This window comes from Nyctibius grandis, chromosome 4 (assembly GCF_013368605.1).
Source record: "Nyctibius grandis isolate bNycGra1 chromosome 4, bNycGra1.pri, whole genome shotgun sequence".
Taxonomy (NCBI): Eukaryota; Metazoa; Chordata; class Aves; order Nyctibiiformes; family Nyctibiidae; genus Nyctibius; species Nyctibius grandis.
Window position 1 is genome coordinate 50,917,483 of NC_090661.1, and position 72,089 is coordinate 50,989,571.

The window sequence follows — 72,089 nt, forward strand, 5'->3', positions numbered from 1 at the left end:
TGCTGGCTTCTAAATGTTCCACCATCCTGCTCTGACTGGAGAGCTGGGAACTCTGTGGTGCCCACTGTAATCACATTTTCACCCAAACTGACTACCTCTGACCTCACAAAGGAAGCAATGGCAATTAGGGAGAGATGTGAAGTGTGCTGGTAAGCTTAGTCCAGTGGTTCGTGAGGAAACAGATTCATCATTGCATTTTACCCAACTTCAGTTCCAGCTGCCACCTGTGCTCACAGTGTTGGGCAAACTGAACAGACAGGGAGACAGGTTTCTTCTTAGCTGGAATGATCATTTGAGAAATGGATGGAGCCTGGTTTAGATGGTTTTGGTACATTCTGTTCTGTATGCTGCACTTTCCAGAAGACTGGTCTGATCTGTGATTAAGAATGAGGTTATTCTTATAAATGGTACAATACTGGCTGCCTCACTGTTGTCTTCTCAAAAATTTTGGGTTCTGTGTCTAAAGCCACTTTTGAAAATCATGGCGTTTCATATGTCTTTAGATAAGTTCCAAACTCATCTTTGCACACACTTTATTCACTCCCAGCCAAGGGCAGCCTCTCTTTGGCAGCATGAGACAAATTAGAATCACAGTCTTTCTGCCTGTGAGAGATTTCACCTGTTTTCATCAAACTCTTGAGGAAGTGACGGGTCCAGCTACTGAAGAGCAATGCTAGTTCCTGATATTGGTGACATACAATACAATGAGGTGCTGAAGGTCACCTATTTAATTTTGTTTGAAATTTGGAGATGCCAAAGAAGTTTGCGTCTGCTTATGGTTTGGGAATGCATTAATAATTAAATTTATGTTACTATACAAACATTATTTTTTTTTTCTTATTTATCTATATTTAGAGGTGGCTTTTTTCCTTCCTGTGTACCAATGGAAATTACTAAATGCTTTATGAATAAATCTGTACATAGGCACAAAGATGGCTTTTGTAAAGGTCAAAAAAAAATTGTTTGCTAGCAAATAGAGGCACACTCCTTCTCCCCAAATACCAGAAGATTCTTCAAGTAAATGATATTGATAATGTCATTGAAGTACATGTTTATTTTAACAAGAAGGTCAAAAGTACATGTCCTGGAACGATACAGCTATTAAACATTAATTTCACTCGTGATTAATCATTGATGGGGAAATAAGTAAGACTCTTTTCTTTTTTAGCCAGAGAGAAACTGCTACCTTGATCTATAGTTCAGTCAATAGGCTGGAATTGTGAATAACTGTGGAACGCATTGAGAGTTAACCTTTTGATCTCAGCTTGAGTGCAATAATTGTAATAAAAAACCCCAGACCTAATATTATTATCGATACCACTCCTTGTAGATGGTGATTAGGTTTAATTGCATTACTTTTATAAAGAACAAAAAGACAATGCGCTGTATTCAAATTACAAATGATCCATTCAGAAAAATTAAATTATATAGAACCTTACAAAGTGCTTAGTAGAGAGGTATTAAAAAAGTGGCTGAATCACTCTGTAATTGTTTATTGCAAATTTTATAAAGCACTGAGTAATCACACTCTTATTTTGAAATTGCACAATGTCTCAGAACTAACTTGTGCTATCAACAAACTGTTTGCCTGCTGTGTTTAAGAACTGCTACGATCAGCTATCCAGTGAAGCCTGAATCTGTCTGTGCATGTAAATATTTCAAGGTATACTGTGGACTAAAACCTTTCAGAATCAGAAGAGTGTGGGTTTTTTTTTCTTTTACCTCTGGGTGGAGGAAGCAACTTTCATTAGCAGTTGTTGGAATGATGTGTATGCATCAAGGGAGTTGCATACCTGTATCTCTTAATTTATTAATTTACTGTAATACATATCTATAACATTATCATAGAAATTATAGATGAGGAAGTAATTTTGTTGTTTTTAATCTCCTTCTAGCTGTTGTGGAATGCCCTATAAAATATATTGCATTTATTTAGGCTAGGGGTAAAGCTTTCTGAAATGTGTAAGGGACTTAGTGAACATTAAGCCATTTTTTTGAAAAGATACAAATGTTTCAGATTTTCATTGGCTTTGAGTGAGGCCATAGTTTTATCAGTGAGAGTGAGCAAATCAATTGTTCATTTGTTTATGAACCTCATGCTTTGGTCATTTCCACCCCATTAACTGTGTAAATACAATATTGAGCCCTTGATGATATAGCTTGTTGCATGGATCAGTCTGATATGATGATGCCAGTAAAGAGAACCAAGAAAATATGCTGCAAAAGATACAGCTTCTAGGTATTCCCCACCAAAATTTAGAACACAGTGAAAATTTCCTTGCTCCAAAGACATTTTCGAGGAATGGAATGATTGTAAACATTAGAAATAATAACATACAAAGTTTCATATTGGTATGAAATGGATAGATCTCATTTAAGTCTGGAATGCAAATGCCACCTGACATGTAATATTACCCATGTTATCTCATTCATTCCAAGGACTAAGTGCACTTACATTTAAACCACTGGATTTTTCATACATAACCCTGTCTGGCTTTTACAGGTCTGACCGCTGTGACCAAATTAATTTTTAATCAGATTTGTAAGGATTTGCTGCATCCAGGCAAGGTAAAAGCAAAACAGCTGGATGACAACTAGGAAAAGCAGCCAGAATCAAAGTAAAGCCTTCCTGCAGCAGACATAGTTCATATTTCTTCCAAAATTAAATCACTGAGCTACTCTGCCCTTGTAAATAAATATTGCCTGAGCTAGGAAGGCAATTAACATTTCTCTGGGCAAAATCTAAGTAATCCCACTGCATAGTTCTTCATAATCTGACTTCTTACCTGTGCATGCCCACAATATTTTATGTATGTATCAAAAAGTGCTGTACTTAGAAAATCCTGACAGAGGACACGGAAAGAAGAATGTAAGGAGAAAGGGTAAAATTGCTTTTGTTCCTTCAAAAAAAAAAAGGATTTATTGTTTAGCGGAATGTGAATGTAATATATTTAAAGCAGGGGAGGGGGTTGGTAAATCAGAAGTTCAAGGTAAAGAATGGCTTCACATTTGAGCTTGCTACTGTAGCAAAAAACTAAGGGCTATAAAGGAATTTGTAATAATAAGCAGAATTTAGTAGATCTTAGGGTTTAGTAGCTCTTAAAACACCCATTCAAACTATTGGTTAATTTTGGAAATGCTCCGCTGAAAAAAACTGTGAATATATACAAAGCGAGAAACACAGGTTTAAAGCTACCGAGCTCAAGTTAGGAGAAGGGGGAATAAATCTCCCTCCCAGGTGAAAACATTAATGACAGTCAAGTTTATATAAAAAGAGGTATCATTGCTACTGGTTTAAAACAGAACCACTCCCCAAAACCTCCTTCATTCATGACAACCATTTTTAAGGCAGTTCAGCCTGCTCTGAGTGCTAAGCATCCTTGGACAAATGTTCAAACTTTTTGGTTTTTTTTTTTTTTAAAATGGGATCAGTTCTAGGCCCCTATGAATTCTAGAGGTAAGAATATTGACCTTCCAAGCCCTAAATGGTTTATGGGTGAATTTAGTAAGGAGCTTACTAGCTCCTTAGAATAGGACATGTTGGGGTCCGTAAAAAAGCATAACTCTAAGCACTTCTGGAACGTCAAAGTCAGAAGCAAGACGACTATCGAGTTGCAGCTAGGATTTATACAGTAAACTTTTGCATTTAAATATCTCAGTTCTTCCTAAGGCTTCCTTAGACACTTTAATTTCTTTTTTGCATATATTGACACACCTTTATCCAAGAAATATTTAACCAAACAGGAGAACATTCAAAAGTGGTTTGAAATTAATACTGTGGAAGAAGGGTTGGAGCAGGAGAAGTGGTTTTGAATAGCTTTGTGAAAGCTTCCACTCATGACATAAAAAAACTTTAATTTACCCTTAAAGCTGATCCACTTTAAGGTTGTTTCAAGGAATAGAAGGATGCAGTGTGTCGACCTAGCCATTTAAATTCTAGATGTGACTCTAACCAGCAGTCAAATGGGAAAGGTACAAGATTCCTATTGAGTAATAAAGACAGTGCAGGGCTCAGTGGGAGACACTTGTGCCTGGTGGGACTGTTCACAAATTGCTAAAATGCATTACCTGAGGAGACTGTGAGTGATGGGTACTCTAGGTTAAGTAGCAGTTCATTTTATTGAACCAAAACTTCCAGTTTCTGTAATTATTATAATTTGCAATGCCTCTATTAGAAGAGAAAACAAAAAAGTCATGCTGGAGAAAGATGTATGCTTTAAATTACTTTATTTGTGATCTACAGGAATTCATAATTCGAGAGGGTTCTTTGTTTTAATGAGCCACATAATCAAGGAGGAAAGCATGAACCTAGACTATAGTCTTTGTAGTTCATAGGGCACCTCACAGTCTGGTGCTGTGTGAGTAGGACTGATGGCTTCCCAGGTTCCTAAGGCTTTCCAGTCTGGCACAGTGGGCAGGCACTGTCAGCAGAGGCAGCAGCTTTGTTACTTCTGCAGCATGCTTACTGTTGGATCACTTATGCAGATAATCAATACCTGGATTCATTTCCCTCTTTGCCTGATTCCAAACTCATGTCCCCCAGACAGACTTATGATCGATAGAAATACTAGTGTGCCTATCTTTCCTGCTGTTACTTCAGATTGCTTTTCAAGGGAGCTTTTTGCATTATATTTGAAGAAGGAGAAAGTATAGGTTGTACCTGCTCAACTGTGGCAAAACTGATGTGTTGCTAGGCTTGTCCAGAGGGAGGGATTGAGGTATCTTTGGAAATTTTAACATTACAATGAGCCCTGGCTGAGGGTTTTGAGAATATTTGTTTTGGATTTAAACAGCTATGTAATTTGTGGCACTGCCTTAAGGGACTTGCCAAAGGTCAGATGGAACTCAGATGGCAAAACAGGGAACAAAAGCCAGACTTCAGCAGAGCATACTCTCTCCCAGAGATATTTGGTTCCAGAACTTTTTCGTACTCTGGCAATATATCCTCTCATGTGCTGTATTGCATAAAACTCAACAAAACAACCTGCAAGGAAGCAAACTACAGAGTCAGTGCTCCTTGGATGCTGAGATCCTCTTGCAACTAAAACCCTGAAACATTATCTCTATAATGTATAATTATGATAGCGTTAGAAATCACTGTATATTCACAATTTTTTAAAGGGCAAAACCGTGTAGCATGGTTACCTGCTATTTTGTCATTGTGGAACAATTCTGAGGTCTTTCTTACACTGCTTCTTATGTCCTGATGGGAATCATGTTGGCAAAGGACCAGTCAAGACATTTCCCAATGTCATTTTCATAGCTCTGAACAAATTTTCCCAACAAATACAGATACATGCTCATATAGGTTATTAAATTATATATAACCTCATATAGGTTATTAAATTAAATATAAAAAGGATCAATAAAAAGAAATACAAGCCCGTAATCAGAATTTATGAAATTTATAATCCTTTTAACTGCAATGACAATCTTTTAGAAACCACATCTTTTCAAGACTGCAGGGAGAATAGGGCAGGCATGGATGTATGTGTGTGTCTGATGGCTTCAGTTTGTTTTCTGGGAGACATTACAGTACACTGACAACAAAGTACTAGCAGTTTTAAGGAACTGGGCAACCTGTGGAGATAAAAATGGCAAAAGTCACTTATCCTTTAATTATTTATCTAACTTATACTTTCAGTCTTCCAGACAGTTGCCATTGCAACATCCCTTGGAATTAAAATTATAACCATTTTAAAGAGGTGCAGAGAGACACCACTGAAAGTAGGCAGGGTTAACTTACCTAGCTGCCTAAATCCAAAATTTAGATGCTTCAAATCTTTACTTGCCTAACTTGAGGATGTCTAATAATTGAAGATATTTTTGTTTCTGACAATACAGCTTATATGATAACAAATTTCAATTTTCTCAGTCTTGATGTTGTTGCTGAGACTAAAACGTACAGATAAGCCATATCAACTTGATGGAGACACATATCTAAGGTATTTTTCAGAAACCTGATTTCTCTTGCTAATTTTCCCAGTACCAGGTCTCAGCAGAAGAGGGTTGAGTGGGTGACTTCTGGTCTGACTTTGCATGAAATAAAGATCTTACACGGGGTCATTCCTTGTGAGCCGAATTATCCAACTTCTTTCCATTCATTATCTTCTACTTCACATTTAGGAGCTAGTTGACTGAAGGACTCCAATACTTTCATTAAACCATAATGAAATATCTACAATAATAAACCCAAATAAAAATGAGTAGGACTTTTTCCTTGACGTACTGGATCAAAGATGTTAAACAAAAGCATGCTAATAAATGACAGCTAAGGAACAGAAATACACAAAGGTCAGAGCCTGAAAAATTTCAGAGACTGGACTTTGAGACAATACTGATCTTTCACAGTCCACATCACAGGACACTTTCAATACATTAACTGCTTCATTAGAGTCTTACTTTCACTGTAAATTTATATGTAGAGACTACTTGCTTTTATTTCAACACATAAGATTTCAGTTGAGAAACATATTTGAATAATTTTAAAATTGCCTTAGATAAAAATTAAATTTCTTGAGATTCTAAGGAAAAAATCTCAACAGATTGCAGGAATTTTAAAAATAATTTGAAATAATGATTTTGTACTCTACCACAAGGATTATCTAAAAAATAAGATACTTTTTAATAAAGTAAAAAGCTCCTGCAGTTACAAAGATATAAGGATATAAAGAGGCAGCCAGGACAGGGAGTTGATTAGTTACATGTTACACAGAAACGCCAATTTGATGAGCAACAAAACATTGTCTAGATCTTGTGAATCCAGCTCAGTGAGCTGATAATCTACAGAAAAAAAAAAGAACCTCACATCTTACTTCTGTCAGTGAATGCCAGAAACTGGAATAACCTTCACAACAGCAAGCAGCATGGACAGAGTGATTGGAAAAGTTTTTGACACTATGTATGTCTATTTTGTTCTTGTCATTGAGAGCAGATATATTAGGTACCAGCTCCTTTCTAAGAAGTTACATCAGGTCAGATGACAGCTAGAATCAAATACTTTCCTGACATATATTATTCCCATAAAAGAAACAGACAACCACAAAACCAACAAAAAAACTAATTTTCACCATCTAAACGCATACACCTTCAGGTAAATGGAGTGTATGTAATTGTTCACAATAATGCCATCTGCTAATACTCTTTTTCAATTATATGTATTCACACAGGAAAAAAGATAATTTTCTTGAACTTTTTTGTTAAAGCTAAGTATCACTGCTCCTTAGGTGTGTATTCTAGATATTATTCCTTTCACAAATATCTAAAATGTATTAACAAGTATTAATAACAAATGTTTCTAGGCTGAATATCATTGTGGCTAATGTCACTAACATAATAATAGACAATATGTTTTGTTTCTTTGTGCATTCTTGAAAATTTTAAGTTCGTTTACATTAAAGTTCTATGCAATAAATTGTTTCAGTAATCTAAAAAGCACTGCATTTTGATGTATAGTTAGAACCAGTCATTCCCTGTTAATTGAATGGCAGATTTCACTTACACTGATGCATTCATATATTTTCTTCTGTCCCAAATGTCATCTCTTGATTTTAATTACACTGTCAGAGAATACCTCAGTGTTTTTTTATTATTGCATAACTAATGACCTGTTTTGCTTTCAGTTTTTCTGTTGCTTTAGCTGGACTGATGACATTTGACTTGAATTGTTGATCTGTTCAAAGTGAAAAACAAATGACGAGTCCTTGGTTTCTGCTCAGATGACCTAATGCTTATTTCATAAAGCTTATAAAAGGGGCCTTGCCATAAAATTAAACATTATCAACACTAAACTCTTTTTGTTTGATCTTATCTGGCAGTAGCTATCCACTCAACTGATGCATTTGAAAAGTGAGAATTAGCACTAGACTGTCCACATCTTTTCCATGAGATACATTTCAAGTGTTGTTCAGCTCGCCATAACAAAAAGAAAAAAAAAATTATGGTTGATATGAAGTTTTTTCTGAGCTTCAGCAGTGTAGAAGTAACACAAATAATAATTAACATTATTCATTGGTAATAGAGCAGTTGTGGGAAAGAAGTTGTATAACTGGAACTTGAGAAAAGCAACTAATTGATAAGAGAACGTAATGTATATCGAACAGAATTAAACATTACTTTTAATGTATCAGAAACACAAGGAATGTTCACAATATTCTGAAAATTTATAGCATCTGTCCATTTTGAATACAAAGAGGATTGAGACAGTCTCTTGCTATCTGTTGACAGTGATTATGAATTCTTTGCTAAAAGTAGTACAAAAGCAGTCAAAATATTTTATAATATTATAAATTTTTTATATTTTAAAATAATTTCACCTCTTAAAAAAATCCTAAGAATGTATCCATATCATTGATATTAATTGCAATAAAAAGCTTGGAAAATTGGAGACATTGCAAAGCCAAAGAAGAAATTCAGTACTTTGTCAGAATTAAAATCATTAAAGGAGATGTCTAGACTCATTATAGTTTGGTTTGCTTGAAATTTAAGCTGGGCAACTAATGAGCAAGCTGATACTTGCTGGAAGTCTAATAGCTAGAGTTGAGCTACAGCTATTTTCTTTTAGAAGAAATACCTAGCATTTGTTATAAAAAGTATTCAGTGCAACAAAATTCACTATAATCCTTTCAAATTGTATTGGTAACTCACTTTTCTTCTTCCTACATGTGAATTTAATGTCTCGTCTGCATTTGTCTGGTTATAACTTCCACCTTTTGGATCTTTTTACATTTGTCTATTAGGTTGAAAAAAACATTACTTTCAACTTTCATTTCCTAACTATTAGCCTTTCTTTTCAGAAATGAAATCTCTAGCATTTTCTTTCATGCTAAGGTGCATTTTTCTTTTTTTTTTTTTTCCTCTTGGCTCTCTTCTGTGAAACATCTCTAATTTTTCCATATAGTCTGGAATGGAAGCTACCACAGCTAGTCAAAACACCTAGCTGTGGTGGAGGATTGAAGAATAGGAGGAAATTCACCAGATTTTGCATGGTCATTATGTAGTCTGTCACCTTTGAATTACTTTTTGGCCTTGCCTGATTTTCAGATATAAAAAGCGTTTGTCTCATTTCATCATTTTTCAGACTTCTTGCTTGCAAGGATGGGACTTTCTGTCCTGTGTACTCAGCTTATGCTCTTCATTCCTACATTCTGACTTTACATTTGCTGCATCAAAATAGATGGCATCTGTACAGTCTCCCATGGAATCAGAATCAATCCATATATTGTCTTTATCAACCACTTCTCATTTTTATTGAGTAAGCTCCTTTTTTTAAAAAAAAAGGTTTTACTTTTTTGTCACAGATCACTGACAAAAATATGAAGAAATGTAGCTAAGAGTAAATTCTACATATTAATAAATAACTAGATTGACACTGGCGAATAATCTACATTTCTCCTCTTAGAGTACTATCCTAGGTCTTTAATCAAAACATCATACAATAGTAGTTGTATGGCTTTAAAAGTATCAGGAAGCCATTTCTGGGCTGATACCATCCCAGTCTAAGATTGTGGTTGCATGAAAATAAAACTGTGTTTTAATAGAGAATAGCAGCTCATCACTTCATGCGGGTCTAGAAACTAGTGGTCTGAAGGATGGCTAAGTTGCACGTTCTCCAAAATACAAAAGATCCTCATAGGCAAACCTGGTTGTAAGTCTTTAGAGCAGTGCATTACTTCAGTTGTTTCCTCCCTCATGACAAGCAGTGAGCTACAAATACAGCATCTCTCAGCGGAAAATGACTAAATATTTTACAGTTTAGATCTGGATGTTTTCATCCAGGGCAGACAGGTTACAGGAAAGCTGACTGACAGCAGGAAAGGCTGTGAAGAAGCTATAAAGATAATCATGTTCTCACTGAGTCCAATACAGGAATTAGGAGTTTAGTTTATTTTGGTATTGTGTAGGGCTATCTTGTTTGCCTTTGCAAGAACTTTACAGAAAAGTCTTTGCAAGCACATCTGTCCGTAACAAAATAAATTCAGTATTTGCATACTTTCAATTTCTGTGAAATTGCTGGATAATTTATGATCAAATTTTGCACTTATTTTGATGGCCACACATACAGTGATGCAGGTATGTGTGTGCCCAAACAGTATTTTTTTTTAAAAAAAGTCTATCAGAGCATCTTGCTTAGGATACACATAACTACTACCTGTGCTCCAGCATTAAAATTTAAATGGAGACAAAGCTGAACTGTTGTCAAATGTTAGCTTCTCCAGTGGGGAAACTGGAAGGTATTCTGAATGAACAGCACTAGGAGAAACCAAATCTTACAAAAAACAATATAATTTTGCGCAGACAAATCTAAGTACTACCCATGGAATGGCCTGTATCCAGGCATTCATTCATCAGTTTAATGGAAAAAATGCAATACACGACTTCATGAGCTACCCATCCATCCTCTTTCCCACAGCAGCTGGGGCTGAGGTTGCTGCCAACTAGTTCATGTGAGGTGGAGTTATCATGTCTCCCTGCACCACTCTGTCTTTCAGACCCAAAGCAAAGGGCTGGCTAGTACCGTTAATAAAAATGTCTCTGTGCAAATACAAGTGCAATAACATTTCAGTTTATTTATGTGACTGACAGCAAACAGATATTGTCAGGCTGAGTGCTCATACTGGTACTATGTAGTTGATGCTTGTTCATTGCCAGGTTCATGTCAGCCAGTTAATTTCTTCCACGCTTTTCCATTTCTATTTCTTAAAAACTTTCCTGCACAATAAAAAGAGCTTTGTTATGAGATGTCACTGCAATAAAAGATAGAAAATGAACATGCACACTTGTGTTGAGTGGTCTTCTCAGTCACGTTTATGTGTGTGAGATATATTTATACACACAATTAATCACTTACAGTATTTTTTAAAGGGCAGACTAAATTTAAAGAATCCCAACTGCTTTAAAATGAGCTGTAATGACAAATGATGATGCATATATATATATATAAAACTTTATAGCCAAAGAATTTTATCTGATAAAGCAAACCCATTGTGGTGACTGTGATCTCATCCCTGCACCAGAAATATATCCCCTGTGGTAAGAAAATAACAGTGGTTTTGTGGGACACAGCAGTACACCACAATTCAGTGCAAAAATGAATGGAATTATTGTATACAATGATATTGCAGGGGAAATTTTAATGAAACAAATTGGAATCTGACCAGGAAAATGGAAAATAACATCTTTGCTCTAAAAAAATAAAAAAAAAATAAAAAAAGAAGTTTTCAGTCATTTTAGTATTTAAAGAGAAAATAATAATAATGTCAGTTTGCTATCATAAGGTCCCAAAGGATACAAATGAGTGGTTCTGTTAAGTTCAATGCATTTGAAATCAGGCGTGTGCCCAAATGATTTGCACCATTAGGTCTACAAACCCAGATCACTGAGTCTTAACTGAGGCAGGACTGCACTTCCACTGTTGATGGCAGTATGTGTGTCATGTAGGAACCTCATTTGTTGTTGAACTCCAGTAGTTAAACAGAAGGTAGAGTGCCTGTTTCTCTGTTGCAAAAATTTAGACTTTTCCTTCATAATGGCTGGTGGCTGTAGGACTTGTAGATTTTGCATTGTGTATTTTCTGATAATTGTGGCTGTTGTCAAAACACCGGTTCAGTTCAAATAGGGGAGTTGTCTGCAATTCTCCCTAACACTTTGAGCAGCTCTCTGTTAGCTATGTCCATTACTCTTTTGCACAAACTCTGCAGGCCAATTTCTCACCTCTCTAAAAATTGTTGACATAATACTTTCTGGAGATTCTTCTTGTATATGCTGCTCCTTTTTTAAGAGTGAATCCTCCAGGTGTACAATCATGACACTGTGCAGAACAAAACGGTAGTCAGTACTAAGTAGTGTTTCTCAAATCTTTTGTTCACTTTCAGGACTCAGATTCCAAACAAAAGTTCGATCACTTCAAGCAGTTACAGCAACATACAGAAATCCAAGCTTTCTTCAATGATTTAATTGTCTCTTCTTTAGCATTTGTTCCTTTCCTGAACTATTTAGTTACAGGATTTACACACTGTCAAAGAGTGTCGTCTAATTACTTCTGCCTTGAGCCTGCCTAGAGTTTTCAATGTCTACCTTATTTTTTAATTTAGCCAAAAACTTTATTTTAAATTGAAGTTTCACTTTGTTTTCCATCCCCTCACAATAACACATTTTGAAAATAACATTGTGAAAGTTAATGACGTTTTTTAAGTTCTTAACAAAGTAAAACCAATTCCTCTCACTCCTATAAGTTCTGTGCCCAGGAAAACAAAATTAACTGTTAATTTTGCTATGAGGAAGTGAGAAATTATGTGAAATTGCACAGTTTAAATAACAGAGGACTTTCCAAACTATTAGAAGCCAACATATTTTTTAAACAACATTATGTTGTTTTTAAATTACATATGTTATTAGATTACATATTTTTAAACGTCACAGTTAAAGAGTACTCCTGTCCTGCTGCATACTTGGAGCCCCAATGCATGTGTGAAGGTAGAAAATAATATATAATGAAAAGGGCAGTTCTGAAACATCCAGTGAAATCCTGGTTCTTGCATTGCACCACTGCTAAATCCTCCAAGCAAAATAAGGAACACAAGTTTGAAGGAATGACAGAAGGTAAAATAAAAAAATTATTTCAGAAATGTTTATTAGGAATAGAATAATTTGTATTTCTCTTCAAAGAGAAAAGTGTGTGAAGCATCCACAACTTTGAAGACTGAAAGAGGACAGGTGGAAAGCATTCTTGTATCAAAATTTTTGAACTTTTCTGATCACTGCTCCCACTTCATGGATAGAAAGATTTGCACTGTCTATATGATGCCAATCAGAGAGCAAGGAATTTGACGTTTTTACTTCTATGAAACCAGAAAATTTCTGTATAGTTTTCTTGCCTGTAGCTGATGTTTTATAACACCAACAAGCAAGTTAGCTACTGGCAACAGGGAAATTATTTGTTCCTTCCTGGGATTGCATCATCATTACTCAAAACAAATGTACCCTCTGGGCATCTAGAAGGTAGTCCTACCTCTTTAGTATAACCACATTGGACTCCTTGGATTCCCTAGGTTTAGTTTTCAGAATCAGAGTTGATTCTGTTGGTCACTGAATCCAGCCAGGTCTGACAACTGTCATCCTGTAGCATGACTTGCTTCAGCGTGACTTTGTCCAAGAAACAGTACACAGCCATCACTCAGGTCCTTTGGTTCACTCACACATGCCTCTGTGACAGAGGAACTCAGCTGTAAGGAAGATGCTGTAGCATTTGCCCCAAAATGTGTTCTTAGTTGTGTGCAGTTCCTGCTAACAGTGATGACTATTTGATGTAGAATCTTCCTGCAAAGTGAATTTACCTGGAGAAATTTAATAGAGTTGTGATGACCACTGTCTGTGAAACTGACACTGGAAAGATTAATGGGATAAGTTTAGACATCATTACTGACAGGAACATGGTATTAGGCAAATTAAAGTGAAGCACATGGTGTTCAAGGTTCTGGAAAGCACAGATGTACAGAGAGGATTTCTTGCACTGGAGGAGCTCAAATGTCTCAATTATGCTTGTGTTTCTGTTACAGCAACTCTCTGACAAATGTAATTCCCAGACATTTGCCCACACTTATGAGGACATCTTTTTCTTGGCAACTGGAAAACATCTGAAATGTCCATTTTGACATACTGCGTAGAGATACATTTCTAATTGGATGCAATACTCATTCCGCATGAGGAAAAATATATATCTCTTGAGAGGTTTGATGTGACTTTTTGTAATTAGTATTAATAATGAGAAAAAGAGAAATACAAAGAGCTTCTTATTTTACATGATTCTAAATCCTCTGCAAGTATTTTGCTTGATTTGGGAACATTTTTTTTGAATGTTTCACAAAACTCCCAGGGAATTACAAGGGCACAGTTAATCACATAAGTAAATAATGTGCTTTTCCTCACTTCCTTTCAACATACATTTAATTCTCAATTCTTTTTCTCAACTGTTCAGATTTGCCAAAACATCTACTAACTTCTCCTCCTCCTTCTTCTGTCTGCTGAGTCTTTTGTGTTTTCACTTTGTTTGCCCAGGTTCACTTTTAAACTGAAGTTGAAATAGATCATGAATTGAACTCTTCGACGGGTTAAAAACTGGCTGGATGGCCGAGCCCAGAGAGTGGTGGTGAATGGGGCAAAGTCCAACTGGTGGCCGGTCACTAGCGGTGTTCCCCAGAGCTCAGTTCTGGGGCCGGTGCTGTTCAATATCTTTATAGATGATCTAGACATAGGGATTGAGTGCACCCTCAGTAAATTTGCAGATGACACCAAGCTGGGTGGAAGTGTCAATCTGCTGGAGGGTAGGAAGGCCCTACAGAGGGATCTGGACAGGTTAGATAGATGGGCCAAGACCAACGGCATGAGGTTCAACAAGAACAAGTGCTGGGTCTTACACTTTGGCCACAACAACCCCATGCAGCGCTACAGGCTGTGGGAAGAATGGTTAGAAAGCGGCTCGGCAGAAAGAGACCTGGGGGTTCTGAGCGACAGCCGGCTAAACATGAGCCAGCAGTGTGCCCAGGTGGCCAAGAAGGCCGATGGCATCCTGGCCTCTATTAGGAATAGTGTAGCCAGCCGGTCTAGGGAAGTGATCGTCCCTCTGTACTCGGCACTGGTGAGGCCGCACCTTGAATACTGTGTCCAGTTCTGGGCCCCACACTTCAAGAAAGATGTTGAGGTGTTGGAGAGAGTCCAGAGGAGGGCGACCAAGCTGGTGAAGGGTCTGGAAGGTCTGACCTATGAGGAACGGCTGAGGGAGCTGGGGTTGTTTAGCCTGGAGAAGTGGAGGCTCCGAGGTGACCTTATTGCAGTCTACAACTACCTGAAGGGAGGTTGTAGTGAAGTGGGAGTCGGCCTCTTCTCCCAGGCAACTAGCGATAGGACAAGAGGACACAGCCTCAAGCTTTGCCAGGGGAGGTTCAGGTTGGACATTAGGAAGAATTTCTTTTCAGAAAGGGTTATTAGACATTGGAATGGGCTGCCCAGGGAGGTGGTGGAGTCACCGTCTCTGGATGTGTTTAAGAAAAGACTGGACAAGGAATTTAGTGCCATGGTCTAGTTGACAGGGTGGTGTCAGGGCAATGGTTGGACTTGATGATCCCTGAGGTCTCTTCCAATCTGACTGATTCTGTGATTCTGTGAAGATCCCCAGTTGCAGATTTGCACCTACTTACCTCAGGTTTTAATTTGGCACCAACGGTGACCCCATATTGGCCCATGTCACAGCTCAGGCCAGACTTGGGCTGAAATGGAGCCCTTGAATGGTGATAGAGGGTGCCTGGGGCATCACAGTGTATGAGTCCTGACATGCACTGTGAGAATCCCCACCACACAAGGTGAGAAGTATGTGAGCTGGCAGAAGTGCAAAATACATACTACACACATAGATGTGCCTGAGTCTTGTGGCTTCCCTTACCCTCACATCAGACCTAACGCCTCCAATGCCAATTGCAATGTAGACTGTGGAACAACCATAACATTCAGTAAGAATTAAAGGAGTGCCTCACTTTTTGAATTTTGTTTAATACTTTATTACATGTAACTTTTCAGCTAGAATGCCTCTCCAACAACATTAGCCATTGAAGAGCTAGATATCAGTTTAACTTAGCTTTTAAGACTACTTTAAGCCTTTAAGACTGACGTTTGTTTTGGGACAGGACAAAACATCCTCTGTGCCTACAGATGTCTGGCTTCTCAGGGGCAGTAGCCTAGAGAGCTGTCCGAGGGAAAACACCTAACTTTTAGTTACTTCCTTCTAGCCATTCCTTTAGTGAGAAAAAGAGAAATATTTCGTCCAAGACTAGGTTTCCTCCTTCAGGAAGTGTTTGATCTGAAGTCAGTGGGAGTTTCATCACGGACTTCAATGGATAAAGACTCAAACCCTGAATGAGGATTTAATCCTCATTTTGCTTCTATATGGAGATTAAGCAAGTTGATGAAACTATCCTAAAAAATTATAAAGGTATTTAGAAATAGTCTGTTGTCTTGGGCTGACCTCAGATAGCAGCTAAGCACCACACAGCTGCTTACTTACCTCCCCCCATACACACCAGCAGGATGGGGGAGAGAATAGGAAGAGCAAAGGTGAGAAAATACATGGGTTGAGATAAAAGGAGTTTAATAAGTGAAGGAAAGGGGAGAAAAAACCCACAAAAAATGAGTGACACAAAGGCAATCCTCCCACAAGCAGACCGATGCCCAGCCAGTCTCCAAGCAATGTCTACCTCCCCTAAAACCCACTCTGCTTGATTTTTATTTCTGATCATGAAGTTATACGGCATGGAGTAGCCCTTTAACCAATTTGGGTCAGCTGTCAAGGTTGTGCCCCCTCCTAGCTTCTTGCTCACCCCTATTCTACTCACTGGATAGAGTGGAGTGGGAAAAAGAGAAAGCCTTGACACTGTGTGAGCAGTGCTCAGCAATAGTTAAAACGCTGGTGTGTGGTCAACGCTGTTTTAGTCACAAATCCAAAACACAACACCATACAGACTGCTATGCATAAAATTAACTTCATCCTAGCCAGACCCAGGACACCTGTGAAATCCCTTTGTTAATTTTCCCAGGTGATTGTAGGAAGAAATGTTAGGGGAGGATAAATGAATGAACAGATGAATAAATGAATAAAATACGTTATAAAGTGAAAATTCTAATAGTGAATACATGCACAGTTTGAAATTTCTGATGTTTCAGATGTAAACTAATTTTAACTGGGAAAAATATTCAAATTTTCAAAGGATAAATGAACATTTGATATGCGTATATTTAGATCTACTTTTTTTTAAACTTTTTTTTTAACTGAAATTCTTTCAGTATTTCATTTGAATGTGTTTGTTTTGCTTTTCTGGCTCAAAAAGAATACTTAGAAGTCTACTATTAACAACTCCTCATCCCATGGCTGAGAAGGTGATATTAAAACACTATATGATACAAACCAGGGGCCTGATTCTGCACCATGGGAATTCAATAGGAAATGTTCTTCCATATGCATCCTTCTTTGAAGTGAATTTCTCTGCTATATCAGGAACGTATTGCTCCCTCCCCCTGTTCCCGGCAGCTTTCCATTTATAGTGAACCTGATGTTAATGTTATAGAATACACGTGTGGGCCAGCTTGGGTCAGCTGCCCTGGCTTTCACTGCTAATGGCCTTGATCGCCATACCATGGTGCCACAAACTGAAACAAAATGCAACAGAAAATTGATTCTATAAATTTTATCCTTGCAAAATCAGGACACAAACAAATACTGCTCCTATTAAAAATATGATTGATCAGTCTTCTTTACAGAGTTCCCACCACAAAAAAAAATATGTGCTCATATTTTTCTCTGAAATCTGTTGAATTACCCAACATTTCACCAGCAAACAATTAACAGAAGCTGATTATAACATTGTTTTACTACACTTTAATGAATAAGTTGTTTCCATGAAATTTTAATTAATATTTCAATACTGGAATTTTAACGTAGATTCCTGTTCTGAGTCTCAACACAAAGCCTAGAGTCACAGAATGTTTTTTACGAACTAAAAGTTTCTGTATCAGCACATAAAACTTACGTACAAAGATAACACTGTCCCTCTATATAAAGGATAAAGGCCATTACACTTACTTGAGATATATAATCTTGTCACTCTAATTTTTTAATCATCCCTGAGCACCTGCAACTATGAAAACAGACTGTCATTTAGAAGAACCAAAGTTATCTGTGATGAGGGTACTTTGAACAAAACAAGAACTACTGTTGCTAGAAAATTCTTCAGAAGTATTACTAGGATCTAGTTCAAAAATCATATATGCTGACAACTCCTCGCTTTTCAGCTATCAAAAATCCATATATAAATCTTTGGACTTTACAAGTGATGGCTATTCACTATCACATTAGGCTAAATCATAACTCTCTCTATGAAATTCCTTGACAGTCTCAGTGAGTTCAGAAGTTATTCTAATTTTAGATGTCTTCCTCAAGACACAAGATTGTCACAAATTTTTATTATCTTAATTTCTTCATGGCAAAGATTCTATTACCTTTAATGGTCACTATGATGGGAACATTTTCAAGAAAGGAAACATTTGAGTGAGTGAATTCTCTGTCATCATTTCTGAATCAGCTGCAGGAACCAGGGCAGAACCCAAATATTCAGTGTATTTCCTCTATGAACTATAAAGGAACAATTCTTTGTTTTCCTCCAGCTAGCTTTTTCATTGATACAGGTCTTTTGAAGTTAGAACAAAAGAGTCAACAGTCCAAAAGACAACAGCCTCATTAAGCAGTCAAGATTAATTAGATATTAATCAAGATGATTAGAATAAGATCATTATGGACCTGCAGAGAAGTGGGGGTTTTATCAAGACACACAATAATGGCTTCTACATGACACTAAGCATCACACTGCTGGGTTATGAAGTGGGTGAAGTGGGTAGTAGATTGCCAGAGCCAGAGGTTAAAATATGGCAACTGAGTAATTCTAGCCACTAATTCTAGGTATAAGATCTGTTGGCTGGCATATAGTGACAGTTTTTACAGTAACCTCTAATCATTCTTTAATTAATTAATGCATGCATGTTAATTAAAGGTATCTTAAAAAACAGAATTAATTCCAGATATGAATTTTGACATATCCATCTATAATTCCATTTGAGACTTTCATAGAGTTTTGGAGCTAGTGTTAAGTTCTTGATTAAGTAAGATATTTAGATGGTCTTTATGAGTAGTTCCACTAGGGTAAGCACAACTAATGGCTGTTCTCAACCCCTGCCTTTAAAAAAAAAAATAGGGTTACACTAGTGTTGCATTCAAAAAAACTGCTCTGGAACTGTAATGAATGAGATATGTGTATATGTTCATGATAAGCTAGTCTTGCAAGCTGCCTCCATTCCACTTTTCTCAATTCTGAATGTCACATTTACTATATAAATGATTTAACATGTTTAATTATACAAGATGTTTTCAACTTAGTAAATAAATTTTGACTAGGTGTCTATGTTAACGAGAGTTAATGAGAAATCAAATATGAGAAGATAGACAAGCCTACTCAGTTTGTGCCCTCTTAGCAAGAAAACCCTTATGTATTTTTCCAAAATGCTGTCAAAAGAACAAGTTTTGTAGTCCTTCTCCACTATGTTTGAATATATGCATTATTTCATTTTGATTTTAAAATGTATACGGTTCATAACAGAGCTAGGAGGGAACCAGATTTCCGCTTTCTCTGGAAACATACTGAACTTATTTGTGTTTTTCAGGAAGGGAAGGGAAGGACACTGATATTTCCTTTGAAACAAAAGTATTTTAAAAATTAGATAATTCAAATGTTTTCTTTCAGTAGAGCAGAAATAATGAATTTTGATGTTTAAAAATTTATAATATAAACTGGAAAAGAGTCATATCAGTATGGATGTTAGAAAATTCTTTTCCTAAAAAAGTCAAAATAGAATTTTTCAACATGATTTTTAGTCTGATATATTTGTAACATGTCATGTATCTCCTACCCCCCCCCAGAAATTATTCAAAATTGACACACTTCTATTAACTTTCTCTTGTGAGTGACCTTTGTCATAAGCTTTTGATCTATTTCTACCTCAAAGACATTTTGCTATAGTGTTTTAGAGAGATTAAAAAATCAAATTACTTCCCCCTCACCAAAAACAAAGCCAAAGCATTTCCACCGTGCAGCATTTTATTTTTAGAGATCCATATGAATAGCCTGATTTGCACAAGTGCTGCACACTCAGCATTATCTATCTGTGGGAATTGGGTACTTGATGCTTTTTAGAAATCACAAGAGGATCCATTGAAAAGTAATACTTAAGAGGAAGAAAATACAGGATATTTCTATGTGAACATCATGCCCTTGTGATAAGCTTATCTGCAAATTTGTCAGCTCTGCTGTGCTACATAACACTTTTCTCAATTTGCCATGCAAAAAAGATTCAATTAAGGGCACATGAATTAGTTTAAATAGTGTTAATTTGAACATCTGAATCTGAAAGAAGGAGCATTTGTTCCTTCAGAAATTGTTAGCTGAAATAGTGCTGTATTATGCTATTCTTGAAACTGAAGACCATGTCATAACTGTGTAAATTCGAAATATATCCTAAAACCTCTGAATTTTGATATTTAAAACAATCAAACTGTTTTCTCTGTGTTCTAAGAAAATACATCTCTCCAATGTTAGAAGAAGGGATTGATATATCTTTCAGTTATTCCTTTCCTAGAGTGTTTTTTACAGGCAGATGAAATAAATGGCATGAATTTGCCCTATTTACCCTTAATGTCAAATGGCACTGCTGCTGAAATACTGTTCAGTTCAGCATTTTACCTGTGAGCCTGTTCCCATGCTTGGATTGAAGTCGTTCACACTTAAAGACGGCTGGCTAGAAAGCCTTTGTGAAGAGGGTTGAAAAGAGCCAATGACAATACTGTGTAGAGAGGTGTATGGGATGACTGAAGATAGTGAGAGATTCAAAAGTTTATTTCCCAGTATTGGGTTATTTTGGTATAGGTATGTGAAAGGCATGAAGAGTCTTTTATATAGATCCTGGTGTAGCTGTTGAAATTGTCTATCATATAGCCAGAAAAAAACTAAAATCAAGGCCTAGATTCTGACCCAATATTCACCAACACGAATTCAGAGCAAGTCCAGGGCAGTCAATGATTTCCGTCAGATTTATAGCAGCGTAAGAAAAAAAAATGTGGTTCAAGGTCTTTCAGTGCATAGTGACAGAATGCAAAGTTCAGCTACTTTCTTCGAGGATTCATTTTCTTTTAGACTGTCCCCTCATCCTATGGCATTTTCATTGCTGATTCCTACCATGCCTCTCAGAGGACATGAAACTACGTAGCTGCTCATCTTCTTGTTCAATTTTTATAAATTACTTTGATGTTCAAAATAAATCTCATTATGCTGTAGATCAAAGAGGGCAATTCCTTTCACCAAAGCAGTACAATAAGCCAATTAGCATTTTGTTTAATATATTTTAATACAGAGAACATCACCCTCATGTATCTGTTGTGACTTGATGGGTCTGCAGTGAAACTCTGGGCAACAGAGTCAGGATTTGGTTTTACAGTTTCAGCAGTAGTTCAGCTGAACAAAAAAATTAGATAGAGGCAAATCAATTACTTAATAAAAAAATGGAGGGAATCAAATAATACGAAATGAAAAGTTTTCTTTTTTTTTTTAACTTAATAGAGCAACATCAATGTTCAAAAAGCTCTCAAACTTTGGTTCACAAATTAAATGCTTGCTTTCTTTCTTTATTCTCCCCTTTTTAAATTAAACGGACCTAAATTAAGCCTCAAATACAGTTTCATATTTAATAATTGAACCATTGTATTCTGAACATTTTGAAAGTAAACATATTGGGTTTTGCAGTTTTTCTTTGAGTAAGGGCTGCAAAATTTTAACAAATTAACCCAGATTCAGTAGTTATTCTTTAGATTGTTATTGAACTAAATTTTGGTTATCATTTGGTGAATAAAGTTTTTATCTTAAAACGTATCACATGTCAAAAGATACAGTCCTACCTTAAATAAGTTAAGATATAGAATATGTAATGGGTTATTCTAGTCTATCTGAAAATAAAACATAAACCTTATTTATTGAATAGATTACCTCTTTTTAAATCCTTTATTATCTGCCTTTATGTTTTGTTTTCAAGTTTTATTAGCGAATCAGTTCACACTGAAGTACAGAAATACATTTAGATGTCACTTCCCACAAGCAAGGACAAGCATCACACAATCTTACTTTATTTCGGAATAATGATATGAAAAGAAACGCACTATTTTAATTAAACTGATAGCAAAGGACATAAATCAGGAAAATATTTCTCCTTGCTTTCATAACATGCTAAGTTTTAAACATTTTTTGAAAGCAAGACCACTCAGGGACATAAGCAGTAAGGAGAGACTATTTAACATTAATTTGACTGTTAGCTGTTGAGTGATTCTTGGAATTTTTCTGTCCTTGCCAGACCAGAGTACGTTGGTTCATATATTAATTGCATACTTCAGGAATAAAGTGGTTTTTTCTGGTATTTGTTTTTAAATGATATTTCATTTTTAAATGGGACTGAATACAAAGATGGGTATAAATCTACAGCTCCAGAAAGTGACAGAAAATATACTAGACTTAATAAAACTCATGCCTGAGTTGCTATTGCAGCTGTATATCTAAAGTAAAACTAATAGGTTGACTATTTCACCCTAGAATAAAAACTGTTGGTTACTATATTAAAGCAGCCTGATGCTTGAAAGGAGATGGATGATGTAATTGTTACTATTACCAGAAAAGCATGGCTTGATGTGTCTGACTTTTCAAAATCCAAATGTCCTGGGCACATCTCAGCTAGAGCTGAGTAATAATCCAATAACTCTTCTGAGTTTGTATTCTTAAATAAATTTTCTTTTAGATGAATTCTCATAACTTTACTATGAGATTATTAATATTCCTTATTATTATATTTGATTTTTAGTATACTAACAACCATTTCAGTGAATAAATTTACCAGCAGAAATTTTTACAGATACAAAAATATTAAGTTGTTGCTAGATAATTTTAAAAAAAGAGCAAAATTAACATTGCATTTGAAACTGGAATTTTTTAACCCTGAAACCTGAAAGTTACACTGAAATAATTCCACCTTTAAACTCCAGGAGCAAACATATCAGTGGAAAGTGTAGTTCAAAACACTGCTGTTTGCAGGTCAAAATATAACTGTCAGATGCTTGTGGTGAATTGCATGTGAACAATCCATGTACTGACAGAAGTGATCTGATGATTCATCTCTACACAAAAATTCCATTTCAGACAACAGTGACCTCTTTACAGTCAGATTTTCAACAGAATGAGAAAGGTTATACAATGGATTTAGTAGTAGTTAGTTCTCCATGCTAATCTAAAGCCTGAATGGAATTATAGCTCCTGCTCAATGGAGCTGTGTGCAGAATATAAAATCAGTTTTAAGAAGTTTTACAGATACTAGAATTTGAAAAATAAAAAAAATTCTGCAAAATAGATTTCCAAAATATGTGTTTTCAGATTCATCACAGGGAAAACTAAAAAAATTTCCTCTGTAAGCTGTAAAAAAATGCAATGTATTTTATATTAAGGTATAGATTGTGTTCTGGCATATCGTACTGATGTATCAAAATTTTGCTGCACAGGTAGACTCTGAGTATTGGGGTTTTTTTGTCTGATAAGGTTGGCTGTTCATCTATTTCTTCCTAGTAATACAGAGTAATGATATTTGCCAGTGTTACCTAGAGCATGAAATATGCAGGATCTAATATATTTTATTTTTAAAATATCTATTTATAGGAAATACCACTTATGTATTAAATTAATAAGAAATATGTAAGCCATCCTTTGGGATAATGACAGTTCTGGGCATAAGGGTATCTTTCCTCCTCTGAATCCACAGAACGTATATGTTAACGGATCAAAATGACCAACAGAGGTTTTGAAACATTGATATGTACTTACATTTACGGTGCTGTAATGTGCTTCCTGCCATCAAGGATTTTCAGTTTTCTATTATGTGTCATGTTGAGGTCCTTTGATACATTGAGCCTACAACAGAGCCTTCCAAACCAAATGTACAGACCCTTTTCTGTTAAGTGCTTATCTTCACTAGCTCTTAGCACTTTTGAGTTGATAATAAATAGTTGAATAATTTCTGTATGCTCAGAGGAGAGCTGTGAGGTGCAGCGGTAAGAGCCATTTCCCTGACTGTGATTACCTGGTCAGTGTTCTCCCCATCTATATGCCTCTGAATGAATGAGTGGTCCTCTTACAGTTGTGCAGGAAGAGTTCTCTCTGTATTTATGCCACTTTCTGAACCATAATTCATGACTATTGACAGTTGAACTAATAATAATGACAAGGCACATGAACCCTGCAAAATCTCCTTAAGAGTGAGGAGATTTTTCTGGAGACAGAAAATATGAAGTTTGAAAAAAATAGTAACGCAAGGGCTGAACAGAGAAGTAGGTAGAAGTCTCTAGTTTTGGCTGCCTGTCTTCAGATTCTGCAATTTATGTGAGTGAATATGCAGAGCAGGATCCAGTGGCCCTTGTAGCAGTGAAGGTGTGCACTGACTTCACTGGCAGCAGTGAAGAGCTGGCTTGACATTTTTATGGAGCCAACATGAATTCATAATGTCAGCGGAAACAGAGCAGAGTTTGAGAGATGTTGTGACAAATTGAAATGACTCATGTAAAATAATTTTTTTTGACTGACTGTCACGGTTTAAAGCTGGGCCAGCTATTAACCAGGTGGCAGATGCTCTCTGTTAACCCTCTTCCCCCCCCCAAGGGAAAGGGAAAGGGAAAAGGGAGAGAGACTTATGGGTTGGAAAGTTAAAACAGTTTTAATAAACTATAATAATGAAAAAGAGTATAATAACAATAATAATAGAAATATTCAAATATATACAAATATATACAAAACCAAGACTGAGAGCTTGGAAATCCTCCTCAGGCAGAGTTGCTCCCCCCAGCACGGGCAGAGGGGAAAATGCAGTAGCTCCCCCTGCCATCACACATGCAGGCTTTTAACTGGAAAATGGGCAAAGCTGGTACCAATCAGTGGGAGACAGGAGGGCCCCTCCCTCCTGGGCCCCACCTCCAGGAGGCAGTGGGTTAGTGATAAATAGGAAAGTGAGAATGACGTGTGTGGGATGGAATACCTTGTTGGTCAATCTTGGGTCACCTGCCCTGTCTGCTCCTCCCTGCAGGTGTGAGCCCCCTTCGGCTCTTCACTCATAAGCAGTGAGGAATTTAGCAGTGACCTTGGTTTCTCTAAGACTAATTGGCCTGGTTTGGGCCAAACCAGGACACTGACATGGAATAAACTTGGCATTCTGTCTGCGTAGTGCTTTCTCCCAAGATAATTTTCTTTGGAAATGTTCAGGCCTCTCTTGTTTTTGTTCAGGTCTGGTTCTCTGCTGCAGCCACAAGGCCAGTTTACTTCTTGTGGGACAGAAATAAGAGAGAGGGATGAAAATACAGAAATACAGTCAGAAATAGAATAGCCCTAACTGGCATTGTTAGGCATTGAGTAAGTTTCTGGGGGGATTCTCGAGGCCATTCATCCTTTTAAAGACAGTGGCAAAACTTGTACTAGAACATAACTATATCAAGACAGGATATCTTTGAAAAGCCAGCTAGTAAATGTAGAGTTTTCAGCTAGAAATTACTGCAGCATTAAAACAGTTTAAAGTTGGTAGAGGTTTTAATATGTACTGACATGAATACATTGCTGTGTATAGACATATATGCACACACTATCCTTCTGTGAATGTGTACATTAAGATAATGCCATGTGGTACTTTAAATAGAAGTTCACATTTCCATTTGAAATGACAATATCTGCTTTCATTTTTCACTACAAAAAAAGAAATTATTATTTAGCATGTTTTGTACAAAGCTTCTCTAATTGTCTACCTGACAGTTATCTTGTTCACTTTCTGTAGCTTTGTCTACATCTTGTCATGCAAATGCAGTGGATGATGATTGATACTATTTGCTTTGATATAAATCCATTGGCAAAAGGTCAGGATAAATTCTAGAAGTGAAATATTTAAGTTCATTATTGCAAATAAAATCAGGCCTTTAACTGAATCTGGGTTTATATACAGTACCTTGTATTAGCAGTACTGTGGTAGATCAAATGTTTTTTCTCATTCTATAGTTAATAAAAACACATGTAGAAGAAAAGAAAGTTACGGAAAGTAAAATCTCACACTTGCAAGAATTTATAATCAGGTATACACTGATTTTTTTATCCAACTATACACCCTGTACCTGAAACACATCAGAATGACCATGAACTTGCATGTTAGTAAGACAAAATGAAAAATAAACTCATGTTCCTTGACATTTGTCTATTCACAATAAAATAATTTAAAAATATAATATAAAATAATTGTCTATAGAAAAGACTACTTAAAAAAATAATATGCACAGTCTTAATAATGAAAAGAATCTGATGGCTAGGTACCTGAGTTTTGTAGAGCATATTATAAATGTATAAATAAGTTCAATTCTACTCTAACATATTTGCAGTAAAGCTAAATTCTGTTTACCTACGTAATTAGGAATTTGATCTGGAAAAAAATTGTCACAGCTTTTCTGTGATGCACTTTTCAGGTAGTTGATATAACACCTATAAAGGCACTTTTTTTTCTCCTTGAATATATTGTGCCTTAATATCTTCCTTGATCAATTTTCTTTGGTCTATCTTCTGTGCACACATTACCCTGGATCACATCATCATCCTTGAATGTAGAAATCGTTCATTAAAAGATTTGTTATGTATTATTTATAATGATTACCTGCCTTTATATGGAGTTAGTGAAACTTTCTACTACTGACAAATGCTAAGAGTTTTTGATATCTGTGTGCAAAATCTAGCTCCATTACTGAAACACCATTTTCAGCTTAACTTCAGATTACACCCATTGCACAGATCTCTTCAGTTCCTACCAAACTCTCCATCCACTTTGACTTCCAGAATGTCAATTTGTTACGACCTTTTTACTTTAAAGCACTGCAATGCCTTAACCTTTGTCAAAACAATTAGAAAAGGCAGAATAAACTTTTCACAGCTTCTCATCTTCACAGCAGTTTCCACCCCTACAGTGGCAGACTCTTGTGTGAGGTTTGTCCTTTCAGCTGCTCTGTCAGGTTTCTAGATACTGGCCTTCATTTTCTAGCTGATTGTTCTCTCAGACAAAACAGGACACACTGCTGGCTTAAAATGGCAGAGCCAAACCCTGTGTGGGTGTTGATCTTGCTCTGAGGAGAGATCAGACATCTCTGATCAAGACAGATGAGAGACCCTACTGATTTAGTGGGTTCATTCCAGTCTTTTACTGTAATACAGTTTCTTAGAAGCTACATTCTAATGCTGAATTTCGAACAGAACTTTTGTTGCTTTAACTCCTATTTGGACTAGCAAAATGGACCATAAAATCAGAAATCTATAAACATAACCAAACCCACCTATTTCACTGCCATGACTCACTTTTCCATCCTCCTCCTTCCTCCCTTCAAAAATTGATTTATATTGAGAAGAACCCACCTGTTTTATGGCTAGGACAGTAAACAGATTTGAAGGGTCATTTTCATTAGAATATCAATTTCCATAATAACAAAACAGAAATAAGAATTAGAGAAATATCATGAGTTTACAGTTGCAAGACAGCTAACCACATTTATAAACTGAATCCAGGTTCAGGAGTAAATCTGAGAGTGTAGCTAGTGACAGTGTCTGAGAATTAAATGCCTTTCAGCTATTGTCAAAAAGAATTTCATAGCCATTTGGAAGTTTGAGCCACCACAGTACAGTACAGTTTATTTTAACTTTTGTCATGTTAAAAAGCCCTAGTCATTTCAGAAGAGTGAATATCTTTTATGTTTTACGATGTAGATGTTTAAATCTGATTTTAGCTGTTTTGATTAACTTTACAGAGAAATGTTTTTTTAAGAGGTGATTGCCTCTTAACAACTTAGTTTGACCTTTCATAAGAAAAATATATCCTTAAAGTGCCTGTTACTCCCCATTGACTGTAACAGAATCCTCGAAAGGAACTAGGATGTAGATGTCCACATTACAGATGTCCAGAGTTATATAGGATAATCCCAAACAAATTACCTGAGAGAAATTTGAGTTGTATTTCCATTCAGTTCAGACATCAGACACAAGTGCTTATTCTGCCAGGTTTTTTTAACCACTTAAGTGTAACCTCAGAACCCCTTGAAAGTTTGACAACCACCATTTTCCAATGGGAAAAGCTCTCAAATATGATGCATCCTAAGTTTTCATGTGTCTTTATGTAGAAGTTCAGAAATTGTCTTTTCCATCTGTTCTCTGGCCTTGTTGTTAAAAAAGTAATCTAATTGTCCCTTTTTGCCAATAACTGATAGTTATGTGAGCATTTTTTTTTGGTATCAAGAACTGGTTTAGATATTATTATCTTACTCAAATGTATTTTACAATAGCTATAAAATTAGACATTGAATTACTTTTAATAGGCTTCCATATTACAATCTTTTTACTGTTGCACTTTCTACTTTTAGCAATTTTGAAGTAAGTTGTTCAATTCTTTTACAATGCTGTGCATTTATATGCAGACTTAAAAGGCTGTTTCCAAAAAAAAGCAATAGACTTTGTCAGAGACCGTGAATGTGTAGAATGTATCTGAAATGTGAGGACATGATCAAATTTTTTATTCCTGCTGTTGTAGAAAGAGATGGCAGAAGATTTGCGATTTGGCCTGATTTGGAGGTCATATCAACCAGATACACACCTTCTAGATAGTTCTCTAAAATTTAAGGCTTTGATATGTTTTTTTTTTTCTCTTTTTCCTTTCTTCTTTTTTTTGTTTTTAATTTTCTTTTTTTTTCCAGAAACCCTTCACGTTAGAGAAGGTAGAGGAGAATGAGGGGAAGTGTGAAATTTGGCCAAATTTCCCCTGTTACTGTGTTTTTGACGTGGATGAGCTATCCTCTACTCATGATTCCCAGGCCATGGGAACTCCCAGACCTCCGCAGTGGTTATTCTCCAACACCTCTCAATGCTCTGCCAACCTGTTGCACCTCCACAGAGTCTGTAAGAATATGGCTGGACCCAAATGCTTGAGGTGGATTTCCCTGAAATGTTGCTTTTTTTTCAAACAGAGCACACCAAAAACACCATCAGGGGTTAAAATCGCTAAAGCTATGCTTCCTTAGAATGTAAATTAGAGCAAGTCTCCTTCTGAAACAGAGAAAACAAAAACTTCTACGTAAGGTAGGCTAGGTGCATTTTACATCTTATTTTTACATTTAAAGATGTCTATCCACTGCCATTAACTTATTTTTTCTGTCTTGAATGGTAAAACCATTTCAATATTTTCTTAGGAAGTCCTAGCACTTTTCATCTGCCATTTAGGCTCCTACCTCTCTTAGGGAACACTAACTTGGTTTTGCCAGGTGAAGTTAATTTCACTCTTTAATGCTTCCATTGACTTCATATTTATTTACAGATCATACCCTACAGAGAACCAGAAAAACAAAAGCAAGACTTACGGTTAATCAGGATTAGTTGAAAGCAGCTTCCTAAAAGTTCTGTGAGATAGAGGTTTTTTGTGTATATTTTTTTAACAACAATATGAAGACAGAAACTCCCACCCCCTCCACTACAATTAACTAATTTCTCTTGCTGTTATGAATCTGAATTTTGGGGCAGCTGTTGCTATATGCATGAAGTTGCATTAGATACTTTGACGAAATAAATGTTAGAAACTGACTAGTAACTCTGTTAAAGGCTTGTGGTTCAGTTGATAGATATGCTGTCTCCCATAAGAAATTCCTTGGCATTTATATTTATCTATATGCACAGCAACAGCCTGATCACATTGGACACTGAGACACAATATTACCCCAGGCTTGATGGGTCAAAGTATTGTAGTGTTTGTTGGACACAACTAAGAAAAAATGGCAGTGAAAGGCTCTGAATAGCTTGTAAATTCCAGTCATAAAAGTATGACTGTTAAAATGGAATTGATAGGTTAACCAAATAGCTTCTCTGTATTATGCCATAGGGAAAAGAAACCAGTGTCATATTGCAAGCTGGTGATTGAGCAAAGGAACCTGGCTTATGGCCAGAACACCATGAACTATTTACAAATGCAGTAATTAAAATTAATGAATGAAATGTTGAATAGACTTGACAAAGTAAAGCAATTGGAATGGAGATTTAACTTCTTTTCACACTCTCTAGTAAAATAAGATTCAAAGAAAACTCATTCCCATTAGAGCTAAGAGTGGTGATTATTGTGAAGTAGATTTCAGGTTTAATTAATGTTTGTTTAATTTCATAATGCTACTGTTTTTGCCTCCTTCAAGTTCTAAGTGAATGTAGATGAGATGTCAGCAACATCATTCATCTATTCCTGGAAGCACTGAAAAAACTACACTGTCTAGGCTGACTTTGGAAAATAACCCAGTGGTTTTCATTGTCTTCCAATCCTTTGTGCAGTTTTCTAGCACATGGAGAATTGCACATGGAGTTCTGCAAAAAACAGTTTTTAAGAGCTGTTCCAATTTCCCAGATTCAAGGACATTCAAGGACAAATGAGATGAACAGTATAAACAAGGGAAAAAAGGAAAAGATAAATCTTGGGGGAGGGGGTGTGTGTGGAACAGCTGCTGATAGAAAAAAAGAAATTTTGATCAGGGTCTTTGAAAGCTAAGGACTGAATTTCCTTTATATCTGGGGTAATCTGCCTCTTGCTTTTTTCATGCTCTTGTTTGACCATTATTACTATTCTAAGAATTACTGTGACTTAGGAGAATTCATGGATTTTCCAGAGGTAGTCTTCTTTGTCAACAGGTATACCCTATCCTCCAACATACTTTAGGATTCAATTCATGGTAATCTAAACTCAGACCAACCTGATTCTGCCCTCAAGCTCTGGGCACGTTCCTGACATTTCCTTGACCAAAATCTTAAACACATCTTACTCTCAATAAGATGATTCAAGAGTACATCCTCAGGAAGAGAGGAAGGTGGGGCTGTGGTAGTAACAAACTTTTAAGTAGTCGTTGGTTCAAACTGCAATGAAATGAAACCTTCAGTCTGTTACTGAGGAGTCATACTCAGATTATTTAGTGTTCAGTAATCTTTTAAACCAACAGTTCACTGGAAAGTCTTTCTCTGAGCTCCTATTCTTTCAGGCGTGTTAAATATGACATACAACCAAAAGAGATCTCATGTGAAGATTTTTTTTCCCCCTTTGTTTAAATAGAGACATTAGGACCTAATGTCTATATTTAGCATTAAATTTGGCATATTTAGTCATTAACACATCATTCTTTCTCACAGTTTGCATCTATACAGTGCTAAAAATGAAACCATCTCTGGAAGCATAATAAAATTACCTCAAATTAAAATTTGCTTCATTCAAACAACACTGAAAATACCAATGAAACCTTGAACTATCAGGCAGGGGAAAGCAATGTGCTTTCTCCTGTGATAGGCAGAGTTTTGAGGAGTAGCATTTGTATATTGTTAGGACTAATTCCTTAAAAAGAACACTCTGTATAATGCATAATTCAACAATTTTTCTGTGAGATTAAATATTTCAAATGCTCAATTGCATATAATGCAAATAAATAATAACCAATGCCATATATATATCAAAACTTTCACATACTGGAGTCAACCAGGAAGGAATACTGAACACTATTTCAATGATACCTGTGCTAAGCCTATTCCTCTCATTTATTCTAAGAAAGGGCCTTTGAAGACCAATTTCAGTGAGGCAACAGAGGACTTCTGAACAAGATGAAAATAACCTTCTTGTAAAACTTGTGGAGAAAGGAAGGAAATTATGCCAAGTAATTATAGAATGTTACAGAGCATGTACTGGATTGTTAATGTGTTAATTAAAAGAAGTCTGTTCATAAGTGAGTAGTTACTTAGCAACGTATGATTTGGTGATTGTTATATAAGGCCACTCAGTTATCATGTTAAAACCATAGACTGACCACAGCTGTAAGAAATCTGAGAATTTATACTGGTTATGAAGACATAACCTATGTCAAAAGCAAATACTTGGTCTTTCCCATCAAAATGGAAGAAATCTACTCCTTCAAGTAAAGTAAGAACTAATGGCTAAAATATCTTTACTTTCATTTAGAATTCAATCAGTCATACTGATATAACAAATTCTCATCTGTCAGAAACAAAACACATTTTCATTTTTGTACCTGGAAAAAATATTAATGCTAATATTTTTCCCCATTATTTTTTCAGAAAATTCCACATTTTATTTTTTAAAAGCATATTATTCCGTAAATAATGCTTCTCCTAGCTGAACAAAGTGTCCCTCTAATCTATGTTGCATGCTCACATTGTAGACAGCGTGAATGTTGCTGTTGTGGAATAATAATTACCAAAGTCTTGCATTTATTAATCACATTGCAATTATTAATAAGATCAAGAGGCACATTCCACTGGGATAGATCCACTAAATCATTATTAGAAGAATTTATTCCAAGTTTATGGTGTTGTGTAGTTATAGGAAGAATCTTGCCCATGGGAATAGTTTTTTTTCTTGATTAGACCAGTTACGACATTCGTAATGTTTATTCATTTCCTCAAAGTCAATGCACAAAGGTTGGATGGTAGTGAATGTGCCACAGGCTTGCACTGTGGCAGGCTTACAGCAAGGTCTGATGTAGCTGCTTGTGCAAGACTAAACCAGTCGCTACTGAAGTCAATAAAAAACTTTTGAGTGGCTTGAATTGGACTTTAAAAGTTTAGGTTAAATCTCATATAGACTACCTTCAGGTATAATTATATTAATATTATCTTTCAGGACAATACTATACAAGAGTGTACTTGACAGCAGAATTGAGCTGTTGAATTTGGTAGTTCTTGTTCAGTCTTTTATTTTTAAAGACTGAGTTTATTCCTTTTTAAAGGAGTCTGCTGAAGCACCCAGCTGTGTTCAAAATTATAAATGGCTTGACAACAAGAAACAAATTCACATTGACCATCTACAAATATTCTTTACAGTAATATAAATTTTGCCAAATTACTTATGATCAGTCTTTCTCACTATACAGTAGAAAACAGAATTTACAAGCAAGCTTGCAGTAAGAATGTGGCCCTGAGATTAAAGTAAGGCTTTTGTATTTTATTTTAATTTAAGAAATTGATGCCACTTCATGTTATGAGCTGTTATAGTACAATACATTTTGTAGGAAGAGGGTAGGGAAATTGGCATAATAATTTTTTGTGCCCATGTTCTTGCCTGTCTGGTGCTGAGTAGTCACTAAAGTCAAAAGGATCCAAGGCTAATCAGCATTTTATAAGATATACCTTTTATCTTCTTCTCAGCTATGCGTAGTGGAATTTTCTTCTTTCTCTCTGTCTTCCTGAACAGCTCTCACAACAGGATTAGGTGCATCTGTTTACTTGCCCAATGAATAATCAGCAGCTGCTGAGTTGAGGCTACATTGATACATACGCAAATTTTATGTCTTTTCTCCTTGCATTTGATCTTTATAATGTGAGCAGCTTGATATTATGCAATTAATCTTATGCAAGATACTTAGCACACAGAAGGTTTAATTTTAATTTACTAGGTTATTAGTAGCTGTAGTCTCTCTGCTATGTGTAGCATTTTGTAGCCATAAATTATTTGGTACCAATTATCCCTTAAAATGTAATGAATGCTTGTTTTCTGTGTCCTGAATTCAGAACAATTGTGAAACTGAGAACAAAGGTATTTGAACAGTTTAGTGCTCTGTGGGTCTTTTCTCATAGGAAAATTATATTTGTATGTTTTGATTAAATAATCACAACAATAAATATATACTTCTTGCATGAAAGTAGTATAATTAAAGGAGATAAAAGATGCATATTTTTCCTCTCTAAGCTGTCTAGGCCCTAGTCAAGCTCATTTAAATATATTGGAATATTAGGATTGCTACCATTATTATTATAATTATTATTAGTTTTATTATTATTATTTATAGACTCCAAGGATGATTTTCCAGTTACTATCTTATTTATGTCAAATAAAATAGTAATGGTGAAAACTGAACCAGGCAATAACTTCTCTGTTGGAAACAGGACCACTGGCATGAAAACGCATGAAGATTTTTGTGAAAAAGAAAGTGTTCATATTTTGGATATAATTTGCTTTTTATATTCTTCACCACTTTTCGATATACCTCTGAGACATACTAGAAAAATTCTGGGATATCTGGCTTGGAAAAAAAACTTTAAAGAAGAGGAAGATCATGAATGAATCCCAGGAAATCTTTTGTCGTATTCTGGGTAATTTGGGGCCAAGTGATCATATTTCAGCTTTAAAATGTGTCTTGATAATCCAGACTGGGACCCGGCCAGAAGGTGCAATAGTTCTTTCCTGACCCGTATGCCTGGTCTCCATCATGCAACAGATGGAGCATAGTACATGTTGGGGTGTCACTTTGACAGGGAGTTAGGGCACTTTAAAGGAACATACGTGGCTCCTGGAGACCAGAAGAGCTCCCAAATCCTGCTGCATAAATGCAGTCAGAAGTAACTCCTTGAGGCGTTAAACAAACTAGCTAAACATACATAACTATAAAAAAAATCACATCTTAACCCTTGAGATATTTCTAGACTTATAGAGTCCAGGTGAGTATTATCTGAGAAATTTGGACACAAATCCGAACCAGTCTTTTTCAGGTTTGCTCACTACAATCCATATTATAGTCTGCCACTCCAGAAGTAATTATAGATTGTTAGTTTTAATAAGGAAAAATTAGCTGGCACGGGGCACAAATGGCATCACCTACACAAACAGCTTTGGGGAGCTGGAAAGCATTCTTTTTTCCATCTGTGCTTGGAGTACAAGCCTGGTCTCCCCTGAAATTAATTGTAGTTCTGCGATTTTCTTCAGTGAGGCTAAGATTTCATGTCTGACTTCCTTTGCTTTGCATTTCCAGTGTTTTCCATTGCCTTGCAGGTATGTATGCACTTGTTCTGTGATTTTTTTAGTCCTCAATTTGCGTACCATGCTTTAGGTGTACTGTGATAACTCACATCATTCATAGCAACACCTTTACGGTATATTTTGGAACCAATTTGGTGGCAGTGTTGGTAATATAAAATTATTACTAAGTATTTACAAAACATAATTTCCAAGCATTAGATATTCATTGCGCATTTAACACCAACATACCAAGTCACAGACCTTTCATGTAGAAAGAAGCCTTAGACATAATTAAAGGACACTAAGAATGAAAACTGTGGATAAAACTATGAATGCAGAGAGGGATTTCTGCCCACAAAAATCTTGGCTGACAGTAGAGAATAGAGGTAATTTTCCACTTATGCTTCTTGTTTATAAAATTTTTGGTTTTTAAGAGAGTGCAAAACCATGACTATAATTATTTTTAATTAAAATGGATCTGATTTTAAACTGTCTGCAAATTATTTTCCAGAGAATGTGTTATAACTCAAATTTAAGTAATGCAAAGGAGAAAAATATTATTATGTCCTATGAAACATCAATATGTATCAAACTCAGTATTGCAGAATTTGCAACTTACTTTGTGCCTATCAGCAGGACTAACTGTGTGACCCTTTTAGGGGGAAACTCATGTAACTAATCAAACCAGGTGGAAAAGTGAAAGCAATGAATATTAAAGTGGAACTCAGAGTCTGAAATATGAGATAAGTGGACATATAGGCACTTTCTCCAATAGGGAATAGAAAATTACATACTGAAACAAGATTTCACATGGTGTACTGAGTTAAAGAATTGCAGCCAAGACTGTAAGTCATGCTGCTGGTTGGTATCATATGAAACACTTTCCAAGTTTTGCTTGCCTACTTATAATATAGAATTTGATATTCTTACAAAGATTTTGAGACTTCAACAACATTGTATCATAACCTGGAAGTTTCTCTCTGACAAGGAATTCTGTTATTATTCATTATTTATGTTTTGATGGTGCTTGAGATATATCGTCATGAATAGATTGGGTGCTTTGTGAATCAAAGAAATAAAAAACAGGAAAGGATAACAGGAAAAGATTGTACAGGTAAATATTCTGCAGAGATTTTGGGACTATGAGTAGCAAAGGATCCACTTAATATTTTTTGATGATTGCCTAGGATGATGACATCCAGCCTTACCAGATGTTCAAGCATAGTCAATTCTTTCTGTGTTAAAGGGTATCCTTACACCACCACCTTTTGTCACTTGACTGGACTCACTATGCATATTCAGTACAGCCAGACTGGTTGTATGCAAACTGAGTATGGGCAGCTGGTTGAACAGTATGTGGAAGTGTTAGATTTGTTCCACATACTCAAATGAACACACAGCATTTTCGCACATTAGAGTTCACAGCTGCCGTCTTATTTGGGCCTGTGGAGCAAAAAAGAGAGAGCACATCCAGATCTGAACAGTAACCACCCTGATTCTCTGCAAAGTCCATTTTGCACAGGTCCCAAAAACTGAGCAGTAAATGGCGAGAAGTCTTCAGTATGCTTCCTCTCATCATCTTTTCTAAGACTTCTTCCACCTTATGCTTTTATGTGAAGATACCCATAAGAAGATGGAAGACAGGCTGTGAATTTTCAGGAGGAAGGAAACTGAGGGTGAGATGGAGTCATAAAAATTGTCCTGTTAGGTGGCAATCTCTGAATGTTGTGGTAGGACAAACTGGAGTCATGCATCTCACAAAGCAGAATTTAATGAGCCTAAGATCTAAGGGATCATTATCCCAGTGTGGGCATTCTTTCTTTGGTGTCCAAGATAGAATCATGATGAGGCTTCCCAAGATCTGGCAAAGTACCAGGAAGTGTCAATAATACAGATGACTCTTCTATGAAATAAATTGTGATAAATGTGACTTGTCATTATCTCGAGGTCTTAGAAAACAACAGAGATAAAGTGTAGGAACAAACCCACATAAAAAAGAGTCACTATTAACTGCACAAAGGGAAACTTAAAGACAGCAATAATTTTTTTTTTTTTTTAGGTGGTGCTTGTTCACATAGCACTGCTAGGAAGTGTAACTGGTGGGATATGAAGCAGCTCAGCTACTCTGGAGATACTAGGTGGCTTTCATGATCCTACCTTTTGTTTTTGAATGGGTCTTAATAGCCTTACTGTATTTTGGAAATTCATGCCTTTTTCTTTTTCTACCTTCGGGATATTATTTGCCAGAAAATGAACTGTGCTTGATGTGGCTATGGTTATTAACAGAAGATTTTTAAAGCCCTGTGGTAAAAAAAGGCTTGTTACTAATAATACTAATACTGATTTCATTTATATAACACACCCCATTCCCCTTGTAATGTGCTTAGGGCATGCCTAAGGAATTGGAATCACAGTCAGAATAAAATAGAAATAAAAAAACCTATTACCTTGATTACTGAAGATGAGTAAACTTCAAAACCTGGACCTGAGCAGTTCAATTGTATTTATCTAGGGCTTATTAAAATCTATTGAGACCAAAAAAAAAAAAAAGGAAGGAAGGAATGGAAAAATGAAGGAGGAGCTTATTATTAAGCTTTCTAACACCTTCATCTCTGGTCAAGTTGGATATTGTATGAAAGTCACCTCTAAGTACAGAGAAATCTACTATTCCTGGGGTTTATTAGCACTTATGATTCTACTCCAAGCCAAACTTTCCAATGCAAAAGCAGAAATTAAAAATAAAAGGCAAAAACTGCATGGGAAAGAAAAAACCCAGGTTTACTGTTGAGGTTTAGCCAAAGGAATTTGATGGAGAAATCAGAATCCGTATCCATTTCCAAAGGTCACAATGAAAGCTCAGTTCTAGACTTTGAGAATAACAGTGTTTTAGCTAAATTTAAGCCATTCTAAGCTGTTATTTTTTGTTAAAAGCCTCCAACAATAGAGATTTTTAAGCTTCTTTTGGTAAGTGTCTATGCTTAGCTATCTGTCCTGTTACTGTCCCAGAGAAAAGATAGTACCTGTCTTCCCTGGTCCTTCTTACCCTATCCATAGTGAACTTCTGTCATATCTTACTTCAATCTTTTTTTTCATATTCAGTTTCTTCACTCTTTCTTCATATGTCATGGTCTTTGGTTGTTTCCTAATTCCTATGGTAACCATGACAAGGGAACACTCCAGCTGATTCTTACCTTTTTTTTTTTTTTTAAATTCAGAGACGCAAACCGACAACAACATTTCAGCTAAGCCCTTTAATAGTGTTGAGTGGCAAGTGATATAGAACAGCAGAAGTATTTAATGTGTCCCACATGCAATATTGCTGTGTACATAGTCTGAGGGTGTTGGTTTTCTTTTCTTTTCTGTTTGTTGTTGCCTGAGTGTGAGCTTATTGACTCACATTCAGCGCACGGTAAGTACAGTCTTCAGAACACTTTTCTATATAATTTCTTCCTTGCCATTTGTTTCCATCTTCTATGGCGCAGTTAACTATATCTAGTAAATATAGAACTCTGCAATTCTTCTTAAACTAATTTGTTATTTCAAATAATTTTGCAAGGTTGCTTTGAATTCCAAATCATGTTCCAATGTACTTTCAGTCCTTCATAGCTTTATATTATCTGAAAATTTAAGAAGTGTAGTCTCAGTTCTGACATTCCTGTCATTAATGGAAACATTGAAGAGTTGTGGACCCAGGATATACTGAAGACTGTGACATTCAACATCAAGATTTAGAGTCTCTTGGCATCTCTCCTGTTTCCTCTGCAAGCTTCCCCTCTTGTTTTAAAAATCTTTTATCAAAATGAGGTTTCAGAGTCTGATAGAGATGTATGCAATACATCTGCATTTGCCTATTAATGTTTTGACATTTCCCTCAATGAATTTTAACTCTCTACATCACTGGTGTTTAATCATCAATTGCAAGGTGAGCAAAAAGCTCAAAAGTTCAGAGTTTAACTGTTGTTTCTCCTCCCTGCTCAGCCCAAACCTCTACAAGATACGTTGAATAGACTTCAGTTAAGGTGTATGGGGTAAGACTTTTGTTCCCAAATCATTCAGTTGCATATAACCTGATCACTATGTTTGACATCAAACCTAAATCAGGACAATCAGGATTGCAGTTGCTGGTCTAGGCTTCTGAATGAGTATAGAAATTCCTGTATTTCCAGTACATAATGGAGCATATTCTAAATTTTCTCCGGAACTAAAGGAAAAAAAAAAAAGAGACTGAATTCTAGATTACAGATCGAAGTGATTAAATAAGAACATTATTTGATCTTGAACTTCAGTGAGTTGCCAGCAACCTTCTCTAAAATAAGCAGAAGACAACAGAGTAGGTAATACTGTTGAAGACTAACGAGACCATAAAGCACAAAGCATTCTAAGTCTCAAACCATTACTTTTCTGGGATAATGGATCTCTGACAATGCAAACAAATTCTAGTTGGCAAATAATTCCCTTTCATGTTAATGGTGTATCAAGAAATCAAATAATGTAACCACAAAACAGTCAGCAACATTAATCTGCAGGATGCCAGGTGTGAATTATAGGAAAAACTGCAGGATGCACAATACAAGTGGGCTTTGGGAAGAGGATTATGCCACAAATATTTCAAGCTTTTAGAAAATGCATCTGTGGGCTACTGCCATTTACATCCTACTCGGCCTGGGAATTAGATCTTGATGATGTATGGTAGCTATTAAATTGTGGATAGTAGGGTTATGCTCTGATCCCTACAGAGCCGCTAATTGAGTTGTTCCTATAGTAATGGATAAATGTTGAATATAGCTATGGAGACTCAAAAAGATCTACAGTTCTGTATATGATGGGATAAGCATAGACTCAGAGAAAATTTAGCATTCATTCGGCCTCTTATGGTCCCCATCCTCTGGTAACATTTCAACTACTTTACTAAATGATAGCAAATGCTTGAAGCCAAGGAATGTGGAGAAGTAAATTATTTTTTCAAAGTTAATTCCTCCAAAGAATCACAACCTTAAAGGCTGCTGTCAAAAGCAACTGGATTGAATTTTACTGCATACTGAGGGAGAAGGAGAGATGTGTGTAGGAGAAATATGTGATAGATTTTCAGTGTGATTTTTTTCTTATTCTGAGATACATTGGGTTTGACAATTTGCAGCAGGCAGTTTTGCGTTTTGCTAAGTAGGACTGTGAATATAATAATTGTTTTAATTATATTTGCTGCCATTATCACATTGTTTTTACATATGCAGTTATTTTATCTGTACTTTTTCAAGGATCAGAGTTCAAATTTGATGTTACAGAATTATGAAGAACATTGTGTGGGAAGAAAACTCAAGAGGTTATCTAATTCAACATCTGCTCAAAGCAAGGCTATTTTTGAAGTTATATTGGGTTCCTCAGGGTCTTGTCCAGTCAAGTCTGCTCCAAAGATTGAGATTTCATGACCTCCTTTGGAGGTGGAGTGCACTTCACCAACCTCATGGTGAAAATTACTTTTCCTGATGTCCAGCTGGAATTTTCCATGTTGCAACATGCACCTGTTTCCTCTTGTCCTTTCTCTGTGTGCCACTGAAAAGCCCTTTGTGCTTTAGCCTTAATCACTCCAATGTATGTCATTGACTCATGTTCAACTTGTTGTCTACCAGGACCCTGTGTCCTTTTCTATAGAGCTTCTGCCTAACCAGTCAGGCCCCAGCCTGTGCTACTTCATGGGGCTGTTTCATATGATACCCCTGTTATTTTAATTTGCTTTCTATTCTACACTAACATTTTGGTGGAATGAAATAGAATAGAAAGCACCAAATAAACATATCTTTCAATTCTACAAAATATGATGAGATCTAGTTGTGGATTCTCATTGCATCTCAGTCAAACAGTACAAAAGATGTAATATTTGTTTTCATTTTCTATAGAAAAACAACATAAGAAAAACATGCCTTTACTTTGTTTTTAAGTAGGATGTAGTCTTTATGCCAGCCCTCTACATGTAGTGTAATGTAATATCCATACTTTAAATTCTTTTCTTAGCTATATAGTTGTAAGTGACTGAATTTCTTACTTTAGTGATATAATTCCATAATTGTACAAATATTTTTTATAGAATAATTGGACTGGAAAATTGAATTGGGCCCGATGTGATATCTCAATATCATTCATCTGACTGAATGTTGATATGTACAACCTATGTATGTCTATCATAGTTACATATATTACAGCTGAGCTAATCCTAATACAAGCTGCTTTATTCACATGGCAGCTATTCTTTCCTCTATAGAATATTGTCCTTGTCAAGGCTTCTTTCCTTGCCCAATTAGTTTTACACATTTCAAGTTTAAATTAAAATGTGTAGTTTATCTGACAGAATGTAGATGTCTACATTTGAGCAAACTGTCTAGACTCACTTTATATACAATGAAGACAAAAGGGCACTTTCAGAATAGGAATTATTCCATGCTAAAGTAGATAGGTAAAACGGATAATTTCTATCCTCTGTGAGTTTTTTTTCTACTGCCTGTACAGAGAATTCAAACGGCTAGCTCACATGGAGGTGTAGAATTCCACAAAGCTGTACTTCTAAACCTTCATGAATGACCTTCATATATGCATACGTAAACAAACCAACCAACCAAACAAACTCCCCTCTGTTCAATTCTAATTGGAACTGTACATTTACCTTGAACTAGTAAGGATGGAGTTCACTGTAGTATTCTGAGATATTTTGCCTCACAGACAGATTTTATGCTTTTGCTGCCACACAGGTTACCTGAACATGAATCTGAGAACTCTCATGTATTATTCCTATGTGTCAACTGCACTTCAGTAACAAATCCACTTATTAAGCACAAACCCCTCAAAGCAAAACAAAACAAAAAATAACCTGGATCAGCAAAATCACTGAAGAAGAAAAAAAAAAAACAAACATTTTGTTTCTAGAAAAAGGTTAAAAACAAAAAGAAAGGAAGCTTTCCTTCCATGCCAGCAGCCAATACAGAGACCTTGTGCAGACAGATTTGGTGCACTTCAAGGATAAAAGTAAATTCGGAAAAACAACTTTAAGAATGAAATGTCTTCAAATTGTCCCAAGGTTGATAAAATGCAAAATGTTTTTTAATGCCTTTATATTATTCTGTTTCCCCGTATGATTATGAGACTAGAGATTGTTAAGATAAAATGTTAAAAATTATTTTTAGATATTCTGCGATGCATTTTTGTTATTCAGCTAAATTTAACACCCTTTTATGTTCTTGATAATTAGTCTCTGCTCAGGTTGCAGACTTCTTTCTTCTTCTTCTTCTTCTTCTTCTTCTTCTTCTTCTTCTTCTTCTTCTTCTTTGCCTTTATTGTGGTGTTCTTCCTTCTTCTGTCTGCCACTTTATGTTGTTGCCTTCAGAAAGACAGACTATGTTAACTACTCTGCAACAAGTTTTCATATCAGCTGTTTTGTTTGGAATTTCCTGATGGAAACCCAAAATCTTCCTGTGTGAAAGGGTTTACTTTGAATTGGAGGCACAACATTTAAGCTCCAAATCTATCCCTTTGTGTGCAGAGTTTTGTGAAAAAGAAAACACTTAAAAGGAACAGCTTGGGTTTTTTTTAGTAACCAGTGAGGGTACTAATAGAATTGAGTCCTTCCTCCCTTTTATATTTCGTCTGAAGAAAGCAAAGTTAATGTTAAATATTGCTGTCTTCTCAGAAATGCTTTTCAGATAGCACCTTCTGAGACAATTTTAAGTCACAGCCACAGCCCAACCATTTGTTTTAGCCATGGAGTGATTCCACAGATCTTAATTAACCCCAATGCTGCTCTTTAGACCTAGTGATAAATATCTAAAGGACTCTAAGAGTAAAAAGTGGCTAATTCTAGAACATCTACAACCTAAGTCTTTTAAAATGAGGAAAACACTGACCCAAATACAAACCTTCTGGCTTCAGTCAGTGGCAAAATGGTCAGGTGACATATTCCAAAAATTAGAAAGATCTGAAAAATTGTGAACTTCCAATGCCAGATAGAAAATACCACAGTTTTATACTCAGCGTATATCAGCTCTATCTCAGTGAAAATCATTGAATAAACTAGAGCAAAACTACTAGTGAAAACTGCTTCTGGAGAAATAAGTAACAAACGTTATAATCTTCAGTCTCATTGCGCACTTTCCAATACTACGATTTTTAGTCCTATGGCTTTGAGCAATGACCCAGTGTTAGGCATCTGTGTGCACAGCAGTTTAGATTTCCAGAAAGCCCAGTGCTACTATTCATGCACAGTGACGCATAAGTCTAGGGCACATTAAGCTCCTGTGGACATAACAGAGAGGCATTCCAGCTTATGTCATAGATGGAGCAAGTTGGATGTACCACCACTCTGAGATGGGCTAGACAGAACAGTCCAACTGTCCTTTCACAAGTGTATGAAGTAGACCAGTCAGGTACAGCAAGAGAGAAGGGTTGCACAAATCGATTCTGCCTGTCCACTTTCCCCATTTGCAAATCAGTTCTTTCAAAGTGATTGTCGTCCTGCTATGCTCAGTTCTTCTCAGGAGGTGGTGTGATTCAGAATTAGCCTCTCTGTGTGGAAATGGCAGGGTAACAGTCTTAGAACAGAGGAGCCAGGATGCTTATTCCAGCCAATAAAAATCAAATCACTAAAAAGAATAAGAAGCTCTAGTAGCCAAAGCAAACAGATCTCTGGTTTTCCTTTTTCTGCTTTTACTACCAAATTCAATGGTTATCAAAGGCCTATTTCTGTTAAAGATACAGGCATGTTTTGAGAGAATTTATTTATTTTCAAATTAAGAGGTTTTACTTTTGCATCCCTGACAGCCAATCTTTTTCTCAAATTCACATAAATTATATTTTCCGAAAGAGGTAGTATAATCTATCTGTCTATGCATCCAGCTCCTTGGTATCACTGCACTACTTGAATCTGAATCTATACACAAGAAAACTCAAATACTGTATTTATGTAGAAAACAAATAGATGTACATTTTATCAAAATGGGATTAACTGAGACGCCCATTCAATCCCTGCTCTACCACAGAAACTGCCCAAAGAGTGCCAATTCATACAGACTGTTGGAACTGTGGGATAGAAATGGGTCTTTTGGACTGCTAGGAGAAGTGGGACAAAATGTGGCAAAGAAGGCTAATGGTATCCTGGGCTTCATTAGGAGGAGCATTGCCAGCAGGTTGAGGGAGGTGCTGCTCAGCACCGATGAGATCACACCTGGAGTACTGTGTCCAATTCTGGGCTTCCCAGTACATGGAGCTACTGAAGAGAGTCCAGTAAAGGGCCACTAAGACGAGAAAGGGACTGGAGCATCTCTCCTGTGAGGAAAGCCTGAGATAGCTGGGACTGTTCAGCCTGGAGAAAAGAAAGCTTAGGGTAGGGATCTTATCAATGTGTATAAATACCTGAAGGGATAGAGTAAAGAAGAGGGAGACAGGCTATTTTCAGTGGTGCCCCATGACAGGACAAGAGACAACAGGCACAAACTGAAACTCTGGGGGTTCCTTCTGAACATCAGGAAAAAATTTTTCACGGTGACTTTGACCGAGCACTGCCACAGGTTGCCCAGAGAGTCTGTGGAGTCTCCATCCTTGGAGATATTCAAAAGCCACCTGGACGTGCTCCTGGGCAACCTGATCTAAGTGACACTGCTTGAGTGTGGGCTGTTGGGCCAGATGACCTCCAGAGGTACTTTCCAACCTCAACCATTCTGTGATTCTGTGACATAAAACTGCAGGGAAGCTGTCAGTTCAGATCCAACTTGTACTAGATTTCCACTAACAGTATAAAGGTGAAAGGCTCAAACATTCTCCATGATTCATACATAACCGTTACACTGAGCTTTCACTCAGACATCTTTTTCAAATGTGAAAGACGTCTTGGTCCATGCTATTGTTTAAGATACATTTTGATTTGTTTACTTTTACTATGTTAAATCAATGTAGAATTGTGCATTCATTTAAACTGAAAAAAAATCCAGCCAAAGTAAAAATTTCCAGGTAGGTTCCAATATACTAACTTAAGAACTGCAGCATTGAATACTACCAATAAATGCATTGTCTGAAGGGCACTCTGGTAAACTGCAAATAGACTAGCCTTGCCAAATGGGCGGCGCAGGGGAGGTGCAGACACCCTATCTGACCCTCAAGGCAGAATGGTGAGCACTTGCCTGAGAGCAAGGGCTGCAGCTCCGGGTCAAGGATCTGCACCATCAACCCCAGCCATGAGCAATGCCTCTACGCAGACAGAGCTGCTGAAGGGAGAGGCTGGAGTGCAGACCTCGGGCTGTGGTAAGTGTCTTGATCTTCTGCCTGGGGCAGGGATGGGCAGCAGCAGACCTGCCTGCATCAGGTGTGCCCAGGTGGAGGACCTCCTGCAGCAGGTGGTTGAGCTGCAGGAGGCAGTGAGGAGGCTGTGTAACATCAAGGAGGCTGAGAAGGAGTTGGAAAACGGGGTTCAAATGCAGTCTGTGGTGGCTGCACAGTCCATGGCCATACAGACAAAGACCCCCTTAGCGGCACACACAGAAGGAAGGGGGGATAAAACTGCAGAAGAATGGAGGGTTGTAAAGGCAAGAACCAGCAGGAGGAAGAGACTTCCTCCAAGGCCTAAGGTGCCCATACAGAACCCCCCAGTGGCACACACAGAAGGAAGGGGGGATAAAACTGCAGAGGAATGGAAGGATGCAAAGGCAAGGACTAGCAGAAGAGACTTCCCCCAAAGCCTAAGGTGCCCTTGCAGAACCGCTTCAGTCCTCGCTCTCTGAGGAGGAAAGACCCACTGCATCAGGAGAGATGCTGGAGCCAAGTAAGGTAGCCCGGTGTGCTCCCCGTTTATGACCAGTGCTACCAAGAAAAAGCGACGGGTGATAGTGGTAGGTGACTCTCTACTGAGAGGCACAGAGGCACCCATCTGCTGACCTGATGCTCTCTCTGGAGAGGTGTGCTGCCTACTGGGGGCTCGCATCAGAGACATTACAGAGAGACTACCGAGCCTAGTGCAGCCCTCAGACTATTACCCTCTGCTGATGTTTCACGTGGGCAGCAGTGATACAGCTAAGAGCAGTCTGAGACATATCAAGGAGGACTACAGAGCCCTGAGAACAGTGGTAAAGGACTCTGGGGCCCAGGTAGTTTTCTCATCAATCCTTCCAGTCAAAGGAAGGGGACTAAAAGGGACAGTCATATTAGGCACATCAACACATAGCTACAAAACTGGTGCCACAGCCAGAGGTTTGGCTACTTAGACCACGGGACTTGTTTTGAGAAACCGGGTCTTCTGGCAGCTGACGGGGTCCATCTATCAGAGAAGGGAAGATCATCTTGGGTCATAGGCTAGCCAAGCTGGTAATGAGGGCTTTAAACTAGATTTGCTGAGGGAGGGGAACCTCAGACCAGCCCCAATTCAGCCAGTCCCATGCCAGGGCCAGTAATAGGTGCCCAGAGACTGGAGAAGGATGGCAGGTAGGCAGGAGAGCACTGGAAGAGCTATGGATAGGAATTTCAGGCCGCAAGGCAGCTTCGTTGGGAGCCCAACTGAAATACCTCTATGTAAATGCACGGAGCATGGGGAACAAAAAAGAGGAGCTAGCGACGTGTGCATACCTGCAAGGCTATGACCTTATTAGCATCACAGAGACATGGGGGGATGACTCTGATGACTGGAGCATTGGAATGGAGGAATACAGGCTTTTTAGGAAGGACAGACAGGGGAGACGAGGAGGGGGTGTTGCGCTCTATGTCAATGATCAGTTTGAGTGCATGGAGCTCTGTCTGGGGATGGAGGAGGAGCTGATGGAGAGCTTATGGGTCAGGATTAAAGGGAGGACAAGGATGAGAGACATTATAGTGGGCATCTGCTACAGGCCACCTGACCAGGAAGACCTAGCAGATGAGGACCTCTACAGACAGATAGATGTAACCTCACGTTCACAGGCCCTGGTCCTCATGGGGGACTTCAACCACCCCGATATCTGTTGGAAGAACAACACAGATGGGCACAAGCAATCCAAGAGGTTCCTGGAATGCTTGGATGACAACTTCCTTCCCCATGCGATAGAGGAGACGACGAGGAGAGGTGCCCTGCTGGACCTTGTTCTCACGAACAAGGAGGGGCTGGTGGGGGACGTGAAGCTCAAGGGCAGCCTTGGCTGCAGCAACCATGGAATGGTAGAGTTCAAGATCCACAGGGCAGCAAGGAGGGTGTGCAGCCAGCTCACCACCCTGGACTTCAGGAGAGCAAACTTTGATCTCTTCAGGGACCTGCTTGGGAAAGTCCCTTGGGATGAAGCCCTGGAGGGAAGAGGGGCTGAAGAAAGCTGGTTAGTATTCAAGGACCACCTCCTTCAGGCTCAGGAGCAATGCATCCCGACAAAGAGGAAGTCAGGCAAAAACGCCAGGAAGCCTGCATGGATGAAAAAGGAGCTCCTGGATAAACTCAGGCACAAGAAGGAAGCCCATAGAGGGTGGAAGCAAGGGCAGGTAGCATGGGAGGAATTCAGGGAAATTGTCCGAGAAGCCAGGGACCAGTTTAGGAAAGCTAAAGCCCTGATAGAATTAAATCTGGCCAGGGATGTCAAGGACAGCAAGAAATGCTTCTATAGGTATGTCAGTGATAAAAGAAGACTAGGGAAAATGTGGGCCCTCTCCGGAAGGAAAAGGGAGACCTGGTTACCCGAGATATGGAGAAGGCTGAGGTACTCAACGACTTTTTTGCCTCAGTCTTCACCGGCAAGTGCTCTAGCTTCACCACCCAAGTTGCAGAAGGCAAAGGCAGGGACTGGAAGGATGAAGAACCACCCACTGTAAGAGAAGATCTGGTTCGAGACCATCTAAGGAACCTGAAGGTTCACAAGTCCATGGGACCTGATGAGGTGCATCCACGGGTCCTGAGGGAACTGGCGGATGAAGTTGATAGGCCGCTATCCATCATTTTTGAGAAGTCGTGGCAGTCTGGTGAAGTTCCCACCGACTGGTAAAGGGGAAACATAACCCCCATCTTCAAGAAGGGGAAAAAGGAAGACTCAGGGAACTACAGGCCAGTCAGTCTCACCTCTGTGCCTGGCAAGATCATGGAGCAGATCCTCTTGGAAACTATACTGAGGCACACGGAAATCAAGGAGGTGATTGGTGACAGCCAACATGTTTTCACCAAGGGCAAATCATATCTGACAAATTTGGTGGCCTGCTACGACAGGGTTACAGCACTGGTGGATAGGGGAAGAGCAACTGATGTCATCTACCTGGACTTGTGCAAAGCATTAGACACTGTTCTGCATTACATCCTTTTCTCTTAATTGGAGACACATGGACTTGACGGATGGACCACTCGATGGATAAAGAATTGGCTGTATGGTGGCACTCAAAGAGTTACGGTCAATGGCTCAATGTCCAAGTGGACACCAGTGATGAGTGGCGTTTCTCAGGGGTCTGTATTGGGACCGGTCCTGTTGTTTAACATCTTTGTCGACGACATTGACAGTGGGATTGAGTGCACCCTCAGCAAGTTTGCTGACGACACCAAGCTCTGCAGTGTGGTCGACACGCTGGAGGGAACGGATGCCATCCAGAAGGACTTTGACAGGCTTGAGAGCTGGGCCTGTGCAAACCGTATGAAATTCAACAAGGCCAAGTGTAAGGTCTTGCATGTGGGTCGGAGCAATCCCAAGCACAAATACAGGCTGGGTGGAGAGTGGATTGAGAGCAGCCCTGAGGAGAAGGACTTGGGGGTGATGGTTGATGAGAAGCTCAACATGAGCCGGCAGTGCGTGCTTGCAGCCCAGAAGGCCAACCGTATCCTGGGCTGCATCAAAAGAAGCATGGCCAGCAGGTCGAGGGAGGTGATTCTGTCCATTGACTCAGCTCTCATGAGACCCTACCTGGAGTACTGCGTTCAGTTCTGGGGCCCCCAACATAAGAAGAACATGGAGCTGTTAGAGCGAGTCCAGAGGAGGGCCACAAAGATAATAAGAGGGCTGGAGCACCTCTCCTATGAAGAAAGGCTGAGAGAGCTGGGGCTCTTCAGCCTGGAGAAGAGAAGGCTCCAGGAAGACCTCATAGCAGCCTTCCAGTACCTGAAGGGAGAGGGGCTTTTTACAAGGGCAATTAGTGACAGGACGAGGGGGAATGGTTTTAAACTGAAAGAGGGTAGATTGAGATTAGATATTAGGAAGAAATTCTTGACTGTGAGGGTAGTGAGACACTGGAACAGGTTGCCCAGAGAAGCTGTGACTGCCCCCTCCCTGGCAGTGTTTAAGGCCAGGTTGGATGAGGTTTTGAGCAACCTGGTCTAGAGGAAAGGTGTCCCTGCCTGTGGCAGGGGGGTTGGAACTAGATGATCTTTAAGGTCCCTTCCAACCCAATCCTTTCTATGATTCTATGATTCTATGTTAATACCACAGATAACAGAGTTTTCAAAATCAGACAGTATGTACTTTCCCCAGCCCTCATTTGTATTTGCAAAATTTTCTTTCATATTTTGGAGACAAAACATCTGAGCTGAGCAAATTGTAACCCTGTCTTGCTGGTGAAAAAACTAAGAACTTCTTGCTGTGACTTTTGATCCCCTTTCCTAGTAGATCCCCTTCTAAATCATGTTCCTTTGCTAATCCACGTGGAGGATCAGTTTCTCCTGTAGTCCAAGCATCCAGAACAATCAGTATTGTCTCAGCTTCTTTATCTTCTGCGAATGTCTCTGCTTTAACTGCTCTGCTTTCACCCATGAGAGTTAGCTGGACATCGAAGATACGTAACACAGAATAAATGAGGGTTAGTTTAAGTCGCCAATTTATAAGTCATTATAGATAAGCAGCCTTGAGATATCATCAAAACTAATACAGTCAATGACATACTTAAAAAAGGCCCCTGAAAGTGCTTCTATATGCAGCTAGATGAGAGTGAAATAGTAATTGGAGGAATTTCACAATGAATCTAATACTTCAACCAAGTGGTAGCCACAGGAACAAAATGATATGCTTATATAGGTCATGGCAATTTCAAAAGGAAATGCTTTATAAAGAGCAGAAAAGGATCATGGTAATAATGCAAATTACCATGTCAGTAACCCTAATTAAATTTAGCTGAACTTACAGTGTAGGATAGTGGCTGAAGGAAAAAAAAAGTCATTTATTTTGCCCATCTCTTACAAAATGTGCCACATTCATACTTGCTTCCTTTCCTTGGATTCATTATTAGAGAGCTTTCCATTCTAATGGGAATTCAAAACCGAGTAAAACCATGGAATTATAGATTTTCAAACAAAAGACCAAAACTATCATAGAGTGTCTTCATTTATATAATCTTCAGAGCTGGCTGTGACCCTGACAACTACTATGCTAAATTCAACATCCTCTCATTTTATATGTGAGTTCAACAATCCAGAAACAGGATTCCTAGTCTGTCCTGAACTTTAAAAGGGGGACAGTGAGAAGAAAGAAAAAATGTAAGAAGATTTGACCTTGCATTTCTGGGGAAAAAAAAGTACAATCCTAGTGGATTAGGTGTTTTCCTTTAAATTTCAGATCTTGGATGTACCAGATTAGGGACTCAGTGCAGTATTCTCATGTGTCTGCAAGGTATGGAACAGGTACATTAATAGGTCAGATAACAGGCTATTGCTTTATGCAGACTGTCCAAAAAACCCACCCTAAGCCCCCACAAAACAAATAATTTTTTGCCTAAATCACCTTTTAAAACTGGTGATTGATCTGAATTTTTGGGCATGAAATACATGGTTTAATGATTCTTTTATGAAAACTAATTTAGGAAACAAAACCACATTCTGACCTGAAAATGGTAGAATTTGTGCTGACCAGGCTACATATATTTCTCAAAATTTACTAATTTTTAGCAGGCTTAAACATGCCTGCATTAGACATGGTAAATTTAGTACCAACACAAGAGTTTCATCTTGGTGGCTATTACTAATGCTGATGAAGGGTGTTATTGTTGGTCATGCTTTCTGTTAAAAGAATGAGAAAGAGAAAAAGATATCAAAGGTATCAAAAGTTCAAAACAGGTAGAAGCACCTCAGATACAGAATCAAGAATAATCACTAGAAAAAGCTTCTTTTCACATAAAGGAAGTTTTTTTTTTCAATTCTACTCAGAAGAAGAGTGATGCATTTTTTCATATCTTCTAGTTAAAGCTTAAATCAAAACAATATCTTCTGAAAACCCAGCCTGCTCAAAACAAAACAAAATGAGGAGTCTGGGATAACAAAGGTCTAAGATTAATGAATACAACATCATCCAGGATGCTCCAGAGAAAGATCAAAATTCAAATTCCTGTTCTGCAAGCGCCAGGGAAGGGATTTAGTCTGGATTTTCTCTATCAGTATCCTTAAACTGTGTTGAAGAAAGGTATGCTGTGGAAACAGTTTTACTTCATAAAGAGATTAAGCATTCTCCAGGCCAAACTGTCTTTCACTCTAAATGCTTAAGACTGTCACCTCAGATGTTCAGTATCTATTAGTCTGTAGTGCAAATCACATTATAGAGACACTTAAACTTGTGGTCATGTGAGAGCGCTGACCTCAAGGTAGGCTGCTCTCTCAGTCAACAACTGAGAGAACCATTGCATGTCATGTCTGAAGTCCTTTTCTGATTATTTTTAAACCAATTTTCTGCTTGTGAAATGTCTCAGTTTCAATGAATCAGCATTTTCCTATGGAGAAAAAGAATGTCTCATGAAACATTTACCAATCATATCTATTTTGATGTATTTCAAGTTGTTGGAAAACAAAGCAAAGTATATCTCTGGGGAATTGCTTAAATGGAAGAAAATAATCTGGTGAAACTTTTTATAAAGAATAGATATAATTACTGCTTATGGACCAGTACTCCCTCCCCAGGGAAATAAATTCTAATATCAACACAGTAGTGAAGGTATTGGTCAGTACATTTGTGTGTGTTACTGACCACATAATATCCAAGTCACTGTTTCATAGTATTTGGACATGTTGGATCTAAATTAGCAGGGACTCTATTGTAAACAATGGACGACTTAGACAGAAAGCCTGTTGCATTTTGCTGGAAAATGGCCACATTTTCTGCACTGGAAAGGAGTTGTGTAAGGTGGCAATGAACTGGAAAATACAGAATGTAGTTAAAGGAGGCCTAATCAGTTGGGAAACTGAATGGATTCAATAACAGAGCCTTCCACAGTCTGTAGTTACTCAAATGTGCCTCTGTTACTATATCAATATTTTACAAGGTATATTTCTTCGCATCCATTTTCCAAATCAATTTCACTATTCTTACTTTTCTCCCTAATCAGCCTTTTTCAATGTAGAGTGATACAACTTTTCTGCTTCAGGTAAGAAGAACTCTGCACACGTTTAGCAACTCATGTAGGCACAAAGTAGTTGAGCCCACATGGCTGAGTTGTGCATAGATTCAAAACATCTCTTCTTTTGCTTTGCAAAGGTAGAGTTTGACAGTACAGGTTTGCTGCTGAAAGGCACTACTTGTTTGTTACGGCTGGGCCATTTCACTCTCCTGAAATAGGAGCTCTGTTGTGAAACCTCTTCTGTAGAAAAATGTTAACTTACTCCTTAGGCTACTCTCCAGAAACATCATCAAAAAGACCTAACTTGGATGACTTCTGCTTTTATTAATGACATCTTGAAAAATACTGGGAAGCTTGAAGAAAGGTCAGTGATGAAAGAAAAATGTGAAATATAATTATGAAGAAAAAATTTCTTCTAACCAAATGTGACCATCAGTCATCGCTCTTATTTTATGCATGCAAGCATGCCATTTTCTGCACTTTTTGATGCCATTTTACGTATGTAAAATTTCTTCCAGGCACCATATGACCATAATAAGAACAGGTTTTAATTTCTAAGAGTATATAATGGAAAATTTGTATTGGCTCAAGACCTTGCAGAACCCAGAGCAATCAGATTATTTATTGCAGGTGTTCTTGGTGAGCAATGTGTCTTCACTCATAAACTATGAGTTAAAAGGTTTAAAAATAAACAGAACGTTATTGAGAAAATACAATAAAATATCAGCTTGGGAAACTGAACACAATATCAGCAGGAGGTGTGATTACTGCAGCCAGTGTAGTTCGCCAACATTCCCAAACCCGGTAATTTCACTGATCTACCTGTGAGGCTTATGGGGTGCTAGCTCCTGCCTTTCTCCACTGTTTTTTTTTTTTACTCCCTCTTCATTGTGCAGTCAAATTTATCAATAACTTACAGGTGTGTTTGTGGACGAACTATTCTACTGTGTTAACTTGAAGTGGTGTCTTGCCAGAGGGAAAGCCATATGGTAATCTGACATATAGGCTTCAGTTTCTGGTGTCTTTGACCCAAGAAGTATTAGTGCTCAGGCTCAGTCACACACATACCGCACTTTACAATTCCCATCAAGCTCTGCTGATTGTCTTGAGGGACCCTTTTCCATATATCATTTCCACAGAGAGAAATCAGCATCATTCACGAATTCAAATTATACCACATTACAGAAGAACTCTATTGAATGTGGCCATGGTCCCTTTCTACATTGTCTTAATAGTCCTTAACTCTGTAGAGCTTCTTAACTCCAGCGTACTAGGGTGTAACACAAAGCACATCAGCCACTGGTCTCTCACCATATCTACCCCAGACATGAAAAACAGTGGTCCCCAGATCAGTGAACTCTGCTGAGAAACCCCAGATTTGACAGCTTCTCCACTGTGTAAGGAGACATTTTGTTGACCCCTGATGAACTGTCTCACCACAGTTAAGCTGATGGCTGGAGAGCGTGAACTTTCTGTAGACAATCTGACTGTGCTTATGTCACAGTAACTTGGGACCGTGTCTTCAGAGGACATGCACTGTCCACACAGTCAAACACCTACTCCAGCGTTAAAAGAATTTTAAGAAAACTAGCATGATTTGGTAAAAGCGTTTGAGACCTGACCTACATAGCAATTCTCTTCATTAACTCACAGGTGCTTGAGATATCTTCTCTCCAACAGGGACACTCTCTCAGTAATTAGGTTACTCATTAAACAATAGGGAGCTCTAAAGTGACTTCCCTTCTCCTTCAGCTCTCTCTTACATTTATTGGAAGCATTTATTAGTTTTAAGGAATTTATTCAGCTCTCTCTTCCTTAGTACTGAAGAATGATTACATTGTTTATACATAGTCCTGGTGTTATCTCCTTTGACAAATGTGTAACTCTTTGTAAGACATTGTTGTCTCTAAGCTAAAGGAAAGAAAAGAAAAAACAAAAGTCAACTGTTATTGCACGTTACCTGAACAACTATTGTCCGATTTGAGCTTGGTGGTGGCCTCCTGTAGACTGGTTCTACCCCGAGGCTGCCAGCCAAAGCATGCTGATCTGCATTATCAAAGAGCCAGAAAAGTGTCTGGCTGAATAATACAGTATTCATCCTGGCTTTTGGAGCTGGAATCCACCCTTCAGCTCCACACTGAAATCACAGCACTTCCATCCTCCCAGTTTCTCCCTTAAGCAGAATTCCAGATGCATCTAGCATTAGCTAAGGTCGAGGAGACCTAACTCACTGAACTTCCCTTTTTTGTTTCGAGTCATTGAGACTGAAAAGTGTTCAGTGACTCATAGCTGTAAATCCCATGGCTAGTCTTGAGGCAGTGCTCAAAGCAGCTTCCTGATGACATCACAGCACCTTTAAGAAAGAAGTTAAACACTCCAAATCATTTAGAAATTCAGAAAGTCTGGCCAGTGCTGGTTTATCACTGAGATAATCTATTCACTGTGCTAACTCAAGAGAAAGATGCTGATTGATTGCAGAATTGTTTTCTCCTCTGTATCAGCAAAGTTCTTTCTGGCTATGTGTGAAAGTATGGCACATACTGACGAAATTGTCCTACTTTTAGAGGGCGCAAATGAAGCTGGAACTGAGGCACTTGCTCAAGCCTCTGCAGATGTCAGTTCAGCTCTTGCCTGAGTCCCAAATTTCGCTGGGCAGGTCATGCTCCCTCTTATGTTTCAGCTCCCACCTGTAACATAAATATCATAATAACACTCACTTCTTCATACTTTTTGTCTGTCTTAATTTTAAAGACTGGATGGGGATGATGTGTGGCTGTATCTGTGCAATGCTGTAGAGCTTAGCTCGGTAGGGGCCTATAAATGCTGCTGTAGTAAATAAATGCTACTGTAGTAAAGAAACTCTTCCTTGCAGTCCTTTCTGTAGCTTTCAGCATTCCAGTAACAAGTTTCATTTCTTCTGTTATTTTCTTGGCAGGATTCAGGTTCAAGATACCCTATTTCTATTGCGGCAGTTCCTGATGCCACAAATACTTGTATTATAAGTAGATTCATGTTTTTCCTGGGGTGATAAGAAAGACGTCACAAGCTGCTGCCATGGGGCTGATCTCTGAATCCAAGTCTTACAGTGAGAGTAAAATGGAGACTTCTTTTCAATCACATTTTTAATGTTTGTTATTGCATTATTATTATTAACAGTATTTCATAGGAAGTAGCCAGAAATTCATCTATTTGGAAATAACCATTTGTGATACTCACTTTTTTATCCGGGCAATTTGCCTCTTTCTGCTTTCACCTGGAAGTTGTTTATCTTGCTCTGCCCAGCTCCTACACATAAGGAAAACAGAGACCAGAATCATTACAGAAAGTTTATCATTTAAGATACAGCAAAGATGGAATTACTGGAAAGTCATTGATCTGTGTGCTCTAGAAATCCTTACAATGTCCACGAGAAACCAGATGAAACAATGTGAAAGTTATGAACTCAAACACTCCTGACTAGTGTTTCAAGCTGAGTGTTTTGCAGGGTTATGTGTGCATCAATACAGGATTTAAGGAAAAAAAAAAAAAAGAGAAGGAAGATGATTTCTCCTCATTAACTAATGAACACCGATTGAAAAGTCCCCTCTTAAACAATGGTCATTTACCTTTGGCTAAACAAAATGGGATCACAGGGATAAGGTTAGACTTTAGAACAAAATTAATGATGCTAATTTTACCTCTTGCAGTTCTTTAATTGTTAATGTCACTATATTGCTGGCCTTAAAGATTCAGGCATTTATAAACACATCCCTGTAGGTACAGCTGGAAATCTCTCTGGGCTTTAGCCAGCTAGCTGAAATTTCTAATTTAACAAAAATACAAGCAAACAAAAAATATCATCTGTTCACACAGTTGTCTGAAAAAGTCATGTTCAGAAAAGTGAAAATAAAATACATCCCTTCCTAACCCAGGGCGAATTCAAAGCAGTCCCAGTGAAATTCCTCTCTGTTGCCCCACAACTCAGAGAAAGGATCCTTTTTTTCTAGTAAGCAGGTACAGTGTGAGCACATGTAATCATCTAATAAGGCTGAGAGGACAAGTCATGTTCCATCATACAGTTGGTCTTATGAAACTGATGGTATGATGGTTTTGATGCATTTCTACAGACCATGATATCCTAATGATAACAAAGATTTTCAGTTACATAGAACTGTTCAAGTTAAGCTGGATAAAACCTTGAAGAGGCAAATATTTCACTAAATAATTGCCCCACTTTTTTCCAGAACTGACTGTTCTTTACCAAAGCATCTAATGTGAGAGTCCTCTAAGAAACGCAGCTTTGATATTGTGTTGATGGTTTTGATGCTAACTTCGCGAAAGCAGTATGCAATTGTTCTGTCCTCATGTATCTCATATGTATATATTATCATTCTGTGGATTAAGTAAAACCATGAGTCAGTGGAAATTCTGAGGGTTGTTTTTCATTCTTATTGGACTTTTGCACAATTCCTCATCCATGGCTTTTAAATTACCTTCCAAACATGAAAGTCGTCCCCCACTTTTGCAGAAAGAGATACTAGTACACAGAGAGGAGCAATTAATCCCAAACGCTCACAAGGCATCGGTATGACAGACCTTCTAGATGCCAGCCATATTGCTGTTTGATAGAGGTAGAACAACTCAACATTAAAGTTAATTTATTTTTCATTGATACTTGAACAGCACTCACAAGATACTGAAGCTCAGCTGAGTAAACAGACTTACGTGTCCAAAATGGTCATCAGGATCTACAAACATCAGTTAAGAGATACAATTCTATATGCGATAGTATGAACAAATAATTTAGAATGTATTGGTTAACAATTAAATGTTTCATTTCATGTGTCAGCATTAAAAAATTATTAACCCTTTTTTCAAGCCTCTCTGAGAGGCAGGACAAAGACTGGTTATAAGTGTGTACTGTGTACATGTTACAATAGAAAAATAAGTACTGCTCAGACATCTATTTCTTGTATGTGGTATTCTTCCAATCTATTGCTGATACACATTACTTTTGGTATTAGTAACAGGCATGTGCAACATTCACTTTATGGCTATGTCATCAGTTAAAACACATGTCCCATTCCATATATAACTACCTTTAGAAATTGCTATTATGTTTCATACTTGGCCTAGATTTATAACCTTTAATTTCCCTATACGGCTCAGTCACTTTATTAATTTGTGCAGTTCTTTGGTAGTGTGTTTCCATTAATTTACGGAATTGGACTTTCATAAATGCCTTGAAATTGCTTGTTTAATGGAAAATGTAACTTCTGAAATAAGAGTTTGCATAAATTTCTTTGCTCTGTAAGAGTAGGTGGCTCACCTTTTATTATTTTTTCCCAATTACATAAACATGTAAGTTACTTCTGTGACCCAAAGTCTTGGTAATAACTAGTACACTAAAAAAAGTTAATGTAAAATATTATTATGCCTGCTGACTGCCCTCGAAATTGCATTTAGTCCATATATAAAATAATCAAAAGTTGAATTTGTTTGGATATCCTTCGACAAGGCTTTTCTTCTTTTCACATATTTCAAGTCCTTAACCCTCCCTTTTCTTTGTGGAATGCTATAGTAATTCTAGTTAGGGACAACACAGAGGGGTTCAAACATAGGAAAACGTCCCTCTGTTTTTGCTGATAGCTTACATACTATACATTGCCAAAAGATTTGAAGCCCCTGAGTTTGAAAGTTCCAGGGAGGAAGAGAAGGAAAAAAAAACAACCCAGTGTAATAGCTCAAACATTGGGGAGATTTTTGTAAAAGAGAACAGAAATAGTAACGTGAACGTGATGAAAGACAGAAAGGCAAACCAAAATGGAGTTCCTGGGGTATGCTTACATGGTTTACTTGAAGTGTTGTGTAGATTTGGATTTCCACTGTCCTACACCAGGTGTCATCATTTATTTCTGTGCAAGGTGAGCGTTAAATATAACAAAAAATGCTCTTAGTTTGAATTTGGCCACTTTGCGCTAACTCTGAGAGGCAGTTAATGACAGCTGATAGTGAAGGGCAATGAAACAATTAGACACTTCTATTTAAATAATTCATTTGCATTCTGAAAAATGATCTGTCATCAACTTTACAAGCTGCATCTCAATCACTTGTTCTGACTCTGCTGCACTACATTTTTTCATTTTCCTTTTTAGCTCAAGATGAAAGTCAAGAGACAATTGTGATTTGTTTCTGTGTAAAAATACTTTAGTGGTAGCTGACATGAGTATTGGGAGTTCTGTGTGGGAGAGAGAGGGAGGAAGGAGAAGGGAGAGGGAAGAAGACGTTTTGCAGGGAGAAGGGCAGTAGAAGGAGAGGGAGGAAGGAGAAGGGAGAGGGAAGAAGACGTTTTTGCAGGGAGAAGGGCAATAGAAGTAACACATTTTTTTCTGGGAGAGCAGATATTTCTTTATGCTTAAGGACAGAAGGAGAAGGCCTTAGGCTTCTCCTAAGATCAATAGGCTCTGCTGGTTCATTACTTTAGAAACATCTAGCTACACTGAAATGAAAATATTAATAGATGGGCTTGAATGAGTTTTCAATGCTATTGCAAATAGCAATAACTAAGGAAATACATAAAGCATATGTATTTCTTGTAGGAAATATTTCTTGTAGGAAATATTTCTTGTAGGACTTTTTTCCAAATCCTTGACACTCCCATTTGAAAAGCACAATGTAAAACAGCAAATGGGGATTCACATTGCCCGTCTGTATAGGGAACACACTTGGGACATGTGAGGAAAGTGAGGAGTAGGGGTGAAACATGCCATGCTTCAACAAGCATCAGCCAGCCTAATGGCCCCTGGAAGACTGTTAGTACTTGTGTGTGTTGGGATAGAAACAGTTCTAGTGTGTGCAGGGATTGAATGGGGACCAGGAAATGAAAAGGGAATGTAAAAGCAGCTTAGAGGTAGGCTGAATCTGGCTCATACAGTGCTGCTATCTTCCATATGCTGTTTTTTTGGATTTTGCTGTTAAAGAGGTGCACTCAACAGGCTGGCAAGTACTTAAAGCTCTGAGTTTATATATTCTGTTTTTTTTGTTTACAGCTTGAGGTGTCTGAATATTTGATACTGCTGATCCTTTAGATCTTGACAGCAGCCACAGGTCAGTTGCTGAGTGATGAATGTGACTGTAACTTTGGTAACTGTAACAGCTCAGGAAAAAAGCTGTAGGACATACTACTGTTCTCTAGCCTTGTTCTTGCACTACTGCTTGTTACTTCTTTACATGCCACGATGCATCAGGAATTGAATTGCATATTTTAGGCTATTTCAACATGTAGCATATTGATTGAATAAAACTTACAGCATTCTAAAAGGTGGAAAATTATTAGAATTGGGTTAATTATTATTCATGTACAAGGAACTGAAGAGTTTACGTGTCTTTTTTTTTTTTTTTACCTCTTCCTTTCTTTCTAGTGATGTGTACCAGGGTAGTTTGTGAATCTCTCCAATTCTATTATTCAATCTCCCCAATTTCTATTATTCTGGAGGATAATTGGATTAAGCAGCTAGAATGAACAGAGAATGAGTTTCTTTGTGTAATAGCAAGTTTTCTTGAACCACACCAGATTTGAGGTAGTGGAAGCATAAGACTTCATTCAACAAATTGCTGAACATTATCTTCTGACAGAAAATCCTAATGAACCTCAAAGAAGTTGCAGATAGTTGCCAGCTCCCAAAGCTGGGGTCTCTCGACACGGTGTAGGAACGAGACCCCAGAAAATATTTCTAGGAAAGGAGTGGTTTATTGATTTATTTGTGTTTATTTATTTTACTTTTGAATAGTTTTCACTTTTCTTTTGAACTGTCCTCATATTGGGCAGGTGTTCTGTAAAGGAATGATGAAACATGGGAGGGTATTATAGCATGTGACAAAGGAAGACATGGAATGGTTGAATGGCAGTGGAGCCAGAAATATGCTGCAAATGATCCGGAGGAGAGGTGAACAAAGCAAAACTTTGTAAATTTATGTCAGCAATAGAACTAGCTAAAGAGTTTAATATCTATTTTAGATCAGTAGTGTTAATAATAAATTAAACAACATGTTATCTTGTCACTGTCAGAAGCAAATATAAACCAGAATATTACTGGAGAAACAACATTTTGCAGAATATTACTGATGTAGAAATGATAGATAGAACTCCAACTAGGGTCAGTTAGATCTTGATTTCCACTGAGGTGCAAAGGCATAGGCGTCTGATCCCTTGCTGCAATGAGCATGGCTTCCCAGCTGGATCTGCTTCATGTCCGGCCACTCCGGACCCTGGGTGCACTGTCTGAGCCCACCAGTGCTGACACAGGATGGATACTGCTTATGTGTCAGATACTGCTTCTGCTGCCAAGTCGCGCATATTAAGTGTTTTGTATAGGCTCATAGGAAACTTGAAAAGTATGTAATAGGTTAAGTAGCACGGTCTAATGTTTACAGCAGGAGCTTGACATATATGGAGTTTGAAACCATTTTATGTCTTACTTGATGTTTGACTTCCATCACAAAATTGTGGCTCAACTTCCCCTTCTGTAAAATGATGATAATCATTCCTGTCTTTCAAATATTAGAAAAAGCTTTATTTTGTATAGAAGATACTACCATTAATTGTTCTAAAATATTTATTCACCAAAAAGTTAGTGTCTTTTTTTTAACTTAAGATCCAGAGAAGTAGACAGATCATCAGCTACCATACTCCACAAACAGAGAATTGTGTGGGGTTTTGCTCAGAGGTTGGCTATCTGTCAAAACAACTAATAAATGCAACATTTCTTTATCATGTTGCAGCTGAGCCCTGAGAAGAGCTTAATGATTCTCAGAAAGTTCCTTCTTCTCATTTGAAGAAAGTTCTCAAATAAGTCTATCTAGGAACTGACATGCTAACAAATTGTAGTGCAATTGCAAACTATTTAGAGAATGAAGCTGTCTAAAGTCAGATGCCAAAGTGAAGATGAGAGGACAAATTGCATTGTAAGAGTAAATACTGCTTCTTTTTAACAGTTTAGACGAATATCTTTGAAGGACTTTACTCTGCTTGAGAAACAAGTTCAGAGTCAACGGGTTTTAAAATTGCATTCTTTAGCTCTGGTGAATAGAATTTAATGCTTATATTTAACTCTGGAAGGCAGCTGTTTCCTTTTAAAACAGATGTGTCAGGTTTGCCTGGCAAGTTTGCTTGCTAACACATGATTTTTAGAAAATCTGATGATCTATTACAGAAAAAAAATTAATTTACCTTCAGATTCCCTTTTTTGTGACTGTCATGCTACAGTATGATAATTGTTCAGAGTGCAAGGATAGAAGACTTCTGATTAACACTGCAGGTGTTAACACTGCAGGTTATATCAGAAAATCACTGATTAACTTTTGCAGGTTATATCAGAAAACTCCACCAAATCTATGTAAAAGCTTTTGTCTTACCACCATCATGTACTCTACATAGGCCATGGGTATTTGGATTCAAATTAAACTCAGAATAAGACATTGTTTTCTGATAGCTCAGTTATTACCAAAATATTCTATGCTAAAATAGTAGAAGTAATTAAAGACGAGTAAAGTTAGGTTGTTTGTTTTTCTGACTGAAAAGTTCTTATTGCTTGAGAATAGGAATGAGGACCCATAGTATCAGTGGCTGAATTCTAGCAAATTAATTTGGATTCAGTTAGTACTAGGACTTTCATCTTCTATTATCTCTGGCATTGTTAGCTTCTTATGGTACTGCGTATGGCAGATCTGGCTTTTCACTGAAGAAACATCTGAGATAAACTGATGAGCTATCTACAGAACAGGCTAAGCTATCTACAGAACAGGCTAAAGGACTTAAAATTGTGTGATGAAATCTGCATTAAAATGCTGTAAGAGCTCTCAGCTCACACACAATCTCTCCACAAATTAATCTCTTTTCAATGTGATTTAGGAGATTTAGTGTACAGCTGTTTTGTTGTATATTCAAGTTACATAGATCCAACTAAGGTTAAAAAGAAATATAATCCACTCTCTTATGTAATTCCCAAATTTTCAGTATATTTAACCATGAGTGGACCTTATTATTTGTGTCACTTTTCTTTGCCTACATTGATTACAATGATGTAATTGTGATAACTTACACTAACATTACTACTTCTGCTTTTGTAATTTTTTTAAAAAGTTATTGTCATGAAGAGTAGTAGATTCAATATTTAGTACTGAACATTTTTTTTTATTGGAAGATCTTATGATTGGTTTCTTTTTTAATCTTATCTAAGGTCTAATTTAAATATTTTTGACTCAAATTTTGAGTCACCTGGGAAAACGAAAAGTGATGACCACGACACATATATCCGGATATTTTATTTCCAAAGTTCTGTCACATTTGATCATATATTTTTCTTGTTAGTGTTTTCTGAATTAGAGATGAGCTTGAATCATAAGTGTGAACATTTTGTAATATTAGGATATTTAGGATTTGGCCAAATTTCTGCCCATCACTTAATGCCAAGAGTGGGACTGTTTTTAATTTGCTGTGCTGAAATTTCTCGTCATAAAACTTTCTCCTTCTGTCTTTCTAGAGTCTACCCAACATCATTTGAACAGCAGAAGAGAGTCAAGTAAAGGTAACAGACACAAGCCATTCAGGTCCAAAGAAGTTTTCCATCAGACTTTAAAATTAAGTGACTCAAACTGAGTTTTAATTTACATGTTAGATTTAATATCACACTCATTGCATATTAATTAAATAGCAATGGATCATTTACCAGCCAATTTAATGAGGTGTAACAGTGGCTGCATATAAAATATACAGACGCTATTATTACACTGTCCTTAGACCTCAGTAAATCTGCTTGAATAATTACTAGTGCTTCAGCAATATATAGTAGCTAATGCACCTCTACATCAATTCATTGGTTTAATTGATACAAACTGTAGGGGCCTGGACCGTGGGAAAGTTATAGAGAGAACATACCAGTACACTGTTATGTAACAGCATGAGATAGCAAGAAAGCATAGGGATGTGGCTTGCTTAAGTTTATAGTAAGTATCCAATTAGAACAGTAGAGGTGGCACGCAGCCAGATTATGGACAATACTTGTAGCCAATAGCTTAGTGTGTAACCGTTACATAAGAGAGTATGTAGGTTATAAAAGTGTGTGTTAACCAAAATAAAGAAGCTACTAGAGGACCATATTGGTGTGCTGTTGTTCCTTCCTTGCGCGGACCCCAACACAAACAGTTACCAAGTAACTTCCAAGAGCCTGTGTTCCTGTCCTTCTACATAATCACTGAGAGCCTCATAAGGTTACTTCTTCTTATTATTTTTAAATCTCTTCAAATTATGTCAGCACCGAACAAGGAATAAAAATGGCATGAATAAAAATCTAAAGATAGCTATATTTAATTTATTTGGAGTTCACCTTACAAGACTGAATAACTGGTGTAATTTTAGTGTATATTGATTGCTTCTCTACTTATGATTATGGGCAAATTATTAGCAATAGTAAGTGCTGTACTGTCAACATTATAAATTATATCAGTCTGGAGGTGTCATGGATTCGGAATAACACTACAAACATTGTGTGAAACTGGCTTGTATTATTTCTTGACTACAGATACCAGTAAAATAGCTTCTCTCTTCCTTTGATTTCCACTGACTGAAGTCTGGGCAGACATCTGACACAGAGAAAGTGGCGTCTTGATTGGTGGCTATTTCTTGCTTTGTAAGGACAAGTGGCTGTCTCATGGTCATACTGTAAATACCTTTTCTGCCAAGTGAAGATTGGATTTAAAGTCAATCTTTTACCAGATGTGTGTGGCTTGAATTTGGGGACTCTCACCTACACACCATTTAACAGTAACTACTGTTGTGGTTAAAAGATTGTTTTCTGTAAACCCCAATCTGACAGCACCATAGGTTTCCTGATGGTGTAGGAGTATTTTATCAGTACCACCTTAGCTGAGTCACTCTCAGCCAAGAAACAACCTGGTGTCTTAAGATTAATTCTCAGACAGGGCTCAGAAACAGGACAATCAGGCATGATCTAACTACGAGCAACCGACCTATTTAGTTCCAAAATTTAAAAGAAGTGTAAACAGAAGGAAAGACTTTTCTTCATATATAGGGTGGAGCTCTGCAGAGAAAAATAGGATAGAATAGATTGAATATGTTATCCTGTTGTTTCAGACTTTCGGTATAATTTAATGGTTAGACAGTCTAGCACACACAAAGTTTTATAAATATTTAGGTATTTCAAATAGTTGACTTACTCTATTACTTAATCAAGCAGCTGGGAAATGTTCTCATCTCAACTGATGAAAATAAATCAAGTTTTCTTTCATGAGTTTAAGTACTGATTTTTTTCCTGCTCTTTTCAAATTAAACTTACTTGCTTCTAGTGAATGGACATCTTTGGCTGCCTTATGTAGTTAGATGTGCTGCAGTTTGTAATCTTTTTAATTATTAAATTTTTCTAAAACTTGTGGCCTTAATTTTCTCATATGATTTATTAACAATGTGAAGGAGGAAGTAATTTTCTTACCTCTGTCCTCACTTTGTGAGACATTCCAAATAATTAAAAAAAAAATCCTATTTAGTTGGAATGAAGATATAACTTGCACCTACATCAGAGGCTTTGAAGTGCTTTAGCATTATTAATATTTATATTTAATTCTTCTTAGTAGAGAAAGATGCCTTACTTTTTCCATTTTACAGATGAGAAACTGGGAAAGGGGAGAGAAAAAGGGTTGAGGAGGTTAAATTTGTTGCAAGAGATCAATAAGTTGGTTATGGTCAAGCTTCTAAATATTTATTTATATGTTAATTTGTCTCTGTGCTCATAGTTGTATATCAGAATATAGTTTTGTTGTGCAGTGCAATTAATATGAACATACTTGACTAAAACTTTGAAACAAAATAAAACAAGGGATTTCCTGCCAGCGGCAAATCAGGGGAGAAAATGGCCAGGAGGACAAATTCTTGTCTAATTTATATCCTGCCCGACATCATAGAGTTCAGTGTTGCTGTTTGATTAATGATTTCTATAGTTAATGGAGCTGTACTACTGTAATGAAGGGAAAAAATATGGTCCATTGACTTTCATGGAGTGACACTGATCATATATTAGTGCAAGTCTAGGGCCTTATCTTGTGAAAGCTGACCAAGATTTTCAAGACTATCTGTTGATTTGTTATATTTCAGTATAAACCATGTCAAAACAAAAAGCTATGTAAACCAATGTCTTACCTCCAACAGTAACTAATAAAAGATATTCAGAGAAAAAAGCAAACCTCAGAAAAACTAGCTAAATGTTCCAAACTATTATTACAGGTTAGAATGGCATTTCCCTTCAGTCTCAGCTTTTATGCCTGCATCTGTGTCTAAGTTCATGTCTCATACATTTTTATCTAAGCTAACATAACAGTTCACATTCATACGTTCCTCACGTAAATATACCATGTCTTTTTTCTTATGCACAAAGTCAAAACAAGCTCTGAGTCTTTGATTGAAGCACATAAATCCCAAATAATTTGGAAGCAACAAGATAGTTTAATTAAGGGTGGCTGACCTTCTCTCAATCCTTGTGTCCCACCAGGAATGACCTTTCAATTTACAATTTTCTGTTGGCCTTTTCTGTTTGGAAAGCCATTATACATGATCTGGTCTCTCTCAGCTTCACAGGTAAACACTAGCTGTAGAAATTGTCTGAGGGAAGCTGGTATTTTGTCACTTTCTGACAGGCTTGGACTTCCTAACCATGATTTACTTGGCACAGCGAATGGGCTAGCCGACTATCATGGTTTAACCCCAGTCGGCAACTAAGTCCCACATAGTCTCTCACTCATTCCCCCAGTGTGGGATGGGGGAGAGAATCGGAAGAATAAAACAGAGAAAACTCGTGGGCTGAGATAAAGACAGTTTAATAGGCAAAGCAAAAGCCGCGCATGCAAGCAAAGCAAAACAAGGAATTAATTCACTGCTTCCCCTCATCAGCAGGCGGGTGTTCAGCCATCTCCAGGAAAGCAGTACTTCATCACAAGTAACGGTTACTTCGGAAGACAAATGCCATCACTTCGAATGTCCCCCCTCTTCCTTCTTTCCCCAGCTTTGTATGCTGAGCATGACGTCATATGGTGTGTTGGGGTCAGCGGTCACGGCTGTGTCTCCTCCCAACTTCTTGTGCACCCCCCCACCTACTTGCTGGTGGGGTGGTGTAAGAAGCAGAAAAGGCCTTGACTCTGTGTAAGCACTGCTTAGCAATAACAAAAACATCTCTCTATTAACAGCACTATTTTCAGTACAAATCCAAAATGTAGCCCCATACCAGCTACTATGAAGGAAATTAACCTATCCCAGCCAAAACCAGCACACCGACACAAAATGACAGTCCTAAAGCCATTTCTCAGTATGGTAACACTAGAAGTCTCGTCACTGTTGTGTCCAAAAATCTGATAGTTGTTAGGCTATAGATAAACTGAAACATCTGCTGATGAGGCTGATCAGCCTTGACTCCTCTTTGAACTCTGTTGCCTGCCTGCATCTGTTGTTGCTTGTTTTGTATATTAATGGTAAAGACTTGGGATCACGGACTGTCTAGGTACAATACGAAGCATGATGAGTCTTTATCTCATGAGGCACATTACCTGGCTCTATAACAATTGGAATATGTAATTTAATTGCACTGTTGGTTTGGATTATTTGAATTATTTGGATTATTACACTGGAGTTGGATTATTTGAATTTTTCACCAGCCTTTGGGGGTTTAGTTTCAAATCGTAGCTTGGATTAAATGACTGTAGAACACCTCCATTCAAAACATCCGGAGATCCAAACTCAGAAAAACTGAACTTGGTCACAAGCTGAGTTTTACTCCCAATAGTTGCCTTTGCCTGTGCTGGACTGCTCTTGGACAATAGGACAATTTCACATGTGCAAGATAACTGAAAGCAATAAGTAAAGCTGTTATGAGGGAAATTTCCTGATTTTCATTTAAAATAATACCTTTTCGTTTTATATTTTTGATATTAAATTTTAATATTTTGCAAACAGTTTCTGTTGTGTAGCTTCCAAGATGACTACACTTCATTTGCTTTGTACAGGTAAGGAATAATTTGTGGTAGTTCTGTGTTGATGGCTGCCATATATTGACCTTTACCATTTAAATATGTTCTAATATAAATATGATCTAAATATGATCTAATCTGTATTCATACACCAATTCAGTAGTATATGAATCAGAACTTTCTCCAGCATTGTTGTAAGAGTTTCAATGTTTTATCAGAAATGCCACCTACTAAAGCAGATGACTGGAACATGAGTCATTAAAACCAGAAAGACAACACATTTTTCTGTGTTGGCTAATCTATCTCTTCAAAATATACTTATATCAAGTGTATTCTGAAATTAAAAAAATAATAATGGTAACTGTAAGTGAATATGACCCGAAGATAAACTCAGTAAAAACTTGAGTGCTTTACTTTGTCTGTCTTCAGTGTTTGGGGAAGAGTGAATAGCCCGCATACTTTCTGCTATATGGGATATGCCCATGACAGAAATGTTAAGTAAAATTAGGGCTGCAACATCCTTGTGTACACAGAGAAGAGAGATGCCTCAAAGAATAGCTCAGAATTATCTCTTCTGTTAAAATTAGTGCCTAAAGTATATTTGCATAACCAAGACAATACTAATAATTTTTGTACAACTATTGTTAGTCTCCTTTGCTTCTGAGATATTCATGTTGAGTCATAAGATGCACAGACTAAGTATAATGACCTAAAACTTATACATAAATTTTCAGGATATAGTCTTGTGTCAGATGACTGTTCTTCAAGCTGGTAGTTTTGTGGACTAAAATGTGTTCACTTGCTAAAAGGAAAGGAATTTCTTGCATGTCAGCAATTCAGCTGATCTGTTACTAGGTCTCTCAATTACCAAGCACCCAACCAGGAGGGAGCAGGGCTGACAGTGCAGAAAATAAGGTGTTACACTGTATCTGGTAACCAGTTTTATTGATGAAAACCAATGCTGTCTGGGGCCATTCATTAACTAGACAAATGAGCGATTCTGGTCACTCAAATTTTCTGTTGTATTCTTATGTACCCTGAAATAGATCCTTTTATATTTAAAAGGACTTGTCTGTCCTGGTTTGGACTAGGACAGACTTTTCAGTTCAGTTTCTTTTAAGTGACTATACTTTTGGAAGTTGACCACATGCGCTTGTTGCCGTGGAAACTAGGGTCCCTGTTGGGTCGCTTTGTTCCACAAAGGAAGGGACCGTAGAAGTGTTGCATATGTGGGAAGGAGCGGACAGGACAGGTGACCCAAACCTGACTAACGGGGTATTCCATCCACACACGTGATGCTGAGGTTAAAGCTGACGGACTACAAGGGTCGCACTCTCTTCCCCTATGGCCGACATCCCAGGAGGACTCTGCCCACGCTCCTGCCTTTGCTCTTGAACCCGGCTCCTGCCTGCTGCCGCGTGTGCTCTGGGATTGCCCAGCGCCTGCCCTGCAGCGTCAGCAGTGACGTGATCGTCATGGGGGGGAGCTCCGTAGCAGTTTTGTATATAGTTCATTATTTATTATACTCTTTTTCCTTGTTATTTTTTATTAAAACTGTTTTAACTTTCCAACCCGTAAGTCTCTCTCCCTTTTCTCTTTTACTTTTCCCATCTGGGGAAGGAGAAGGTTGATAGAGAGCGTCTGCTGTCCATTTAACAGGCTGCCCAGCCTTGAATGGTGACATTGTCACTGACCTTGACTTTTATCTGAATATCCACATCTAAAGTCTTGTGTGTCCCTATAGGTCTATACCTATTGTTGCTCTTCTTTCGCTTGCATTTATCCTGATGAAAATATCTTTTTAAAACAGAAAAATCTCATTTATAAAAGGATCATAATGACTTATGTACTGTGTTGAAAAAATAAAATTTAACATTCAAAATATAAGCAAGAATGATATGAGGTAGTGCAGTCTGTATAAACCCAAATGTTCTCCATTTATCAAACCAAGGAATCTTATAGGATCAGACCTTGTCTTAAGAGGCAATGCATCAGTGATATTTAATTTCTGGGTTACATTTTCAAGCATTTGAGGGAAAATGTTTAAAAGTATGACTCATATTAGCATTGTTTCAATTTTCTTCAAAAAAGGAATCTGATCTTAAGAGTGTTTGCATAGCTATGCAAATCCCAAATGCACTAAGAATAAGTTTAATGTACCACTGAAATAAACAAGGCAGCTCAAATTTAGGTTTAAGCACATATTGAGATATATTGATAGAACAGGTTTTAAACAGTGTACATCCCCAAAAAAACCAGCATTCACTTCTCATTTCAACTGTATATCATACTAGCTGCAAAGAGAGAGAATAATGTTCAAGCAATATTTTCCAGGTTCAAACAAATATGCTTGGACTTAGGTAACACTGAAATTGTACCTAGATGAAGAATTCCACATACAGTTAGTCCAATTTCTATTTTTTTTTAATGAATGGTAGTCATTTAGAAGGGTATTCTTTTTATTTTTTTAGTTATAACATTATTTTTTTCTTATAAGTTCCTGGATTTTTTTTTGAAGCATCTGTGACATCTGTGTTTAATGTATATTTTAATGATACATATATCAGGCAAGTTAAAGTACACAGCAAGTTAATTGTGGCAGCTTTGACTTTTTAATGTCCGTATGTACATGTGGATACTTATGTACATATTTAATAGTGGGAGAAAGCATGTGTGTAAGAGTTGTGATCTGAGTACAGAAATCTCCCAAGGCTTTTTTTTTCACAGATGTTGTTTTGTCAGCATGAGTTTTCAAGTACAAGTAAATGAATAAATGCAGCTTTGTACACGTTCATGTGGAAGCCAGCGAAAAACCTGAAAAAACACTTGCCTACTTTATGCTCTGTAATAATGCTTTTGCAGGTAGTGGTTGCTCTGCAGATACTGATTGAAACAAAATAAGAACAACAAGATAAAAAAAAAAAAGAAAAACGGAGGGGGGGAAAATGCAATGGTGAAAAGATTTTGCAGCAGAAATTCAGAAAATGGATGAAGTGTTAGTGAGGCGGAGAAACAGAGGAATGTAATTCCAGATGTCAGTAGCAGGAAGGGAGACAGTTCTTTCAAATGATGGCAACCAGATCATGTGAGAGAAAGGAAATCAGAAATGCATGGGGGAAGAGCATACTACAGATCATTACTAAAGTTTTCACAACCACCATCTCTCACTTTGTTACTTCTTTCTGTGCAGTATCTGCATTACCAAGTGCCCTGGTTTCCTGGGGATAAAATTATAGAATCAATTTTCTGTTACATTTTGTTTCAGTTTGTGGCCAGCTGTGGTATGGTGATCAAGGCCTTTAGCAGTGAAAACCAGGTCAGCTGACCCAGGCTGGCCCACAGGCGTATTCTGTAACATCAACTTCAGGTTCACTGTATATGGGAAAGCCTGGAGCAGGTTGCCTGGTTCTTTGCTTTGCTGTCCTCTGCTTCTCCCCCTCCTCTTCTCAATGGCTGCTGTACCTGGAGGGTCTTGCTGCCACTCTATGGGCTAAGTATAACTTTGTGTCTTTTGTATTAGTATTGATATTGGTTTTCTTATTTTATTAAATCTGTTTAAATTTCAACCCACGAGTCTCCCTCCTTTTCCCAATTCCTTTTCTCGGTCAGGGAGGGAAGATTGGGTAATAGAACAACTGGTTATTGTTTAGTCCTGGGTGTGGGCTAAACAGAGACACCAAGGAGAGCACTTTCCCCCGGGGTACAGTTCTGAGATATCCAATTTGCAGCCCAGTTGTCTCCTATGTGTCTCTTTTTTTTTCCCTGGTAAATTAGTGGTGGGATGTTTTGCAGCTTAAAAGGTGCAAGCCTGTGATCTAACCTTCCTGTGTGATCTTGAGACATTCCTTATGCCTAGTTCTAGGGAAAACCTTTTGTAAGCTTTGGGGCCTGATTACAGAACTAGAATCTTTAAAACACCTGCTCAGAGGCTGTCTAACTTCATAGTCATACAACATTTGCAGACCCCCCAGTTGTTCCTCAGGTAGAGAATATGCACACTAGTTCTACCTATGATTTACAACAGTGAAGTTCTAGAGGTGCTTGGGTGGGATTTCAGGTTCTGAGGACTAAGTGATGTTTCCTCAACGGTCATTAGACTGTTGCTGACTTACACGTTTCTTTTGCTGTTGTGACTCCCAGAGTGAGATTTTAAACTCTGCTTACTTATGCAGTACTTAACACTGCTTAATACGCTGTACTTAACAAATAGCTATGATTCTGTGGTAGTGACTAAACATCTAGGCATTTCTGTGTATCTGAATATCAGGGTCCCTGTGCCTCAGTTCCACCCTGTAAAAATGAAGAAATTTTTTTTTATTCTAGAAATAAATCCATTTCTGAAGTGAAGCAGATGTATTCCTGAAAGTATATTCATTCCTTCCTTGAACCATTCAGAAAATTATAAAAAAGGCTTTTCTGTTGGCTTTTGGATACTCTCAAAGAATAAAAAAGTCAAATAGGTCAGACTTTGCAGACAAATAATCTATGGAGTGTTACAGGATATCTTATTAAATTGTCACTAACACACTACACAACCACTACTCTAAAAGTTTCAGCTGGTAGAGTATTTTCACCATTTCCACTGGGACAAACTTCCACAGACTAATAGGAATGGTTAGAGATGCTCTGGAAGGTCAATAGGGAATACCTGCATTAAGAGAGCAATCCTTCCAGTTAGGCTCTGAGCCACTAATTGGAGAGGCATGCCTGAATTGCCATGGTACGCACTGCATTCATTCTCTATTTAAGCAGACTTCAACATCCAGGCCTTGAAATTGGCAGGTTTTGCTGAAGTAAATGAACTGAATAAGATCAAGGACATATAGATATATATTTTAAATAATCTTTGCGCGCACTCTCTCTCTCTCAGCGTTCAGAGCCCTACAGTATAATTTATTGTGGGAGAGAAGACTGGATAAATGAATACTAATGTCTGACAATGTTGTTCTGCTCGTTGTAAATGGAATTTGTGGCATTAAAACTGGTGACACTAAGCATGGCAAAAATTAATAGTGGTGCTAATTACATCTCGATAAATTAACTTTATAGTCTTTTAAACAGCCTTTTACTAAGGCAGATGAACATCGTTCCCATTACGTATTGGACAAGACTATTATAAATCAAAAAAGCAAAATCCCACATAGAGAGAAAGCTGGGGAGATTTCTATACAGTTCTTTTCTCAAAGAATATCACAATGCTAGGTGAAACTGCCTCAGGTAGCCTTCTGGATCAGTAATGAGCAGGAGAGCTAGTAATGAATTAGCCATAGATTCAGACTGTCTATTGATAATGAAAATTACCTGCTGTTTTT